Raw genomic sequence first — 72,089 nt, forward strand, 5'->3', positions numbered from 1 at the left:
TTATCGGGTGGACCGTGAAGGTTTGCACCCTGTCGCAGAGAAGGTGCGTGCAATTCAACAGGTCCCCGCCCCGACTGACACTTCGCATCTTCGTTCTTTTCTCGGTCTCGTAAACTATTACAGGAAGTTCCTCCCCAATCTGGCAACTACGCTGGCCCCTTTGCACCTTCTGCTAAAGAAAAATCACACCTGGGTTTGGGGTCAGCCGCAAGAAACCGCTTTCCGGCGGGTAAAGCAACAATTGTCGTCGTCTGGGTTACTAACCCACTATGATCCTGGAAAGCCTTTGCTCGTCACATGTGATGCATCCCCGTATGGTATTGGGGCCGTCCTGTCCCCCAAGATGGAGAACGGGGCCGAGCGACCGATAGCTTTCGCCTCCCGCACATTGACTGCAGCGGAGAAAAAATACGCGCAGATCGAGAAGGAGGGCCTGGCAGTGGCTTTTGCGGTGAAACGCTTCCACCAGTACGTGTATGGCCGCCATTTCACTATTGTGACTGATCATAAGCCTCTGCTGGGACTTTTCAGAGAGGATAAGCCAATACCGCCCATTGCTTCCGCACGGATCCAGCGCTGGGCTTTGTTGCTTGCTGCATACGAGTATTCTCTGGAGCACAAACCAGGTACGCAGATAGCAAATGCCGACGCACTGAGCCGATTGCCTTTATCGACCGGCCCCATGTCGACCCCCACGACCGGTGAGGTGGTTGTAACCCTAAATTTTATAGACCCCTTGCCTGTCACGGCATCACAGATCCGTGAGTGGACCCAGACGGAGCCAGTCCTGTCAAAGGTTCGGCACATAGTCCTGTATGGTGGGCAGCATAGACAGCTCCCAGGCGAGTTGCGGGCATTTTTCTCCAAGCTGTCAGAATTCAGCGTGGAAGACGGCATCCTCTTGTGGGGGACGCGTGTGATTGTCCCAGAAAAAGGCCAGGAGCTGATACTAACAGACTTGCACAATGGGCATCCAGGTGTGACCAAAATGAAAATGTTGGCCCGGAGTTATGTCTGGTGGCCAGGCCTCGATACCGACATTGAGAAGGTGGCCCAAAACTGTTCCATTTGCTAGGAGCATCAGAAGTTTCTGCCGGCCACGCCCCTACATCACTGGGAATGGCCAGGGCGGCCTTGGGCACGCTTGCATGCAGATTTCGCAGGCCCTTTTCAAGGATCCATGTTCCTTCTATTAATTGACGCCAAGTCTAAATGGCTAGAGGTGCATAAGATGCAGGGGACAACGTCCTGCGCAACAATTGAAAAGATGCGTTTGTCGTTTAGTACGCATGGCCTCCCCGAGGTGCTGGTCACGGATAACGGCACTCCATTCACGAGTGAGGAGTTTGCGAGGTTCACGAAGATGAACGGCATACGCCATATCCGCACTGCCCCTTACCACCCGGCTTCAAGTGGGTTGGCAGAGCGCACAGTGCAGACATTCAAAAGAGGCCTAAAGAAGCAGTCTTCCGGGTCAATGGACACGAGACTGGCTCGCTTTTTGTTTACGTATAGGACCACCCCCCATGCGGTGACTTGGGTAGCTCCCGCAGAACTCCTAATGGGCCGGAGACTTCGCACCCGCCTTAGTATGGTTTTCCCGGACATTGGTGCAAAGGTACGCCGCACACACGAATGGTCGGGACAGGGATTTTCTCGGCATCGGCCGATTCGGCAGTTTGCGCCCGGTGACCCAGTGTTCGTTCGGAATTTTGCTGGTGGTGCCCAGTGGGTTCCTGGTGTAATCTTTCGCCAAACGGGCCCTATATCTTACCAGGTGCAAGCCCAGGGTCGTCTCCAGCGCAAACATGTAGACCACGTTCGGTCCAGAAGTCTATCCCCTCAAAAGATTCCCCGCCCCCGGAGCTCATTTCTACAGCCCCAGAGACCAGAGACAAGGGAAGGTAGTCCTCACAATCTTCCACTGGTGCCTCACTCGAAGCCTGCGCAGGTCGTTACAGAACCAAATGGAGATAGAGACGCTGACATGACGGAGGCAGCAGACTCTGACTCCGAGATGGAGACACAGGATGCATCAGAGGGGGAATCCTCGGGTCCACGGGCCGTGGATGTACAACCGTTGCGCCGTTCATCAAGGAAGCGCCGGTCTCCGTCTCGTTACACGCCGCCTGACCCAGCGCCGCGTGCAAATGGTGTCCGGCCTGCGGCAAAACGAGTCCGACGCCCTCCTTCGCCAGGATCTTCGGTGGATTCCTTGGACTTTGGGGGGGAGGGATGTTATAACCTGCCTACTTACCATTGGCTGGGGACTAATGACAATCCCACAATCCTGTGGGAGTATGAGCTTCCCCAATGAGGGAGGCGGAGAAACCATTAGTAAACTCCTAGTATAAATAAAGCTGGCCAGTTTAGCAACCAGCAGGAAGGAGTGTGCAGCAAGGGAAGTTACTGCTGCTGTTATATATATATGTTATTGTAAATAAATGTTATAACTTGTATCTTTAAAACTCGTGCTGGATTCTTCGTGGCCCTCACAAAAGTCATGTTGCGCTTAAGTGAGAGCGCGAGGGGCTATTAAATAACGCGAGAGGCCAAAGTCGAGAACTGCACCGATCTGTTTGCGATCTAACCGGCCCGCACCCGGAGGTGAAATTAGGATCGCACCGTAGCGTGGGGGAAACCAATAAACACCACTTAAGCCCAATCTCCATACAATTAACAGGAGCGACCCCCTATCTAACGGCATCCCATGAACTAATGGCCGCCCCATCTACTGGCGCTGATCAGTCCACCTTTTTAAAAACATGAAGCTGGCGGAATGGCTGCTGCGGGGACCCGAGGAGGTGAGGAGCCATCTTGGCTCATAGGCAAAGAGCCCGGGGGCACTGGGGCTGCTGCCTCAGTGCTCAGCGGGGGGTGGGGGGGGGAAGCCACAGGCGGGCCTGCCTTCGGTGGGGGGGGAATGGAGAATGGAGGGGGTGGCCGCCCTGGCCTAGGGTAGGTTCTGGTGGGTGGGGGGGGATATATGTGTCTCATTGCCTGCGGGTCCACCATACCAACACCTGGATTGTGTGGTTCTGTTCCAGGGGCAACCCCAGCACCATCCCACCTGCCCCACCGACCACCCATAACTCCTACTGACCACGGAGGCCTTTGACTGCGCGGCTGAAGGCTATTGATAATTGGGAATTGGCAATCGTAATTAAGTGAGTGCTTCACACAGCCCAGGTGGGTCCCCGTGGATAGGCTTGCCATGTAGCATGTGTGGGTTATTTCCGAGCATCCCAATCAGACTGTGATGCCTGGACACTGTGGGAGGCAACACCACAAGCGCAGCGGCAACATCCGAACATACAGGGGCTGGGATTCAGCACTGGGACATTTCAGCGACCAGGGGTGGGTTTGTGCACTGGAGATGGAAACAGCACCTGGCCCAGGTAACTTTACGAGCAGGTGTCTGGGGTACAGGGTCTGGGGTCCAGTGAGTAGGGGTCTCCACTGCTGGCTGGGGTGGGGGGGGGGGGTACAGCAATGGGGGGACTGGAGAGTCCCGGGATGGAAGACACCACGGATTGCCAATCTCATACCCTCTCCAATTCCTTACAGATATTGCATGGGATGGATCCAGCAGAACTTACCCTAGTGCTGCTGCTGGCGGGCCAGGTGGCCAGACACTGGAGGAGGCAACGTCAGCAGCGTCAACAGAGGCTTGAGGCAGTGTGTAGGGCCTGGCCCCATACCCTGAGGACCCGGCCACCCATCAGGCCAAGGGGTGACCTAGAGGGGAGGCCTGCGATGGCCCAAGGTGTACAGGCATCACTGGTCTGTCAAAGAGATGATAGACAGTGTGTGCCACCAACAACGGGACGGTGCTGCACCCGTGCCATGTCCTTGTGACTAAGCACCACGTGGAGGAGGAGGAGGGTCTGTTTAGCACAGGGCTAAATCGCTGGCTTTGAAAGCAGACCCAGGCAGGCCAGCAGCACGGTTCAATCCCCGTACCAGCCTCCCCGAACAGGTGCCGGAATGTGGCGACTAGGGGCTTTTCACAGTAACTTCATTTGAAGCCTACTTGTGACAATAAGCAATTTTCATTTCATTTTCATACCCGCTTCCGGTGGCCGTCAAGGTCACTGCAGCCCTGAACCTCTATGCCTCAGGATCATTTTAGGGCTCGAGCAGCAACTTGTGTGGCATCTTACAAACTACAGCCCACAAGTGAAGTCACAGATGCCCTGCTTACCTGGGCAGACAACTATATGAACTTCGACATGGACCAGGCCCAACAAGATGCCCAGACAGCAGGATTCTCTGCCATCGACGAGATAGCCCAGGCCCAGGGGCCAATAGGTGGCATGTATGTCGCCTTGCGTGGAAGGTGTTCCACTCCCTGAACATCCAGCTCATGTGCGACTACCACATGATGCCTCGACAGCTCTGGCAGTGCACTGCAGTACACCCCGCCGCCCCCAGAGGGTCTGGTTTGCTGTGTCCCCCACAAACTGGGGCAGTAGTGGGGCGGCTTGGTGGAGGGGGAGGAATATGTGGCCACCGCCATGGAGGAGGATGAGGAGGCGTAAGGTGCCAGACCAGGAGGGGCTGGAGGATGAGCCCAGGAAGGACCCACAGGACTAGCCGGAGGGAGCGGCGAGGGTCCGGCAAGCCTGGAGGGTCAGGGGGGCCCTCATATTTGCCTGCTTCACATAGGATATGACCTCGTCCATCATTCCCCCTCACCCCAAACATGACACCCCCCTTCCCGTCCCCTTCCCCCATCCCGATCCCTCTGCCTTCCCCCCCCTTCACCGCCCCCCCCCCAACCCCGCCTTTCCCACCCTCCCAGGGTTTGTGTCATATCACTCCAGGGTGCTGGTGTTGTGTCGTGCACTGTGAGCGGGCCATGGTCGAGGGCAGGGATGGATAACCCACAGTGAGCTGAGCACTGGCTCTCCTCATTCTATGCCATAGTCTGACTCCTGCCTGTCTGCTGAGTGCTCGCTCACACCCTGCACATGGTGTGCCGGGGGAGACATCGGGGGAGGGGTCCAGGACCTCCATATCCAGGAAGATGGGGCATGGGTTTGGCGCTCGGCCTTCATCATGGAAGAAAGTGCCAGAGTCGTCATATTGGCCGAGGTCAACAGATTTGAGTGATTTACAAAAGTGTCCCCAACTGCCCCACTCTCCCCACCTCTCCCAGAACCTCCCCTCCCCCCAGTGCCCTCTCAGTGATCCTTGGCATGCCGTACCACTGAGGCTAGGTGCGTCCCCAGGATGCATCAGAGCTGGAATTGGTCAGCTGCTTATCGCATTCCGTGGCCTTCGATGCCCCTGGTGCACGTGTTGAAAATACAAACCCTGCCGTGTCACACTGTGCCGGGTGCTGACTGCGAGCCGCGCTGTTGTCAGGCAGTGGAACTCGGGTGAGCTGGTGGCCGCCGTCACCACTCCATAGACTGGCTCTGGGTTGACACCCAGTGCCCACTCCTCCTGGTCATTGTCCTGAGGGCCCTGAGGGTCACGTCAGGATGGATTGAGCCCATCGCCTCTGGGATTCCTCCAATCGGCTAGGGACCTGCTGGAGTGTTGTTGACATCCTCCTTTGAATCCTATGGCCTATTGACTGCATCAGTTCCAGGTAGATCTGTTCCAGAGGCTCAGCATCTGACAAGGACCAAGTTGGTTCCTGGGATCCAGCATCATCTGACTCTGCCAGCCCTGACAGCTCCCTAATGTCTGCAGCATGGTGTCGACTCCCTCGGCTATGCTCCTCAGTGACTGGGACATGCCCTGGAGTGCCCTGGCAATGCCCACCTGAGACTGGGGTAGGCCCCAATGATTGGGACAGGCTCCGCAGCGCTTCGGCTATGCCCACCTGAGACAGGGACTGGGACATGTTCCGCAGCGCCTCATCAAGGTCCACCTGGTACTGGGTGACGTCCCTCAGAGACGGGGACATGCTATTGGGATCCTCCGCCATGGCCGTCACTGACTGAGGCATGCCGCCTTCCTTTGGAGATGTTGACATTTATATACAAAACATGATTGGTAACATTATTAAACACATGTGGCATATATATATACAGATTTAACTGTGCTTTAGTTCACATGATATGCCTGCTAAGTGTGTCCTTTGTGCACAGCTCATGGTGCATCTCTAATGGGATCACCCTGCTGAACGTCTGGCCTTTTGTCAGCTTTCTGGAAGACTAGTTTCCGATCTGGTCTTTTGTGCCTTATCCTTTTGACTTGATGCATTTTGAAAGCCAGTATCCTTACTGGCTATGTCTGCGTCACCAGCTTCTTTCGTATCTTTACGTGATGTTTTTTGCTACTGCGTCGTTCTCTCTGGTATCACCAGCTTCTTTTGTGTCGCTACGCGATGCTTTTTGCTGCTGCGTTGTTGTGTATTCTCTGGCCTGTTGGCCACTTTGTCGACGTCTTCTTGCTTGGTGTCATCAGTGGGACTCACGGTATCCCCCACTCTCCTTCTCTTCCTCTTTTTTGTTTTGAGAACTGTTTTGTGACTGATTCTCTTTCTTCGCTTGGGTTTGGGAGCACCTGTCTTGCCGCTGGCCTGCGCCATGGGAGCAATGGTTTGTGGATTGTCTTCTGAGACGTCTCGTGTTGCCATGCTGCTGAGGGGCTGTGTGGTTGTGGTCAAGTCTGCACCTTCAATGGGTGGCTGCAGACCCGAGCACTCTGGTGACTGGGTTGGATCCCCAACGTTGGGTACTGTCCTTGCATCCTGTGTTTGAGCCTCACTGATGGCTCTTCGTCATTCAAAATCACCATGCGTGCACCCATAAGACCATAAGACCATAAGACATAGGAGCGGAAGTAAGGCCATTCGGCCCATCAAGTCCACTCCACCATTCAATCATGGCTGATTTCAACTCCATTTACCCGCTCTCTCTCCATAGCCCTTAATTCCTCGAGAAATCAAGAATTTATCAACTTCTGTCTTAAAGACACTCAACGTCCCGGCCTCCACCGCCCTCTGTGGCAATGAATTCCACAGACCCACCACTCTCTGGCTGAAGAAATTTCTCCTCATCTTTGTTCTAAAGTGACTCCCTTTTATTCTAAGGTTGTGCCCCCGGGTCCTAGTCTCCCCTGCTAATGGAAACAACTTACCTAGGTCCACCTTATCTAAGCCGTTCATTATCTTGTAAGTTTCTATTAGGTCTCCCCTCAACCTCCTAAAATCCAATGAATATAATCCCAGGATCCTCAGACGTTCATCGTATGTTAGGCCTACCATTCCTGGGATCATCCATGTGAATCTGCGCTGGACCCGCTCCAGTGCCAGTATGTCCTTCCTGAGGTGTGGGGCCCAAAATTGCGCACAGTATTCTAAATGGGGCCTAACTAGTGCTTTATGAAGCTTCAGAAGTACATCCCTGCTTTTATATTCCAAGCCTCTTGAGATAAATGACAACATTGCATTTGCTTTCTTAATTACGGACTCAACCTGCAAGTTTACCTTTAGAGAATCCTGGACTAGGACTCCCAAGTCCCTTTGCACTTCAGCATTATGAATTTTGTCACCGTTTAGAAAATAGTCCATGCCTCTATTCTTTTTTCCAAAGTGCAAGACCTCGCACTTGCCCACGTTGAATTTCATCAGCCATTTCTTGGACCACTCTCCTAAACTGTCTAAATCTTTCTACAGCCTCCCCACCTCCTCAATATTACCTGCCCCTCCACCTATCTTTGTATCATCGGCAAAATTAGCCAGAATGCCCCCAGTCCCGTCATCTAGATCGTTAATATATAAAGAGAACAGCTGTGGCCCCAACACTGAACCCTGCGGGACACCACTCGTCACCGGTTGCCATTACGAAATAGAATCTTTTATCCCAACTCTCTGCCTTCTGCCTGACAGCCAATCGTCAATCCATGTTAGTACCTTGCCTCGAATACCATGGGCCCTTATTTTACTCAGCAGTCTCCCGTGAGGTACCTTATCAAGGGACTTTTGGAAGTCAAGATAGATAACATCCATTGGCTCTCCTTGGTCTAACCTATTTGTTATCTCTTCAAAGAACTCTAACAGGTTTGTCAGGCACGACCTCCCCTTACTAAATCCATGCTGATTTGTCCTAATCCGACTCTGCACTTCCAAGAATTTAGAAATCTCATCCTTAACGATGGATTCTAGAATCTTGCCAACAATCGAGGTTAAGCTAATTGACCTATAATTTTCCATCTTTTTTCTTGTTCCCTTCTTGAACAACAGCGATTTTCCAATCCTCTGGGACTTTCCCTGACTCCATTGACTTTTGAAAGATCATAACTAACGCCTCCACTATTTCTTCAGCTATCTCCTTTAGAACTCTAGGATGTAGCCCATCTGGACCCGGAGATTTATCAATTTTTAGACCTCTTAGTTTCTCTAGCACTTTCTCCTTTGTGATGGCTACCATATTCAACTCTGCCCCCTGACTCTCCGGAATTGTTGGGATATTACTCATGTCTTCTACTATGAAGACTGACGCAAAGTACTTATTTAGTTCCTCAGCTAATTCCTTGTCTCCCATCACTAGATTACCAGCGTCATTTTGGAGCGGCCACCCGAGGGGTCTCCCAGGCCATCGAAGGCCCAAGGGTGGTCAGACTGTGGTAGGGTGATACCCTAGCACCCCCACTGCCACCCAGGCACCTTGGCACCTCCAGCCTGACACCTTGATCATGCCAGCCGGACACCCTAGCAGTGCTACCTGGGAATGAGAGTGCCAGGTTGGCAGTGTCAAGGTGCACAGGTGCCAGGATGCCCATGCCAGGGATTGGGCCGGGAGTGCCCTGGTCTTGTGAGGTGGGGGGGGGGGGCTCAAGAACCCCCCAAGAAGTAAGTTGGGGCATTGGAGAGGCCTAAAGGCCCTGGTGGGGAGTCCGCGGGGGGGTCCGTGAAATCGGGGCAACACTTAAAAATGGCGCTCTTGGTGCAGGAAGTGAGATTACTGCAGCTTCGGTGGGGTGTTCCTCGCTGAGGCGAAACAAAACAGAGTCCTGTTTGATAGCAGGATCGATCTCAGAGCTGCAGGCGCTGAGAAACACCCCACTATACGCGTCCAAAATGGCACTCTGTTTTTTGGGTGTTAAATCGACTTCCCCTATTACATCCTCAAATCATTCGAGTAGATTTGTCAATTATGATTTACCTTTCGTAAAACTATGTTGAATAGGTTTGATTATATTCAGCTTTCCAGTATGATTAGCTATTTCCTCTTAGATTATGACTCTCGCATCTTGATGTCTCGGGGTACAGTGACTGATTGCCACATCACCAATGCAACACTCAACTCAGTTTCCAAAAAACAATGGACTCTTGTGTGGCGATCTTATAAAGCTATCAAATTCTAGCAATGATTGACCCTGAGGAGACCTGGGGCGTGATTCTCTACCCCCTGCTGGGTCGGAAAATCGCCAGGGGGGCAGCATGAATCACGCCCCTGCCGGCTGCCGAATTCTCCGGCACCAAAAATTCGGCGGGCGCGGGAATCGCGCCGCGCCGGTCAGCAGGCCCCCCAGCGATTCTCCGTCCCGCGATGGGCCGAAGTCCCGCTGCTGTCATGCCAGTCCCGCCGACGAGAATCAAACCTCCTACCTTATCGGCGGGACTGGCGGCGCGGGCAGACTCCGGGGTCCTGGGGGGGCGCGGGGCGATCTGGCCCCGGGGGGTGCCCCCACGGTGGTCTGGCCCACGATCGGGGCCCACCGATCCGCGGGCGGGCCTGTGCCATGGGGGCACTATTTTACTACGCGTCGGCCGTGTCGGTCTCCGCGGTGGCCGACGAGTAGGTGACCCCTCCCTGCGCTTGTGCGGGTATGACGTCAGCAGCCGCTGATGCTCCCGCGTATGCGCGGACTTCCGCCGACAGGCAAAGTCCTTTCGGCCCCGACTGCCGTGGCGCAAAAGGCCTTTCCTGCCGGCTGGCGGCGCGCCAACCACTCCGGCGCGGGGCTAGCCCCTCAAGGTGAGGGCTTGGCCCCTAAAGGTGCGGAGAAATCTGCACCTTTGTGGCAGCTCGACGCCGGAGTGGTTCACGCCACTCCATCCCGCTGGGACCCCCCGCCCCGCCGGGTAGGGGAGAAATGTGGGAGGGAGATCATATACTTCGCCACGCAAGCTACCAGGCTGACAAATTTGTTACTTAAATAGAAAGTGCAATATAGAACATAGAACATAGAACATAGAAAATACAGCACAGAACAGGCCCTTCGGCCCACGATGTTGTGCCGAACCTTTGTCCTAGATTAATCATAGATTATCATTGAATTTACAGTGCAGAAGGAGGCCATTCGGCCCTTTGAGTCTGCACCGGCTCTTGGAAAGAGCACCATACCCAAACTCAACACCTCCACCCAACACCAAGGGCAATTTGGACATTAAGGGCAATTTATCATTGGCCAATTCACCTAACCCGCACATCTTTGGACTGTGGGAGGAAACCGGAGCACCCGGAGGAAACCCACGCAGACACGGGGAGGACGTGCAGACTCCGCACAGACAATGACCCAAGCCGGAATCGAACCTGGGACCATGGAGCTGTGAAGCAATTGCGCTATCCACAATGCTACCGTGCTGCCCTTAAGAACAAATAAATCTACACTATATCATTTTACTGTCATCAATGTACCTATCCAATAGCTGCTTGAAGGTCCCTAATGTTTCCGACTCAACTACTTCCACAGGCAGTGCATTCCATGCCCCCAGTACTCTCTGGGTAAAGAACCTACCTCTGATATCCCTCCTATATCTTCCACCTTTCACCTTAAATTTATGTCCCCTTGTAATGGTGTGTTCCACCCGGGGAAAAAGTCTCTGACTGTCTACTCTATCTATTCCCCTGATCGTCTTATAAACCTCTATCAAGTCGCCCCTCATCCTTCTCCGCTCTAATGAGAAAAGGCCTAGCACCCTCAACCTTTCCTCGTAAGACCTACTCTCCATTCCAGGCAACATCCTGGTAAATCTTCTTTGCACCTTTTCCAGAGCTTCCACATCCTTCCTAAAATGAGGCGATCAGAACTGTACACAGTACTCCAAATGTGGCCTTACCAAAGTTTTGTACAGCTGCATCATCACCTCACGGCTCTTAAATTCAATCCCTCTGTTAATGAACGCGAGCACACCATAGGCCTTCTTCACAGCTCTATCCACTTGAGTGGCAACTTTCAAAGAGGTATGAACATAGACCCCAAGATCTCTCTGCTCCTCCACATTGCCAAGAACTCTACCATTAACCCTATATTCCGCATTCATATTTGTCCTTCCAAAATGGACAACCTCACACTTTTCAGGGTTAAACTCCATCTGCCACTTCTCAGCCCAGCTCTGCATCCTATCTATGTCTCTTTGCAGCCGACAACAGCCCTCCTTACTATCCACAACTCCACCAATCTTCGTATCGTCTGCAAATTTACTGACCCACCCTTCAACTCCCTCATCCAAGTCATTAATGAAAATCACAAACAGCAGAGGACCCAGAACTGATCCCTGCGGTACGCCACTGGTAACTGGGATCCAGGCTGAATATTTGCCATCCACCACCACTCTCTGACTTCTATCGGTTAGCCAGTTCATTATCCAACTGGCCAAATTTCCCACTATCCCATGCCTCCTTACTTTCTGCATAAGCCTACCATGGGGAACTTTATCAAATGCCTTACTAAAATCCATGTACACTACATCCACTGCTTTACCTTCATCCACATGCTTGGTCACCTCCTCAAAGAATTCAATAAGATTTGTAAGGCAAGACCTACCCCTCACAAATCCGTGCTGACTATCCCTAATCAAGCAGTGTCTTTCCAGATGCTCAGAAATCCTATCCTTCAGTACCCTTTCCATTACTTTGCCTACCACCGAAGTAAGACTAACTGGCCTGTAATTCCCAGGGTTATCCCTAGTTCCTTTTTTGAACAGGGGCACGACATTTGCCACTCTCCAGTCCCCTGGTACCACCCCTGTTGACAGTGAGGACGAAAAGATCATTGCCAACGGCTCTGCAATTTCATCTCTTGCTTCCCATAGAATCCTTGGATATATCCCGTCAGGCCCGGGGGACTTGTCTATCCTCAAGTTTTTCAAAATGCCCAACACATCTTCCTTCCTGACAAGTATTTCCTCGAGCTTACCAATCTGTTTCACACTGTCCTCTCCAACAATATCGCCCCTCTCATATATATATTCATTGAATCTCAATGGGCCATTCGATCCTCCCAAAAAGCACCCTACCTAGGCCCAAACCCTGCCCTTTCCCCGTCACCCCATCTAACCTTTGGATACTTGTGGGCTATTTAGAATGGCCAATCCACCTAACCTGCACATCTTTGGACTGTAGGAGGAAACCAGAGCACCCGGAGGAAACCCACGCAGACACAGGGAGAACGTACAAACTCCTCATAGACAGTCACCTGAGGTGGAAATTGGATCTGGGTTCCTGGCGCTGTGAGACAACAGTGCTAAGCACTGTGCCACCGTGCCGCCCAGGGTTAGTCAGGTGGGTTATGGCACTGTATTAGCAACCCAGAGGCAATTAGTTCAAATCTTATCATGGCAAATTATGAAATTCAATTCAATAAGGTTGATAGAGGTGAATATAATCATTAAAGTTGTTGTATAAACTCAACTAGATCACCAATGTTTTTCCCGGAAGTGAAGAAAATATCCCTGTCAACCCAGCATCTAGTCTGGCCTAAAAGTAACAGTTTCTGGCACAACATTCCAACCTGTCATACCGCTGGAGATAACTGTATGGAAGCTGACTGCCCTCTGAGAGCCACGGGGTGCTGCCTCCTGCTCGGAAGGGTGCCCTGTATGCAGAAACAATCTGCCAACTGGTGTTGATTAAGGTTGGCATCGTACTGCCTGATTTCACGCTCTGCACATGTCCAATCAACATAATCAGTTCACCAAACATCATGTGTTCAGTTACAAACAGGACCTAGTGCGAGCGTTATTCAAAGAGTCAGGCATCCAACTTTCAGGTAAGGCAATTTAGAATAGCTTCTGCAAAGTCTCTCAAAGTGCTATTGAGTGCTAGGGGGATTTTGGTCTGGAGTTTCTGCACCCCCCCCCCCCCCCCCCCCCCCACCCCCCCCACCCCTCAACCGCAGAGGCTTTCCGGTGGTGGAGGCAGCTCACCATTGCTCACTGACGAGATCTTCCGATCCCACCAAAGTCCATAGCCTTTTGTGTTGCTCACTGGCCGCGCCACCGGGGAACCCGCAATGGGGATCGCCTTCAGCAGACCTGGAAGATCCTGGCGGCAGGAAGGGCTGGAAAATCCAAATCATTATTTTGAGCTGCTGGATAAGGCAGGGGGAGGTGCTGCCTCCTCACAGGGAGGGGGCATAGGATTTGGTGACCTGGACACAAAGAAGCTTCACTAGATATGGGGGCTGCAGTTGCCAGTGTCTCTGGGTCTGCAACTGGACATAGGGATGGAAGAGAACTGCTGCAGAGAGGGCAAGCTCTACATGATGCACTCTGCCATGCTGGAGCCAGGCTCTCCAAGTTCACTGGCAGTGATAGAAGGCAGTCTGGCAGGGCAACCAATGCACCCAGCACCTCTATTTGCATCCTCATCAATGTTCTGTACATCACCCGTCAAAGTCCTCATCCCAGTCCCCCATAACAGAATTCCTTTGTGACTTTGGCCTCTGGAAAGATAGCACACAAACAATCCTTTATCCTTGGCCTGACTGCAGCTCACTCAACCACGACGGCTCACCATGGGAAGATCCTAGCGTCTAAAGTATGTGCAGTGCCAATGTCTGAGGTGTTGACTGCGAGTGGCAGATGAAGAGACAGGGCTTCTTCATCAGCGCTATGCTGTTACTCACTCCCTCTCCTCTTGGGGGTGCTGCGGCTGGACGGAGGGTAGTGTTTGGATGAATCCAAGCAGGAACAAAGAAAGGGGATGGTTGATGTGAGGGAAATGCGGCCAAGTGGAAAGCAAGTGGTCCATGGCCATACCATCAGCAGCTTGCTACTCATGCCAGATAGCAAGATGGTGTACTGGAGAAAGGGCATAAGGTTGGAATGTACCATAATCCTCTATCTTCTCAGTGATGTTCAACACCACGGGCTCTATTTCAGCCGGCCCCATAACACACAAGCCACTTACTGACAGGCTCAGAATGTGCTGGTATCCTTGTCCCCCACTAGTTGTGCTCCATTCTATTGTGTTCCACCTGGTTCTGCATGTGAGAGGGAAGAATGCCTCTGTGTTTGGGTGATGTGCCTGTCACAGTTGAATACCTGGAGCTGAGTGTGAGGCTGGCACCATTGGATTATGTGCAGGTTGAAGTGATTTCTGGATGTTCAGAGAGAATCCTAAGTGCTAGTAAGTGTTTCTGGTGAATGATTGGGTGTAGTGAATTGAGCAGAGGCAGAGGATGTTGGTGTGGTGGTTAGTTATTTAAGACCTTTCACTGATGAAAGTTCATGATCTGAGACGTTAACTCTGTTTCCTTCTTCACAGATGCTGCCAGGCCTGCTGAGTATTGCCAATAGTTTCTGTTTTTGTTTCAAATTTCAAGCATCTGCAGTATTTTACTTTTTCATTCACTATCCTTGACCACCTATGTGAGGTCGTTGAACAATTTCAAATACCGCTTCGCGGTTCTAGACGCCAGACTCTGATATCCTTGATTCCCAATCCCTTCAGAGGTGTTTCCTGAGGGCCTCTTTTCCTCCCTGCTGAAACATGGCATCTGATCACCTCTACACCTGAGCCACTAAGGCCTCCAGCACTGTATTCATTATCTGTGAGTTGTCTCTCCCTTCCCTAGTCTTCCATTTGTGCAGTTCCTACATTCGGTCAGTGTTAGTACAGTCAGCAGCAGCTCCCTTACGGTGCAGATCCCTTTTAAGAGGGACAGGCTGTCTTTAAGAAAAGCAGACTGGCTGCACCAGGTGAGATGAGCTCATGCTGCTCTCCCCCGATTGAATGCTCAAGCAGCCAGCAGCACAGGTCTCACAATCAGGTAAATAAGAAGGCAGGACCAAATTTGTGTGCTGCCTACCTCTAAGGCAACCAGTATGGACTTGCAATTCAAAAAATGTGTGGAGCATTTTTAACCCTTGAAGTTCTTATGGCAGCTAATCATAGAATTTACAGTGCAGAAGGGGGCCTTTCAGCCCATCGAGTCTGCACCGGCTCTTGGAAAGAGCACCCTACCCAAGGTCAACACCTCCACCCTATTCCCATAACCCAGTAACCCCACCCAACACTAAGGGCAATTTTGGAGACTAAGGGCAATTTACCATGGCCAATCCACCTAACCTGCACATCTTTGGACTGTGGGAGGAAACCGGAGCACCCGGAGGAAACCCACGCACACACGGGGAGGATGTGCAGACGCCGCACAGACAGTGACCCGAGCCGGAATCGAACCTGGGACCCTGGAGCTGTGAAGCAATTGTGCTATCCACAATGCTACCGTGCTGCCCTTTAAGGATGTATAATAAAGTATAATGTCAGCTAAGGATGTATAATAAATACTGCCTTGCCAATGTTAACCCCTCACAGGAACAAATGTTTTAATGTCACAGTAATATATTCTACTGTAGCAGCAGTGAGAGGGTGGCCATCAAATATAATGGAGGGCAACAAAGCAGCAATAAAAGAAATACCACCAAATGTAATGAGTGATAGCACAGCAGCAAGGATAGAGCTGTCATAAATGCAATGTGCCATCATGGAACAGCAATCATAGAGTTTATCTTAAATACTTTGTTTTTAGGGTAATAGTGTTTGAAACTTTCTCAAAACAGATTAATATAAAGGCCGACAATTTGACCTTCTGACAAAATGTCTATCATTAAAACACTAAAATACCAAGCTTATTAAAACGTTTGTTAAAAGCACATATTGGAATTTATTATCTATTGTTTACATTTTTGCTATTTGTAATAGTGATAGTATTAGCAGCAGAAGTAGATTTGGTGTTTGTGTCCAGGTGACATGCAGATTCTTTGATTAATTTGCACCTTGAGTCCCTTTAGGTCATGTTTAGATAACTTGATGGAACCACAGCTGACACTCAGGTGTAACTTTACATCAACTAAACAATGAACACTAATTTCATACAATAAGTTGACTTTCCAGCTCTGTGTGTGGTACTCCATTACACTCGAGGCAGACCACACACAAATGCACATACACGCAGGCTGTCTTTCATTTGCATTTTCAGCACCTGTTTTGAAGGCACATTAACTGATATCACGGCACCAGTAAATAACACCGCATGTCTCTCAATTAGATTGATCAATTATAAATGGGGAGAAAGCATTAACAGAACGCAAGTCATTTACTGTCTTGTCAACTAAAACATGCAAAGCATGACATTTTCTGTACCACTCTCTACCGCACACATCTTGCTGTGCCTGTCAGCCTGTCTCTAATTATAAAATGCCAGGATCATTACAGTGCTAGGCAGTTCAGCTGGATAAACTATTAATGTTAACAAAATTTCAGAAACTCTAAAACATTACTGATAGCTATCTCTGGATGATGAAGAGAGCTGTCAAATGTGACTCACACTTGTTCTGATGGCAGATTTAATATGTGTCTGGAGTTTTAGAAAGATGATGAACTTATTTTTCTGTCATTTCTTTTGGTTAACTTCCTTCCCCCCACCGTTAGCTTATCATTTCTATCATAGTTCAGAGGGCAAGATAGTCCCACCTGATATCATTCAGCATTCCAGATGGGATGAGGTGTTGGTTTCTTTGCATGTTGAGCAAAACGCCAATCCGAACAGCGCCTCATCTTATCCGATCATTTTTACATCGCTCCACTGGATGATTCATGCTGTGATGAAAGAAGTCTCCCATTACGTGATGCCAAGTTCAGCTGTCAGTGAGACTAAGAGACTGATTTTCATGGTGGTCCCCTGTGTAAAGCAGTGCAATGTTTGTGCATGCCCAACAATTATGGTGCTGTGTTTGCAAGTTCAGCACAATTAGCATGTTGTGGGCAGGGACCAGGTGTGATGAATGCCTTGGTTTGGTAGCTTGTTCATTAGTGATTCGGAAATTACATGCAGCAGTTTAAAAGGGAACTGCTGGAATACTCACAAATGCACTACAAAGATTGTGAAATTTGGCTCTGTATCTCCACTAGTGGTGAGGTTAGGTGGGCCTAGCGACTGATTCACTTCTGGCCACTTCAGGTGCAGCCTACACAGCTGCCATGTTTGTGAGAGCATTAATGTGAGCATGCCATGCAGGCACTGGAAGCATACAAGGTGGGCAGACCTGCCATTTTGGACCTTGCATGCTCCCTCTCTTAAACATTCTCAGCTGAACATGCATTCCGCTGAATCTCTCCTGACATTTATCATAGATTATCATAGAATTTACAGTGCAGAAGGAGGCCATTCGGCCCACCGAGTCTGCACCAGCTATTGGAAAGAGCACCCTACCCAAGGTCAACACCTCCTCCCTATCCCCATAACCCAGTAACCCCACCCAACACTAAGGGCAATTTTGGACACTAAGGGCAATTTATCATGGCCAATCCACCTAACCTGCACGTCTTTGGACTGTGGGAGGAAACCGGAGCACCCGGAGGAAACCCACGCACACACGGGGCGGATGTGCAGACTCCGCACAGACAGTGACCCAAGCCGGAATCGAACCTGGGACCCTGGAGCTGTGAAGCAATTGTGCTATCCACAATGCTACCGTGCTGCCAATTTAATGAACAGAGAGAAGCAGAAGGAGCAAGGATGTGACTGTACCAGAGCAGTAAAATTTTCAAAGGTGTAGGGAGTCATTGACTGCACACACATGGTTTTGTGCAGGCCATCAACAGGTGGATGCACTGGAACCGCAAAGGCTTTTACTGCCCTGATGTGTAGTTACTGTATGACCATGACAGATCATTATGTCAGTAAATGCCCACCATCCTGGCTTTTATCCTGCGGAGTCAGTCTGCCACTCCTGCCATATTCAAGCCAACACAGTGAACCAGAGTCTGGCTGCTTGGTGACAAGGGCAATCCACTCTGCAAGTAACTTGCTTCTCCAAATTCTTAGTGGTCTGCTTTGTGCTACACAGTCTGGCTCTCTTGAGGACTAGTCTTCACATCAGGTCTTCAATGAGGATCTCAGGAGGAGGAGAAGTCGGAAGGTAAGAAGGAGAAAGGTAAGGAAGAGGAAGAAGGAGAGGAGGAGGTGAAAGAGAGGAAGCATTCGACATTCATTGCTCTAGATGGGCTTACCCTAAAATCCCCAACTCATTGCTGATCCACAACTCCCCACCTTTCCAACAATCTGCTATCAATTTTGATTAATCCGCTCTACCATCTCCATCACCTTGGCCCCAAACCCGCAGAAGCAGAAACGACTCTGCCGCAGGAGATTCAAAGTCACTGGACTCAAAGACCCTGAGAAGAGAGAGCTACTCAGTTGGTACCTCACAGCTAATCTGGCGATGACCAATGAGCCAGAGCCACACAATGGCCACAGTTTTGACCCACCTTAAAAGTCCCACCTGCGAGGGGTGTTGCTCTTAATTTTAGCCTTAGTTTAATTGCTCTGTTCTATCACATTTGCTCGAGTCGCCAGGTAACATTCTGATACCGCCACGCGGTTCAAGTCCGAGTAATGATCAATAATCCAACACGCCGCTTAGTAAGAGTTAAATCAACGCACATTTATTATATACAGTAATCAATACTTATGCATAAATTCTACTTCTAAGCTACTTCCTACAACTAACAGGCCAATACTTAACTTTGGAAATGGCCCACCAGGTCAGGGAAACGAATGGCCTTTCGTTTGGGTTCTGAGTCTGCGGGATTCGAAGCTGGTACAGTTCGATAGCTAGGAGCGCCTGTCTCGTAGCGAGCGTTAAAGTAAGACTTACGATTTGAGCGGTTGTTGCAGAAGGTCAGCAGAAGGCAGCACGGGTTGCAGCAGGGTGAAGAAGGGTGCAGAAGGGCGGAGAGAGACCGATTTGAACTTGGACTCTATTCTTATAGTCCCCAGGGGCTTCCCGCCTTTCGGGGCGGACCCTGTACCTGGTTCCAAGTGATTGGACTTTGCCCCAATCACTTGGTTCGATATTCTCCAATGCTGGAGCGATTCCATGATCGATGGGCGGTTTTGGGGTGGTCATTCACCTCTCTTTGTGTAGGCTCGTGTTGGCGCTGAAAAGTTTGGGCTGGCTTTGTGTGTCTAATTTGTTGCACATTGTTCCTGGGGATTGCTAATTAATATTCAGATGGCTGGTGTGTTGTTATGCTGAAGGCTGCAGGTATCGATTCTGTCTGGCCTCCCCAGAGGCGATTACACAGTTTTACCTGCAGCTGCTTGTTTTTAGTCCTGTTGGCTGATTTTCCCATCAGCCTTACCCGTTCGCCATTTTAAATCGGGGTTGGGCCATTCTAATCGGGAGTTAGCCATTTTAACTGGCTACAACCCTCCTTGTGATCCTAACGCGAAGCGTGAAGGATCACATCATTATGTTACTTTCCATTCCTTGACCCGGGGGGGACACCTCCTTCATGGCCTCTGCACTGACCATAGCTATGCACAAAAAATTTTAACTAACAATTCTAAGGGTGCTATGTCAGACATGCATTACAAAACAATAAACTTGGAACCTCTAACTTATCCTTAATATACTACACTCGCTTAAACATTCCATTATCCTACCTTCCTCAATCACACAACAAAATCATAGCATTTCATACAGTCTTTCCTGGCTTGGCAGTCAAGCTCGGGATCATACAATTTTTGCACATGAAAATGTTCTTTACATCTCTTTATTTACAACAACAATAAACGCAAGTGAATGCACTTTATTATTTTATTATAGATTGAGGGGGGTCGGGGGTCTGCTCGTAACCGAACATAGGGGATCTCATCCTATATACCGGGGTTCGAGCACAGTAGGCTCTCCTTCTCCATTTTTGGAGACGCATAGTCTGCACTACACAGCAGAGTATCGCCAACGCTAATAGTGTTTCGATCACATAGGACAGGGAGTACCAGGTTATGAACCTGGCACACCAAGAAGATGTAGTGTCGCTGGTGGCTGGGCTCTGGGTACTGGGCGCGGGGCAGTGAAACATTAACGGCTGGGGGGTTTGAAGTTATGGGGTTCGCGGTCACGTGCAACCAAATGTCCAATAACAGTATGTTGATCCCTATGAAGGAAGTCCTCATGGCTGTTCTCTTTCCTTTTCTTTCTTTGTTTTCTCCAGTCCTGGAGCTTCTGCAGTTCTGTAGAAACAAGCATAGTGTCTGTAACTATCTGTGTTTAATATCTGGTATGCTAGTGTGTCTGTCCTTTGGTGCCAATTATTCCCTTTATAATTGGTCACTATGTGTGACTCCCTCATTTTTTTTCAAAAAAACAATTTTTAGGACACGGCACACTTCCCAATCATGAACCAGTGCTGATTTACCATCCAAATGTTCCAGGATGTAAATAGCAGATGGCCGGCAACCTAAAGGTTACCTAAACAAACACAACTTTTTGAAATGAAAAATGCCAAATGAGATGCATATGGGCCGCGACAGGGAAGAGGTGGATGGAGTCCCCGGGTAGGACGGCTACCAATGCCGTATCTCTCCTACCCGAGCGTAGTTGACCAGCGGGGGGGGTTCCCAGGCAGGGCGGGTCTCAAGCCGTTTCTCCACTGCCTGAGCAACCGACAAGAACGGGCAAAAATGTAGTCATCGTGGTGGGGCTGCCATAGTGGTTCTACCTTCGAACCAGAAGGGAAGTTACGAGCGGGCGTCTGGTACCCGAACAAGTGTCTGCAGACAACCTAGTTCCTCTGAACTAGTGTCTGGCAAGTCCTCAGAGGTTTCGGCCGAATAGGCGTGGGGCAGTGAGAAAAAAATTCTGCTGTCGGACATACAACATTTAACAAACTTACAAACAACATAAAACATTCTGCAGGTTCCATCAGAATACGGGACATCGTAAATCACATTTGGGCTGGGGTGTAACTAGCCTATGGAGGGAGTGCAGCGTGACCGAAGAAGAAAGGAAGGAGGAGTGAAACAAAAATGATATCTTGCTGAGGTAACGCTGCCATGAGAAGTGGTGGGTAAGCGCTCACAGTTTGCATGGGCCAGCTGGGACCTTGTAGCTGCTGTGGGTGGTGTTCTCTTTCATATCTGGGGGCTAGTCTAGCTGGTGGGGGTCTCCTGCAATCTCGGGGGAAGTGTCCTGATTGCCCACAGTTGTAACATGACCCCTGGGGCACATAAGGTGGAGCAGGCTCTCTGGTGCATTGTTCCCTTGGGTATGGTTCCCTGAGTGGGGGTCGGGGCTGTTGGTGTCTTTGCTGATTCGGGGGGCATTTGTGGGCTGATCCCGTTGCTGTTTCAGGGGGGCTTGACATTCTCGTGCGTAATGTCCTAATTGTCCGCAATTGTAACATTCCGGTGGTTTCTGTGGGGGGCTGTTCCTTCCTTCGATTACCCATGCGGGGTTCTGGTGCATTTTAACTGGATGCATGTCTGCCTGCTCTTCCTCGGGTTCCCTAACTGCGGGTTTGTCTGCTTCTGCCTGCTGTTCTTCGGGATTTTTAACTGTGGGTTTGCTTTGTACAGACTGCTCCCAGGCGCGGGACAATCTTTTTAAAACCCATTTCTCATTGTGGGCTTCCTCTGAGGGGTCATAATTCGTACAGGCTTTTTGTCCTGCCTCTGTGGCATGGGAGATAAGGGTGCGGGTCCATTTGGCCATCCCGTCTTGGGACAAATGGGCGCGTTCTAAGTTACCGAAAACTGCTGTGAAATGGATCCACAGGCGTCCAGCAAATGCTGTGGGGTGTTCTGTCCTTTCCTGCCTGAACTTATTGAGGCCATCTACGGGGTCACCCCGGTTATACCCGATCGCATCCAGGATCGCGGTATGCATTTCTGCAAGGGTGCCTCCTCCTACATTCTGTGGGTCGGGAAGGGCTGCTGCTACCGACGGATCTAAACTTAAAACCATGAGCTTTACATGCTCTCTCTTATCCAGGCCGTACATGGTCGCCTGATGCTTAACTGTGGCAAAGAAATGATGGGGGTCTGAGGTGGGGAGGAATGGTGTGATCTTATCGAACGCGTCCCGTAACTGGGTTACTGTTAAGGGGGTGGAATATAGAAATTCCGCATCGTCCGATGTGGCTGTGCGGTGGGTGTTTACTGGGTTCATTGGAGCGTGAACTATCTGCTGTGTGGGGGGGTGGGGCACTTTTCTCTTTTGGGGCGTTCCCTGCGCACATGTTCCCTGAACATATCTCTGCGCTGTTTCGTTTAACTCTTCACAATCAGGGCCGTCTTCCTGATCTAACTTTTCCCCAAAGGTTTCCTGAAAACCTTTCTGAACAGAAAGCAGTGATTGCAGCTCTGCAATCTGCTTCCGGCACTTTGCGTGATCTAAGGGGCTTTGTCTTTGTTCTGTGGTGGCAGCATGGAGTGCTCTTAATGCTGCCTTGAGATCACTACACTGTTTCTGTAATGTCTCTACCTGTTTTTCTGTCTTCTCTTGTACCAGGACTGCACTTTGCTTGTCCTGATAGGCCTTTTCGTATTGAGACTGGAAGCTGCTTAAATGCGCCAGACAAGACTGGTGAGCCATTTTGGCGTCACCCACCTCTCCATCTTTTGCTGCCAATTTCCTCCTCAATTCCATATTCTCCTTTTCTACTTCGCTTACATCGATCTTACTCATCCGATGTATGCCCTCAACTTCTTTGCGGAGCGTCTTAACGACCTCCTCTGTGCCTCGCAATTGTGCCAAGCAGGACACGATTGCCATCGGCTTGCGAGCTTTTCCCAAGCTCTTTTTGTGGATCTCGCTCAGGTTCTCCCACCAAGTATGTCCTATACTCCCGGGACTTGATTCCTCGTTATCACAGAAATCATTCCAAAGGGGCTATCCTTTCCCTTTGAGATATTTCCTGATTTCTTCCTCCCAAATGGGACATTGTCCCACTCTACTGCTGCTGGTCGCTGCGACCGCAAATTCCTCAGGGTTCATGAGGCGCTGCATTGCCTGCATGGCCATCTTTCCTATCCGACTGCTTCTTCTTTAAAATTTGGAACGGGGGCTAAGGCGGTGTTGTAAATACGGGTACGGCTTTCGCTACTTTCCAATATACAAAATTCCGACAGTTTTGACGCAACAAAAATCTATCAGTTTTACCTTATAGCCCTGTTAGTTACGCATGCATACACACACTTCCGAATTATGAGTATTGATCAGAACTGCTTGAACACTTATGGTTTTCTGTTTCCAATTGGGTTTCTAATTCAAATACTTGGGTTCTCCCGGAGTGGTTTTCCACTTCTAGATCGGGTCCCGGCGGAGTCGCCAAATGTTGCTCTTAATTTTAGCCTTAGTTTAATTGCTCTGTTCTATCATCTATGCTCTTGAGTCGCCAGGTATCTTTCTGATACCGCCATGTGGTTCAAGTCTGAGTAATGATCAATAATCCAACACACCGCTTAGTAAGAGTTAGATCAACGCACATTTATTGTATACAGTAATCAATACTTATGCATAAATTCTACTTCTAAGCTACTTCCTACAACTAACAGGCCAATACTTAACTTTGGAAATGGCCCACCAGGTCAGGGAAACGAATGGCCTTTCATTTGAAGCTGGTACAGTTCGATAGCTAGGAGCACCTGTCTCGTAGCGAGCGTTAAAGTAAGACTTACGATTTGAGCGGTTGTTGCAGAAGGTCAGCAGAAGGCAGCAGGGGTTGCAGCAGGGTGAAGAAGGGTGCAGAAGGGCGGAGGGAGACCGATTTGAACTTGGACTCTATTCTTATAGTCCCCAGGGGCTTACCGCTTTTCGGGGCAGACCCTATACCTGGTTCCAAGTGATTGGACTTCGTCCCAATCACTTGGTTCGATATTCTCCAATGCTGGAGCGATTCCTTGATCGTTGGGCAGTTTTGGGGTGGTCGTTCACCTCCCTTTGTGTAGGCTCTTGCTGGCGCCGAAAAGTCTGGGTTGGCTTTGTGTGTCTAATTTGTTGCACATTGTTCCTGGGGATTGCTAATTAATATTCAGATGGCTGGTGTGTTGTTATGCTGATGTCTGCAGGTATCGATTCTGTCTGGCCTCCCCAGAGGCGATTACACAGTTTTACCTGCAGCTGCTTGTTTTTAGTCCTGTTGGCTGATTTTCCCATCAGCCTTTCCCGTTCGCCATTTTAAATCGGGGTTTGGATATTCTAATCGGGAGTTAGCCACTTTAACTGGCGACAGGGAACGCTTGGGCTCTCACCCAAAAACACCAAGACTGGTTTGACGAGAACGATCAGGAGATCCGGGATCTCTTTGGCTGCAAACGCAAGGCATTCCTGAACTGGCAGCTCTAACAAAACTCAAATGAGAGAAAACAAACCTACAGGCATCTGAAGGCTGAGGTGCAACAAAGAACCCATGACCTATAGAACAGATAGTGGGTTGAAAGAGTGCAGGAAACTCAGCAACTCGCTGAAAACCACGATAAACATGGCTTCTTCAGGGCAATTAAAACCATCTACGGTCCGAGTACCCAGGCACCCACCCCACTGACAGCCAAAATCGGAGAGACACTCATCAAAGACAGAGAGACGGCCAATGCCCGATGGAGAGAGCACTTCAAGGACCTCCTCAACCAAGACACAAGTGCTCTTGATACCATCCTGCAACACAATACCCGTCATCATCTCAGCGCAACTCCAGCTCGCCGTGAGGTTGTAAAAGCAATCCACAGCTGAAAAACTACAAGGCCTCTGGCACAGATGGAATACCCGCAGAAGTATTAAAATGTGGTTGAGAAGCACTCCTGACATGAATCCAGAACCTCATCACCCTTGTCGGGAAGGAAGAGAACATGCCTGATGATCTCAGAGATGCCTTAATTGTGACCAGCTTCAAGAAAGGAGACGGGTCCGACTGCAGAAATAACAGAGGGCTGTTCTTACTCTCCACCATGGGAAAGGTCATCATGCAGAATATTCCTTACCTGCCTCCTCCCAGTGGCTGAAGAGCTCCTCTTTTGAGTCTCAATGCAGCTTCCACCCATCAAAAGGCTCAATGGACATGATCTTCAGTGTGCAACAAATCTGGAAAAAGTGCAGGGAGCAGCACCAACCTCTGTACGTGGCCTTCTTTGATCTCACAAAGGCCTTGGACTCTGTCAACTGTGAGGGGCTGTGGCACATCCTCCTCAAATTCGGCTGCCTGAAGAAATTTGTCACCATGGACTTCCGGTGGGGGGTGATGTGCTGAGCGGTCGCACACACTGCGGCTCCCAATGGGGAACTCGGTTTTCGCTCCTTTCTGCCCGATGTACGGGTGATTTTTTTTTATGAGGAAGCGGGAGTAGTTCAGTTGATAAGATACCCCCATGCATGTAATGTCCAGTCGAAGCAGTTCCTGGCAGAAGTCTGACAAAGGAGTGTTGACGGAATCTGGTGCTGTTAGAGCCCCAGCAGGGGAAAACATGGCAGCGGCGGCTTCTGCTGAGACCCCTCAATGGACGTCCGAGAAGTTGGTTAGCTTCCACACCAATTAATTTAGGAAGCAGCGACAAACAATGACCGAGGATCTAGAGAAAGCAATGGGGGGGGGGGGTTGGCCCCAATTTGGGCAACCATGAAAAAGTTAGACCGGCGGATGGAGGAACAAGAGGACACAATCCAAAAGGTTGAAGTGGCGCTCTCTGATCACAGTGTTCAGATTGCCTCATTGGAGGCACAGATGATGGTGCTGGCGGAGGAGCTAAAGGCCAAGGTAAACGATCTGCAGAACTGCTCCAGACGGGAAAATGTAAGGATTGTCGGGGTGCCAGAGGGCCTGGACGGCTCGAACTCCATGGACTATATGTCCAAGATGTTCAGAAGGTTGGTGGGGGAGAGGGTCCTTTTGACCTCTCCTGTGTTGGACCGGGCCCACAGATCACTGAGACAGAAGCCTGGATCGGGGGGAGCCACCTCGGACGATCATAGTCAGGTTCCACCGATACCTGGATAAGGAGTGGGACCTGAGGTGGGAAAAGGATCACCGGGACTATAGATGGGAGGGTCATGCCATCAGGATATACCAAGATCTTGGGACAGAGCTGACGAGAAGACATGCCAGTTTAATAAGGCCAAGGCTAAGAACAACGTGAGGTGTGGTGTACCCAGCTCGTCTTCGATGACGTTCAAGGAGAGAGACTATTATTTTGATGCACTGGAAGATGCAAACAAATTTGTCAGGGAGGATGGACTAGGGATGAACTGAAGTGATTGAAGACTATGGAGTTTCTAACTTGTTTATGGTTAAGTCCATCTGTTCTTGTGTCTGATAGGGGAATTTGTAATGTGGGGCGGTGGGGGGAGCGATTAGGATTGTGCCTGGGCTTGGCGGTGGGTGTTTGTAAGTGGCAAAGTTGTATATATTGTACTGTTGAGTTTATTTTTGCGAGAAGGAGGAGTGTTTCATTTTCTTCTAGGGTTCTGCATTAAAGTTTGGTTTGGACAGGGGGGTTGATTGTTGATATCTTGTTGTGTTGACTTTGATCTTTGCCCTTTGTAGGGGTCACCCTGCTCGTGCTATACCTAGTTAACGGGAGCGGAGGAAGGGGGATTTCTGCAGCTTGTTACTATGCGGCATTTCGAGCTTCGGTTTTTTGTTTCGATTGTGTTTGGGTTGGGGGTTAAGGTGGGGGGGGGGAGCTTTTGCTTTTGATTGGTTATTTAGTTGATTTCCGGGGTGGGGTGGGGGTGAGGGGAGTGCGATGGGGATTGGGGAGGGAGGAGGGAGGAGACTGCTAACTGTATTTGGGCTGGTTTTATGAGAGATGTGTCAGCCATCTTGAATGGGCCTGGAGCTGGCGCAGGCTGAAGTACTGCGGGAATGCCTCACGTAGCTTATCCTGGATTGGGAAGGGGTTGAACAACCCCCCCTCCCGCAATCTGGAATGTGAGGTGGTTAAATGCCCAGTAAAATTAACCCGGGTGTTTGGGCACTTGAGAAGTTTGAAGGCGGATGTGTTTTTTTTTTACAGGAGACTCATTTAAGAATTAAGGATCAAACAAAGTTGCAGAAGGGATGGTGGGGCAGGTATACCACTTGGGTTTAGATTTTAGGGCACGGAGGGTCGCAGTGTTAATTAATAAGAGGGAGGCTTTTTTTGCGGGCAGTCAACTAGTGAATCCAAGAGGGTGGTATGTAATAGTCTGGGGGTTATTGGCGGGCGCGCCGGTGGTGCTGGTCAATGTGTATAGCACTGAATTGGGATGACACAGCTTTTATTAACAAAGTGTTGGCATCTATCCCAGATCTAGATTCTCATCAGCTAGTTATGGGTGTTTTAGATCCGAGCCTGGATAGGTTGAGTCCCAAGTCACGGACTCCACCTGGGGTGGTGAAGCAGTTATTGTTGTTCATGATTCAGATGGGGAGGCAGACCCGTGGAGGTTAAGGTTTCCGAGGGATAAGGAGTTTTTCTTTTTTTCTCACGTCCAGCAAGTCAACTCCTGAATCGACTTCTTTGTGGTGAATAAATCGCTTCTCCCTGGGGTAAGGGGGAGTGGGTTACTCGCGATCATTATATCGGATCATGCTCCGCATTTTGTGGATCTGTTTTTGGAGCCGGGCCGCTCTCAGTGACCCCCGTCGAGACTGTACATAGCAATGCTCGCGGATAAGTGTTTTTGTGAGCGGATATCCTCTGCCGTTGGGGAGTATGTTAAGTTTAACAGGAATGAGGCGGTCTTGTCGTACATGCCCTGTTCTATCGTGGGTTGTATGAGTCAGAGTCTCCAGTGGGGAGTTCAGCAATGAGACAATTATTGGATGGGTTGCCCTTACCAGAGGTGGAGCAGGAGAACAGGCAGTAGTTAGATGCACCGATTGATTTGGAAGAGATCTTGAGTTGTATTAGGTTAATGAAGACGGGTAAGGTGCCAGGACCGGACGGGTTCATATGAGGAGTGGTTGAGGAGTCTGTGTTTGCATTTGATGGAATTTAGAAGGATGATGGGAGATCTCATTGAAACTTACAGGGTACTGAGATGCCGAGATAGAGTGAATGTGAAGAGGATATTTCCACGAGTAGGAAAAATTAGAACCCGAGGGCACTGCCTCAGACTGAGATGAGAAGGAATTTCTTCAGCCAGAGGGTGGTGAATCTGTGGAACTCATTGTCACAGAAGGCTGTGGAGGCCAAGTCCCTGAGTGTCTTTAAGACAGAGATAGATAGGTTCTTGATTAATAAGAGGATAAGGGGTTATGGGAGAAGGCAGGAGAATGGAGAAGAGAAATATATCAGCCATGATCAAATGGTGGAGCAAACTCAATGGGCCGAATGGCCTAATTCTGCTTCTATGTTTTATGGTCTTATGGTTCCCCGTTGAATTTTATAAACAGTTTGCTGGGCAACTGGTCCCGCTTTTCACAGAATCACAGAAAATACAGTGCAGAAGAGGCCCTTCGGCCCATTGAGTCTGCACCGACGCATGAAAGATACTTGACCTGTCTCCTAATCTTATTTGCCAGCACTTGGCCCATAGCCTTTTCTAATCGAGCTTTTGTTAGATATGTTCAATGATTCCATATTTCCGGGGTTGTTACCGCTCACCCTGACACAGGCATCAATTTCCTTGATCCTGAAGAAGGACTAGGATCCCATGCAATGTGGGTCATATCAGTCTATCTCATTGTTAAACACGGACGTTAAATTGTTCGCGAAGGTGTTGATAACCAGGCTAAAACCCTCTCTACCAGAGATGATTTTGGAGGAGCAGACTGGATTTGTGAAGGGATGGCAGTCGTCCGCCAATATCAGGAGGTTGTTAAATGTTCCGCGGAGAGCAAACTAGAGGTGATCATTTAGATGGATGCGGAGAAGGCGTTTGACAGGGTTGAGTGGCAATACCTCTTTGAGATCTAGGGGCGGTTTGGCTTTGTGTTTAAATCTGTGTCATGGATTAAGCTTTTATACAGGACCTGTCCGCAAACATACATACTAATGCCCTGAGTTCAGGTTATTTCCAACTGGGCAGAGGTTCAAGACAGGAGTGCCATTGTCTCCGTTATTGTTTGAATTAGCAATCGAGCCACTGGCCATTGCATTGAGGCCGTCTACCAGGTCTCCAAATTCATAGAATTCCTACGATGCAGAAGGGGCCATCCAGCCCATCGAGTCTGCACCTACCCTTCGAACGAGCACTCTACCCATATCCACTCACCCAACCACCACTCCCTACCCCCGTAACCCCAAAACCTAACCTGCACATCCCTGGACACTAAGGGGCAATTTAGCATGGCCAATCCACCTAATCCATACATCTTTGGACTGGGTCAAGGGGATTGAGCATGGGGGGAGGGAGCATAGGGTGTCCTTATATGTGGACAATTTGTTAATATATTTTACGGACCCTCTCTCCAATGTTGGGAAGATAATGGAGTTGTCAGGAGGTTTGGCTCCTTTTTGGGGTACAAGCTAAATCTGAGTAAGAACAAAGTTTTTCTGGTGAACCCCACAAGGAGGGGAGCTGATCTGGGGAGGCTGTCATTTCGTCCGGTCAAGTCTTTTGTTTGGTATTTGGGTATCCAGGTGGCCCATGATTGGGCCACGCTTCATAGACTCACCCTGGTGGACAGGGTGACGGCCAATTTGAAAAGGTGGGAACCCTCCCTCTGACCCTAGTGAGAAGGATACCAACAGTGAAGATGAATATTTTCCTGAGGTTTTTGTCTTTGTTCCAGTGTCTCCCAGTCTTCCTTCCCAAGACTTTTTTTTTGCAGGGTTAACAAGTTGATTTCTACTTTTGTTTGGGTGGGTAAGACTCTTCAGGTGAGTAGGATGTTTTTACAGAGGGACTGGCATTCGGGGGGGGGGGCATTAGTTTACCCAATTAGTTAAATTATTACTGGGCGGCAAGTATTGATAAGGTGCGGGGGTGGTTCAAGGATCTGGGATCAATATGGGGGCAGATGGAGGAGGTTTTGTGCACACAGTCGAGTCTGAGGGCCTTGATTACAGCGCCACTCCCTTTTCCCCCGCCTAGATTCTCTTCCAATCTGGTGGGGTTAGCTACCTTTCAGATTTGGAATCAGATTAGATAGAATTATAAACTGGGTTTGGTCCCGGAGGGCGGATGTGGAGTGAAGCTCTGCCTCGAATCAACTTCACATCCTTGTGTACGAGATTAAGATCCAGTTTAAGATGGTTAAACGGGAGGCAAGTTCTGTTTGGTTGGAGGTCCCTGGTACTGCCTAAGTCCTTGGCTCGGTTGGGATAAATTTGATGGAATGTCTACACCTGGAGAGGATTAAATATACCACAAGGGGGTCGGTGGGAGGATTCTACTCAAGGTGGCAGTCTTTCATCTCCTTTTTTGGGGGAGTTGGTTACTGTCAGAAGTTAGGGGGAGGGGAGAGGATTTGTCTTTATTGGGTTACGGGTTTACTAAGGTGTTGTTTTCTTTATTGGGGGAAGGAGTTTGAAGGGTCGGGCTGGGTGTTTAGGGATAGGATGGGATTGGGGTTGTATTGTTGGTGGGTTTCTTTGTTAGAATGAAAATTTTGTATTATTAGTGGGTTTGTTTGTTCGAACAAAAAGTTTGTTTGAGTAAAAATATTTTAAAACAAGACATTTGTCACCATTCTCCACCTGCTCCACGATGACATGCAAGCCGTGATCCTCACTAACGGAACCACCACAGGTCCAATACATGTGCAAACTGGGGTTAAACAGGGCTGTATCATCGCACCAATGCTCTTCTCCATCTTCCTCGCAGCAACACTCCCAACCCCTTCCCCCATCACCCTGAAGGTCCCTGCTGGTAGATTACGAGCTAATCTACCGGACAAGCTGGAAACTGTTCAACCTCTGACACCTCCAGGCCAGAACCAAGACCACCTCTGTTATCGAGCTGTAGTACGCAGATTACACCTTTTGTTACCTTACTGTAGTGTGTTTGGTAGCACTACTGTATGTAACATGCGTTACTCAATCCAGTTGCGGCAGAGGCTTTCTGCACCTTGGTGAAGACGGCTCGAAGTCGTCCAGAGGTATTGAAAGGTTTATTGGATAACAGAATTTAACAACTACGTGAGTTGTTACTTTAAGATCAATACCAGTAGAAAGTTTACACATATGTACAGTAGCTATGTCAGACCACACTAGTAGCCCTGAGCTAGATCTGTGCTCCTGCTCTCGTCACAGTCTAATCACCAAGAGAGCAGAGAGCCGCTTGCGTCTGCTTTTATACCTGCCAGTGCTGCCCTCTAGTGATCTTTCAATTTCCCATTAATCCCTTATGTAAATACCCATGTAAAGATCACTACACTGTGCAATAGCACACTCAGAGACCGAGTTACAAACCATCATCTACACATTCACCCGAGGCATATGAGAGAATGGGCCTCAGACTAAATATCCAGAAAACAAAGGTTCTCTACCAGCCCGTTCCTGCCACACAAAACTGCCTCCCAACCATCAAGATCCACAGTGAGCCCCTGGACAATGTGGATCATTTCCCATACCTCGGGAGCCTCCTCTCTGTGCGAGCAGACATTGACGACAAAATCCAACATCGAATCCAATGTGCCAGTGCAGTCTTCAGAGGCCTGAAGAACAGAGTGTTCGAAAGCCCAGACCTCAAATCCAGAACCAAGCTTATGGTCTACAAAGCAGCCGTGGTCCCTGCCCCCCTGTATGCATCAGAAACATGGACAATGTACAGCAGATACCTCAAATCCCTGGAGAGATATCACCAACATTGCTGTCGCAAAATCCTGCAAATCCACTGGTAGGATATATGTACCAATGTGAGCGTCCTCTCCCAGTAATTTAATTCAAACAATCTTTATTGTCACAAGTAGGCTTACTTAACACTGCAATGAAGTTACTGTGAAAAGCTCCTAGTCACCTGTTCGGGTACACAGGGGGAGAATTCAGAATGTCCAAATTACCTAACACCATCGAGGCACTGGTGGTGCTCAACCAGCTGTGATGGGCAGGCCACATTGCCCACATATCCGACACAAGATTCCCGAAACAAAAATGCTACAAGGACACTCTGAAAGCCTCCCTAAATAAATTCAACATGCCTATCGACACGTAGGAATAAATTGCCTTAGAAGGCATAGGCACAAACTGGAGAAGATGCATTTGTGAAGGTGCCTATCACCTCAAACGTCACAGGGTGGAGCACGCGGAGGCCAAGTGTAAACAGCAGAAAGGGAGCTCAAAATCCAGAGCGTCCCACCCACCTCATGAAACACCACCTGTTAAATCTGTAGCAGAGTTTGCGGAATCAGGGTCGGACTTTTCAGCCAACATAGAACCCACCTCCCAGAGGGGAAGCAATTCATCTTCGACCCTGAGGGTCTGCCCAAGAATAGACCATCACAGTGTCATTTTTCCCAGAATTCTAAAAAACAAATGCTCAAACAAAATTTCAGAAAAACTTTGTTGAACATCATCTTCAATAATGCAGACAAAACAAAATCACCTTCATACATTCCTGGAAAGTGGAAACTGCTGATTCTGATAGGTGGAGATTGCAGATGGCTTTGCAGGGTGCCCTTGAGTGCCTGGTTTAGAACATAGAACATTACAGCTCAGTACAGGCCCTTCGGCCCTCGATGTTGCGCCGACCTGTGAAACCACTCTAAAGCCCATCTACACTATTCCCTTATCGCCCATATGTCTATCCAATGACCATTTGAATGCCCTTAGTGTTGGCGAGTCCACTACTGTTGCAGGCAGGGCATTCCACGCCCTTACTACTCTCTGAGTAAAGAACCTACCTCTGACATCTGTCTTATATCGATCTCCCCTCAATTTAAAGCTATGTCCCCTCGTGCTAGACATCACCATCCGAGGAAAAAGGCTCTCACTGTCCACCCTATCCAATCCTCTGATCATCTTGTATGCCTCAATTAAGTCACCTCTTAACCTTCTACTCTCTAACAAAAACAGCCTCAAGTCTAGGTTCTAACCTACATAATGTTATTTGCAGTGTTTGCCTGTAGGGTCTCCTGGCACCCTCGTGAAACATGACATTTCTTCTCCTTTCCACCAGCTGAACTAAGATCTCCAACGCTGCAACAACCGAGAACATGGGAGCCCACTTTCTGGTATGCAGCTCCATTTGTACTTCTCTGGTATTTCTGGTACTTGTATTTCTTCTCTGAAATACTTTTAAAGATAGTTCCACCAGCTGCTGTGTTCTGTAGGCTGCACATCCCCTTTAAGAGGTGTAGTCTGGCTTTAAGAAGTGTGGGTAAGGTGTAACTCAAAATAGCCAGATTTGCACCTGGACTCGCTGCTGAGCAGTTAGCTACCAGTTAACAGTGCACTTCACACCGGCTGCTCGCAAAAGTCATACTGATGAGCAGACAGCACAAAGTTTGCATGCTGCCTGATTCATGCTGCCTGATTCAGAACAGCGACCGCAACACCACACAACCCTACCATGGCAATCTCTGCAAGACGTGCCAAATCATCGACATGGGTACCACCATTACACGTGAGAACACCACCCACCAGGTACGTGGTACATACTCGTGCGACTCGGCCAGCGTTGTCTACCTCATACGCTGCAGGAAAGGATGCCCCGAAGCGTGGTACGTTGGCGAGACCATGCAGACGCTGCGATAATGGATGAACGGACATCGCGCGACAATCGCCAGGCAGGAATGTTCCCTTCCAGTCGGGGAACACTTCAGCAGTCAAGGGCATTCAGCTTCTGATCTTCGGGTAAGCGTTGTCCAAGGCAGCCTTCAGGATGCGCGACAATGCAGAATCGCCGAGCAGAAACTTATAGCCAAGTTCCGCACACATGAGTACGGCCTCAACCGGGACCTTGGATTCATGTCGCATTACATTCACCCTCCGCCATCTGGCCTGGGCTTGCGAAATCCTACCAAATGTCCGGCTTTGAGACAATTCACACCTCTTTAACCTGTGATTATCTCTCTCTCCAGTCGCACCGTCTGGACCTGTAAAGACTTAATTACCTGCAAAGACTCGCATTCAAAGGATCGTCTTGCATACATCAGCTGTGCTCCGAAAGCTAGTGATTTGAAACAAACCTGTTGGACTTTAACCTGGTGTAGTAAAACTTCTTACTGTGCTCTCTAACTGACTATTACTCTAACTAGCTGATATTTTGCATGGTTTTCTCAAACCATTGTGACATGATGATTGGTGGAATATATAATAGACATATTTACAAGCTCAATTCCCAACTAAAGTGTGTCTAGTTGGTTTATGACTGAGTGTGAGACAGTGGGTGAAATTCTCCGTCTCCCGATGCTGTAATCGCGACCAATACTCAGGCGGAGAATCGGGCATCCAGCCAAAATCCGTAGCCAAAGCCAATTTAGGCGCCATGTTCCAGTTCCTTGCTGGTGGCGATAACCAGGTTTGCATCCTGCACCGGCGGCAGCGAGCAAAGCTGGCATTTGCAAGCATTTGTGATTAGTGCATATGCTCCGGGGCTCTGTGATGCTCCGCCACTCTGAAAGCGGAAGTCACGCGGGCGCCATTGACTGCACGTATTTACAAATGGGGACTGGGCACCATGGCTGCTGAGAGTGAAAGAGAAGGTAAGAAAAGTTTGAAAAACTGTTAAAAATTGAAGTGCTTGCTGGGGGATGGCTGCCAGAACCGGAGGGGGGAGTAGCGTAGAGCGACTTGCTGACAGCTCTGTGGATTTGGGGTATCCCCCTCGGGATCGAGATGGTGTGATATTACACGGCCCACCCAATGAGGACACCCAGAGGACAGGGGTCGCAGAGACCATCGCCAACACGGGTTGCGGCAGCCACTGGTACCCCTGTTGACAGGGGTGGGAGGTGAGGATAGAAGCACCCTGGTGACACTCACTGATGGGGACAGGAGTGCTGTGTGGAAGGCAACATATCAGTGCGAACAGCTGTGGGGTGGGGTGGGTTTGGGGGGCATGTGGAGGGTGGAGATGAAGTGCAATGTAATCTGTTGGATCTGGATGTGCAAGAGAATACTCACCTTGCTAACATGTCTTCTCTTTTTCCCCCATGCAGAGAATTAATATCGGAGTGCAGCCAGGAATGTTCGCTATTTACCTGGCCGCAGCTGCCATTGCGGCACACGGAGGCTGCAGGCACAGCTCAGGGAGGTACCTGCACAAGTGGAGCCTGTTCCAGAAGAGCAGGGGCCAGGCGGTGAGGCTCGAGTACCGGGTGTCCAACAGGCTGAGGAGGAGGTGTGAAGGAGGCGCCGTATAAGGCCACATGTATACCTCCAAAGCCCCTTTGAGGAGCTGCCGGACCGCTTGTCCTGCCGAAGGCTTTGGCTAACCAAAGAGACCTTGTGCCACCTATGCCAGATGATGGCACACCTGGCACTTCCAGGGTTTGGAGAAGGATACTCACTCTTTATGGCCCTCAAGATCGCCCTGAGCTTTTATGCCTCTGCATTTTTCCAGGGGCCGAGCGGGCACCTGGCTGGGATCTCTCAGACATCCGCACACAGGTGCAACCACACTGTGACGGATGCCCTATGCGTCCGGCAGTGAACTATATAAACATCAAACTGGACCAAGCCCACCTGGATACCCGGGAAGCAGGATTTGCCACCATCACTGGCATACCCCAGATCCAGGAGGTGATCGATGGCACACTTGTCTCCCTACATTCACCAAGTGGTGCCCTTCATCAAATGGCAAGGGACTCCCTGAATATGAGGTTGGTATGCAAACACAAATGGAGATGGTGAGTGGTGATGGGACTGGATAAGCATCCTACAAGGCGGCCTCACACTTCTGGCACCTTTTATGTCGCCTCTCAGGGTGACCCCAGTTGGAACCAGGTTCAATTATCCTGGGAGCCCTGTCCCGTGCCATCCTCCAACACCCACATCCCACACCACCAACCTCCCACACCCCCTACCTGGCGCACCCTCTACATCCAGCCCAGTCCATCCCTCACACCCTTCAGACAGAGGATTGAGGCAGGTCAGAATGTTAGTGAAAAGGTGTTTAATAGCGCCTGTATTCATGATTGTGCCCTGACCCCTACCTCTAACCTATGTGCTGAACTCATGCCAACTTAACATACTTATTTTACGTGGCCTACCGCTTCTTCAAGGTGTGACCCCAGACAGAACATCAGACATGGAGGTGGCCTACTGTGTATCTTGCCCTCTGACCTGAAATGTCTTTGGCAGTTGTCCTCTGGAGGGACTGGACCTGGATGGGTCCAGCGACCTTTGGGTGTCACAGATGATGAGTTGCCACCTGTTCTGCCCATCAGATACACCAGTGTCAGGTGGGAGGGATTCAGAAGTGTTGAGGTGTTCCAGCACTTCCCCTTGTGGGAGACACCGGCACGGTCCCCATCACTTCCTCCTCTCTCGGGGTTCTTGATGGCCCTCAGGCTACCCCATGGGACGGAAGGGAAGGCGGAGTGAGCTCTGGAGGCTCCACATTGCCTGGCATTGCCAGTCCTGGAGACCTGCTCTCGTCTCAACCATGGTCTTGATGCCGTCAACCATGGAGCTCAGAATGAGTCATGTCCCTCTGTGACTGGGTCATGTCCCTCTGTGACTAGCCCAGGCCAGTCAGCACCCAGCCAATGCTCTCAACGCCGTCAGCCATGACCCTTTGTGACTGGACCAAGTCCTGGAGCACCGCAGCAATGTCCATGTGGAGCCGGTACATGATTGTCTGTGACTGGGCTCCCCTGTCCTGAGCCTCAGGCATCAACCGCACAGATTTCCCCAAGTCTTGGATGTCTTGACCCATGGCAGTGGCAATTTGACCCAAGACATCCACCGTGGATGCCACCCGTTCTGTAATGGCATGGGTACCATGTATTGTTGGCACAATTTGCTGCACCTGAAGGCATTTGTGCACCTCCAACTACAACTGCAGGCGCTGGAAAATTGCTGACACCCCTTCCTCTAGATCCCTGCTCTGTGTCTGCATCTCCATCAGTGATGGGATCATATTTCTAGAAGCGCGATACCTGTCTGGACTACAGCTAGTACCTGGGATCGGGCAGCCCTCCGACCGCCTGCTCCCTCGGGTGTCCCTACCTCCACCTGATGTGCTGCAGCAAGTGTGATGTGTGCACCAGAAGGTGACCCAGGAGCCTCATTACAAAAATACCCCACCAATGTGATAATCTGTGATAATGGAGGGTGCAGGTGAATGCAATGCCAAGAAGTCAAAGTTGACCCTGGACTTTTATGTTCTCTTGCAGGTTTGAAGATACTCAGAGGCCTGTGGAATGGACCTGATGACCCGACCCGACAGGACTCCTACAACCACCCGACATGAAAGTTGAAGAGGTCCAAACTAGAAGTTTGACCCTGACCTCAATTTGGACCTGACCCGAACCTAGGAGTGCCTGACCCGGCCTAGGAACCCATGCCAGCCCCCGGTCTGCTCGATCCAGCCGCCAGAGCACCCGACCTGGCCCGGCCCCCGACAACGAGATCCGGCCTGACGCGACCCGGAGAGGCCGACCAAGTGACCCGACCTGGAGAGTCCCGCCCAACGACCTGACTTACCGAAGGATGGAAGGAAGAATCCACGGGAAGGCCCGACCAGGCCTACTCCAAGGCCCCATTCCAGGAGCGTCCGACCAGACCAGCAACGCTGGAGCAGAACACAGGATCCAGCCCAATCTGACCCAGGAAGCCTCTGCCTGCAACCCAAACCCAGATTAAAGACCCCCCGGAACGGCGGAGACCCTGCGCAAGGACCCAAACCCGCTGCAAGGTAGACCCGTCCTCGCAGAACACTGGGGCCTGACTGGATTGCAAACATGCCCCCCGGCAATCCCAAAATCACAACCAGCGCCTGGGATCCTGCCAGATGCGACCCGAAAACAAAACCAGTGCCCCGGCCCCCACCAGAAGCAACCACCTATCTACCACAAAGTCAGATCTCTCTCATCAGACCCCGGGACCATCCAGACGCAACCGCCGACCGAGAAAGTGAGGAAAACGCGGGGGTCCGCAAGTGAGACTAAAGTAACGCGGTTTCAAGACTCCTCTCCCCAGCATACTCCTGGCAAACGTTCAAGCGATCGAAAACAAGCTGGACGCATTTAACGCTAGACTTACCTCTCAGAGGGAAGTAAGAGACCGTTGTGTGCTCTGTTTCACAGAGGCATGGCTCACTCCTGTCTCACCGGACTGTGCCGTACAACCTGAAGGCTTCTCAATACACCGGACAGACCGCATGGCGTCATCAGGCCAACTAAAGGGTGGAGGTGCTTCTCCTCATCAATTCCTCCTGGTGCTAGGATGTGGCGACCCTGGCGACCTACTGCTCCCCGCATCTGGAATTCCTGACTGATGTGTTGGGTACTCTGGATCTGTGGAGACTGCGTTTACCTTAGCAGTAACATAGACAGGCTACCAACACTTGTAATTGTACAACTATATTTTATTTAACTAAGAGCTGTTAAACATACTTGCACTGTGGGTCGACACTATGTTAGATTGACTGAAGACCTATGCCTAACCTGACCAGCCTATACTGCTAGCACATGGTGGATGTTTGTGCTACTGACTGCGGGCTCTGTCTGTCTCAGAGGCTGCATCCCGAATGAGCGGGAAAACTAGTGCCCTCTGTCTTTATAGTGACCGTGCCCTAACTGGTGATTGGCTGCTGTGTTGTGTGTGTTGATTGGTCTTGCAGTGTGTCAGTCAGTGTGTGTCTCTGCACCATCATATACTGATGTGTATATTATGACACGGACCATTAAGTGTCGTCCGTACTACCTTCCACATGAGTTCACTTCAGCCATTATTACAGCGGTCTACATCCCACCCCAGGCAGAAGTGAAGAAGGCGCTAGACGAATTGTACACAATTATAAATAACAATGAAACATAACACCGGAGGCCTTGTTCATTATGGCCGGTGACTTCAACAAGACCAACCTCAAGAGTGTACTGCCAAAATTCCACCAACACATCTGTCCACCACGGGCGACAACACTCTCGACCACTGCTACACAAAAATCAAGGGCACATACCGACCCATCCCCCGACTGCACTTCGGAATATCAGACCATAAGACGGCGCTCCTTCTCCTGGCATTCAAGAAGAAACTTAACCGGGAGAATCCGGTTAAGAATGTCGGGCAGTTCTGGCCCGAGGAAACAGAAGTGACTGCTTAGCGACAGTGGACTGGTCCATATTTAAGAACTCAGCAACCAATTTAAATGAGTATGCCACCACCGTCACAGACTTCATCAGCAAATGTGTGGACGACTGTGTGCCAAAGAAAGCAGTACGTACATACCCCAACCGGAAACCATGGCTTATTCGGGAGATTGACTCCCTACTGAGGGCCAGGTTTGAGGCATTCAAGTCAGACGATCCTGACCTATACAAGGAATCCAGGTACGCCCTCCGTAAAGCCATCAGGGATGCTAAGAGAGAATATCAGACCAGGCTAGAGTCACAGACTAGCGTTCCCGACTCTATGCGGTTGTCACAAGGCCTTAACAACATAATGGGCTACAAAGCGAAGCCGAGCAGTATCTCCAGCGGCAGCGCACCCCTTCCCGATGAACTCAATGAATTCTATGCTCGGTTAGAGCAGGAAACCAACGATCCGTTGTCAAGTGCCCCAGCAGCCCATAACATACCCATACCCACCATCACAGCTTCCAAATTCAGATCCAAAATGAACCTTCGGAAGTCGACAGATCCAGGCGGGATTCCTGGTCGTGCATTCAGGCCCTGCATGGGCAAGCTGGCAGATGTGTCCACGAACATCTTTAATCTGTCCCTACTCTGCTCCGAGATCCCCACTTGCTTCAAGGAGACCACCATCATATTGGTGCCAAAGAAGAACCAGGCAACATGCCTCAATGACCATAATGCGGTGGCCTTGACATCAATCGTAATGAAGTGCTTCGAGAGGTTGGCCATGAGGCACATCAACTCCATACTCCTAGAATGCCTTGATCCACTGCAATTCGCATACCGCCACAACCGGTCCACAGCAGATGCCATCTCCCTGGCCCTACACTCTTCCCTGGAGGATCTTGACAACAAGGACTCGTACATCAGACTCCAATTTATTGACTACAGCTCTGCCTTCAACACCATAATCCAGACAAGCTCATATCAAAGCTCCAAAACCTAGGACTTGGCTCCTCCCTCTGCGACTGGGTCCTCGACTTCCTGACCCATAGACCACAATCGGTAAGGATAAACAACAACATCTCCTCCATGATAGTAGTCAATACCGGGGCCTCGCAAGGCTGCGTACTTAGCTCCTTACCATATTCACTATACACATGCAACTGCGTGGCAAAGTTTGGCTCCAACTCCATCTGCAGGTTTGCTGACGACATGATCATAGTGGGTTGGATCTCGAACAACGACGAGTCAGAATACAGCAGGGAGACGGAGAACCAAGTGGAGTGGTGTAACGACAACAATCTCTCCCTCAATGTCAGCAAAACTTCAGTAAGCAAAGTATTGTACACACCCCTGTCTGCATCAACGGGGCCGAGGTGGAGATGGTTGACAGCTTCAAATTCCGAGATGTGCACATCACCAAAAATCTGTCCTAGTCCACCCATGTCGACGCTACGGCCAAGAAAGCACAACAGCGCCTTTACCTCCTCAGGAAACTAAGGAAATTTGACATGTCCATATTGACTCTTACCAACTTTTACAGGTGCACCATAGAAAGCACCCGATCTGATTGCATCACAGCCTGGTGTGGAAACTGCTCTGCCCAATAACGCAAGAAACTAGAGTCGTGAGCACAGCCCAGTCCATCACACAAACCCGTCTCCCATCCATTGTCTCTGTCGACACCTCCCTCTGCCTGGGGAAAGCGGGCAGCATACTCAAAGACCCCTTCCACCCGGCTTACTTATTCTTCCAACTTCTTCCATCGGGCAGGAGATACAAAAGTCTGAGAGCACGCACTAATAGATTCAAAAACAGCTTCTTCCCCTCTGTTACCAGACTTCTAAACGCAGGCGTCACGGTAGCATAGTGGTTAGCACTGTTGCTTCACAGTTCCAGGGTCCCAGGTTCGATTCCCGGCTTGGGTCACTGTCTGTGCGGAGTCTGCACGTTCTCCCCGTGTCTGCGTGGGTTTCCTCCGGGTGATCCGGTTTCCTCCCATAGTCCAAAGATGTGCAGGTTAGGTGGATTGGCCATGCAAAATTGTCCTTCGTGTCAAAAAAGGTTAGGTGGTTATTGGGTTACTGGGATAGGGTGGAGGTGTGTGCTTAGGTAGGCTGCTCTGTCCAAAGGCTGGTGCAGACTCATTGGGCCAAATGCCCTCCTTCTGCAATGTAAATTCTATAATTCTTGTGGATTGATCAGATCTCTTCACACATCTTCTCTACTGAGTAGTAGTACACTCGTAAGCTTCATCCGACGCCTATGTCTATGTATTTACATTGTCAATTTTATGTTTGCCCTATTACGGAATGATCTGTCTGAGTTGCGCGCAGAACAATACTTTTCACTGCACCTATGTGCACATGACAACAATCAAAACAAGACACATTGTGAGATCTTGGGAAGGAGTGGTCTGTGGGAGAGGGGGGATTCATTTGTTATAGGACATCATTTTCCATTCAGGATTCACTTGGTTGTCGGATGCCGACCTCCTCCTCGGAGATAGCCCTCTCCTGCACCTCACTGGGTAATGCCATTGTCCTCTGCTCAACAGGGGTGAGAAACCAAAGATCCAGGATGGTCCCTCCGGTCTTCTCCCACTTGCTTTTGTTATGGACCGTTATTTTCCTAAGGGACGCATAAAAGGCATGGTGAGATGCATGGAGGTGTGTTGCACGGAATGAGGGGGGGGGGGGGTGGAGGGGGGAGGGGGGGGCAGTCTGTACTTGGTGGTTGGTGGCATGTGTGTGCAAGGCACCTGTCCAAGAAGGACAATACAGATGTTGGGGTTCGGTGGAGGGTGGGATTTGAGGGAGATGCAGGCTGATGGGTTTTGATTGGCCTCTATGGGAGTGAGGGTGTGATGTGAGGAGTGAGGGACGGAATGTGATGCCAGGGGACAGAGGTGGTGACTCACCCGAGCTGCCCTAAGGAGGTCGTTCATCTTCTTGCAGCACTATGTGCCAGTCCGCCTGGCGAGGTTCACTGTGTGGAGCACCTCGGCCATCTCCGCCTAGGCTCCCGAGCGGTAGCCTCCTGTGAAGAGGGTCTCTCCTTTCCTCCACTGCATCCAACATTTTCTCCATCTCCGCATCCACAAAGCGTGGTGCTGCTCTTCATGGAGACATCTTTCTTGGCTGGAATGAGTGTGTGTGGAGAGTGGAGCGAAGCAGCTCTAGCTTGTCAGGCTCTCGACCACCAATTCCAGCACCAGCGAGTCCAATGCCTGTGGGAATGAGAGTTGTTCTAGATTCACGTGGCCGGCATGCTGGCCTATTTAGCATGTCCTGAATTGCTCCAGAAATGGCCCCCCCAAAGGGAAAGCAAACCGCAAGCAACTCAGTCCCAGCGTCAACACTTAGGGCGCGATTTAACTAAATGGGAACAAAGTCCCACAGCGAGCGCGTTTAGCTGGCACCAAGCCTGGCACTGCCAGGATGCCAGGCTGGTAGTGCCTGGGTTCCAAGCTGGCAGTGCCAGGGTGCCCAAATGGCATCAACAGTGCCAGGCTACCATCCTGCCCAAAGGGCATGCACCTGAGGCCCTCCAATCCTCTGAGAGACCACCACGAGTGCCGTTCCGTCTGGCCCCTGTTTGTGGAGATCAGTACTGAACGGCGCTCGCCTGAGGTCTCCGAAGCGAAATGAATAGATCCCACAACCTTGGTTACCTTGAGAAACTAACTGTCTCGCTTGAATATGCAGATCCCCAAAATGTGATCGTGTCCACAATGGGCGGGATTTACATCGCCACGTCTTCCAAGATCACGTTAGATATCGCGCGGCTTGCGAGCTGGGTCAATCCTGGAAGCGGAGTCTCCCAGCTTCTATCGGCCATCCTGCGCCGTGGCAAGCTGCATTTTGGCACAGCATGGCCGTTTGTTCGTGCCCATGGAGAATGCCACCCAGTAGCCCTGAAATCTGGTACCTGGAGAATGTTCAATGTCCTGGAATTGAGGAGACCCACTGAGGATGTTTATCTCCGGCCTCCCTTTTTTCGCCTGAAAAACCGGCAGCCAGCAATTGAAAGCTGGAGTGGGTAGGAGACAGCGCCATTACAAATGGGCGTGTAATTGGATGAACTGCTTCCTGAAACAAGTGAGAGGCTGCTTAAAAATAGGTGCCCAGCATAAGGTGTAGGATGCCAATTGCAATTTTCAGGTGTTAATAGACAGAATGTGCACTATGCATGTTTATGTCAGGCATACAGTGGCATAATGAGCTATCCTTGAAGGCAGTTTGGAAGCTCACCAGGCCATCAGTGCTTCACATAGCTGTTTGGGAGTTTCCTTCCCACTTCTCCCACTCTGCTGCTGTAGCTACTCCAGTGTGTAACAGAAATCCTGCTTAGGTACACTTCTGGCGAGGTCGCAGTGGTGGAATGTGAGCAGCATAACAAATGACCCAGGAAGCTTCACAGTTTTTATGCTGGGCTCAGGAGGAACAAAAGACCTGCGGGCAGGAGTAGCAATCGCCTTTCCTTACTCCCATCTCTGGTGAGCTGCAGCCAAGCATTCCCTCATCACGGGCAGCTCCTCCGCAGCGTGACAATGAAGTTTGAACCTCAAAATGGCTCAGGTTTGGATTTGGGCAGGGTGACCACACTGTCAATTCCCTGCCTGTCTTGGGCCCACAGTGAAGATTGTCCCTCTGTTACATTAAGGGGGCGGGATTTCCCGACCCTCCACACCGGAATCGCGCCCGGCGCGGGGGTGGAGAATAGCCGTTCGCGCCGGAAATCCGGCGCAACGGCACTTCCACGATTCTCCGCAGACCCGCCAGACGCGCGGGCGCGGGCGACGCGGCACCGGTTGGGAGCCGTTGAAAGCGGCCTCCGCGGCGATTCTCCGTGCTCGACGGGCCAAATGCCTGCCGAGTCCTGCCGGCGTGGTTCACATGTGGTCCCACCCGGCGGGCCCTCGGCGTTCTGGCTGCGGGGCCTCCCTGGTGGGGGGGCGGGGGATCCGACTCCGGGGGGGGGGGCCTCCACGGTCGCCAGGCCGGCGATCGGGGACCACCGATCAGCAGGCATGCTCATTCCGTGGGGGGCCTATGTTCCTCCACTCCGGGCCCATGTAAGGCTCCGCCATGTTGTGCGGGGGCCGGTGCGAAGTCACCAAGAAAACATTTAATGTGCCCCATTTAAAATAGTGTTGCACTACTTCAAGTGTTGATGACCTGTATGTGATCCAAAACACCCAACACATCACACAGTATGTAGATTAGATGATAGGCATGTAGGCAAACGTCTATTGTTGATATCTCTTTAAATGTGCTAACATTCCCATGTAAATGTGGCACATTAAATGTTTTCTTTGTGGCTCAACGGTGTGCCTTGTGATGGTTTATGGTTGTACAAAAGCTAAGGTAATTCCAGAGCAAATCAAATGGCCACATTGAATGTGAATCTGTGTGAGGTGAAACTGTTTGTTTCAGGCATGACGTTCCATTATTCTTGATACATCTAAATGGTGGGTACGGTTACCATGGCAAAATTCTTGAGGACAAAAGATTTCTTTCCGGTCTTTGCAGATGTCTGTCTTATTTGGAGCACTGACCTTTAACCATTTCTCAGTAACTTTTTGAGACCTCTCAGTCTCAAAAATTGCAACCCTCCTTTGCTAAAACTCCCTTAACAGCTTCTTTCAATGAAGAGAGCAGGTCTTCCCCGTTAAATCTGCAGCTGTGTCAGATATTCAGCCTCCCTTGGAAAACATTGCCTGTATAACGCTCCATTATGCAAGGAACACAGGTCTATTTCCTACAATACTATGGTGACTATGCTTCAAATAAAAACAGACTTCATAAGCCCTTTGGGAAATCCTGAATTTGTGAGAAGTGTTATATTAATGCAATTTCTTTCTTAATATTTCAACGAGAAGAGTGCTCAATTACTGGAGATGCACTCTCTTCCTGCAAGTTCCTTATAATTTAACCTTTGATAATATTTAATGATGCGGTATTAGAAATTATATCAGAAGTGCATCGTTTAAAGCTGTAACATTCCTTTTTCAGTGATTTGTCTAGTTTGTATTCAGATTAAGTTAACAGTGGGCGCACTGCCAAAGCAACTTTATTCATCACAAAGATGCCGTATTGATACAACATTGCTCTGAAGAGTACGTCTGTATAAAATGAACCTGACAAAATTATATTTAAGTATGCACATTCATCACACATACCTGGCTTACATTTTTTTAATTGCTTAAAATTTAAGTACTGCTGAAGAAAGACATTTTGTCAAAGCTTTTCATCATGCACTTATCAGGCCAATCACAAGAATACCAATGTCAGGGGAAACAACGCCTTTTAAATGTTTGAGAGTACAGCCTAAAGTTGTTGTTTCCCCTGACATTGGTATTCTTGTGAATGTTCTGATGAGTGAAAGATGAAAAGTTTCAACAAAATATTTTTTTTCAGCAATAATCAAATTCTGTATTACCAAACGACCATTTGCTTTAAATTTATTGCCCATGACAGAATGTGATGGAAGGAAACTTTTGTTTGCTGACACATCTATTCCAATTTCGGTGCACAAATCAAACAACAATGAAATCAATATTTTAATTCAGTAAGAAGTCTTACAACACCAGGTTAAAGTCCAACAGGTTTGTTTCAAATCACTAGCTTTCGGAGCACTGCTCCTTCCTCAGGTGAATGAAGAGGTCTGTTCCAGAAACATATACACTGACAAAGTCAAAGATGCAAGACAATGCTTAGAATGCGAGTATTAGCAGGTAATTAAGTCCTTACAGATCCAGAGATAGGGGTAACCCCAGGTTAAAGAGATGTGAATTGTCTCAAGCCAGGACAGTTGGTAGGATTTCGCAAGCTCAGGACAGATGGTGGGGGATGAATATAATGCAACATGAATCCAAGGTGATGTCCCGAAGCGTGGTACATTGGCGAGGCCATGCAGAAGCTGCGACAACGGATGAACGGACATCGCGCGACAATCGCCAGACAATCTTCCGTCGGGGAACACTTCAGCAGTCAAGGGCATTCAGCCTCTGATCTCCGAGTAAGCATTCTCCAAGCGGCCTTCAGGACCCACGACAACGCAAAATCGCAGAGCAAAAACTTATAGCCAAGTTCTGCACACATGAGTACGGCCTCAACCGGAACCTTGAGACAATTCACACCTCTTTAACCTGGGGTTACCCCTATCTCTGGATCTGGATTGGATTGGATTTGTTTATTGTCACGTGTACTGAGGTACAGTGAAAAGTATTTTTCTGCGAGCAGCTCAACAGATCATTAATTACATGAGAAGAAAAGGGAATAAAAGAAAATACATAATAGGGCAACACAACAAATACAATGTAACTACATAAGCACTGGCATCAGATGAAGCATACAGGGTGTAGTGTTGGACACAGGGTGTAGTTGTAAGGACTTAATTACCTGCAAATGCTCGCATTCAAAGCATTGTCTTGCATCTTTGACTTTGTCAATGTCTATGTTTCTGGAACATACCTCTTCATTCACCTGAGGAAGGAGCAGTGCTCCGAAAGCTAGTGATTTGAAACAAACCTTTTGGACTTTAACCTGATGTTGTACAACTTCTTACTGTGCTCATCCCAGTCCAACGCCGGCATCTCCACATCATGGCTACCATCAATATTTTAATTGCAATGGGCAGAATAATTTAATCATGACCAACTGAAATATTAAGAGTCTACAAGCGGGATTTTGCATCAGTTCCTGCCAACGGCCAGCCCCTGCCATGGGTTGCCCAGCATCAGAGGGTTCTAACAACAGGAAGCAGGACCGGAAGATCCCTTCGCTAGCCAACAGTGGGCATCCTCTGCCATCTCCCAAAGACACACCGCAGAAGGGCGGAAAGTCCCGCCCTATGGTTTGATCAGAGTTCTTGGATATTGCCCGACATACATTGAGATCTATTATGTTACAGATATAAATATGTTACTCTTTCTTTTCCAGCCTTAAATTCGAAGGGTTTATCCCAGCTGGATCATACTTCACAGTTGAACTTTAGCTAGCTTTCAGTTCCATACTATATATGCACACTATATCAATCTGAATCTGAGATAGCAATACACAAAGCATTCGTCACACAGTTACAGACTCATATTAAATAGAGAATAAATTACTTGTCAGCGGGGAGGGTGTACTGAAAAATAAACAAATGACTGACACTGAACTACATAACTCACAAGCTCATGGATGATCTAGCCCCAATGCAATTTGTTTTTCTGTATCGCTCTGTTCACAAGTCATTTTTCTATCATACCTTTCAGTCAGAAGTTCCAGCAATGATTTTGGAGAGATATAAATCATTGCTAGAATGAACACACACATAAGGTTAAAAGATTAAATGAATGCTACAGAACATGGGCCTAATAATGACTGTACCCATGATGACTTAGATGAAACTGAGCCTCACTATTATTTTAAGGTGCAGTGTACTTTTTTTGGTTGGACTCCCAATTTTTGTAGCATATCATGGCTGACTGCTGGAGCATCTTGTGATGATTTGCATATCATTTGTGCCTTTGTCTGCCAACACGCACATCATAATGGCTTCAGGAAAAATGTGCAGAGGCTCTTAAGGACAGATTTATTTTCTTGCACTGTACAAAGTGTTCAGCTCCTTCCAGAGCTCCTCTAGTAGTGAGACAAGCCAACGGCAACATATATCAAGACCTGGATAAGACCAGGCATAAACTGTTAAGTGCCAGTAAACATGAATGCCATGTAAGGGCCAGGTAATGATATTCTCACACAAATGAAAGCTCAGCCATCTTCCCGTGGCCGTTATTAACACCACTACTGCTAATTCCTCCATATAAAGTTATGTAAGAGGTCACAATTGGACAAATCTTGGACTAGACTAGCGATATCAGCTCTATTGCTATAAAAGCAATGGAGAGACTGGGCACTCTGCAAAAGTCAGGAGTGTGATGCAGTGGTCATCAATTGCCTGAATGGATGCAGCTACATTAACACAAAAATCAGCAAGGCTTTTTTGACACTAACTCCCTCCCCTACCATTAGTACATGCTGCAGCTTAGTCATGTTGGAGTTTCCCTTGGTACAGAACCTGCTAGCTCACAGTCTAACCAATGTGGAGAGTCAATGTCTGCTGGTGTCTGGGAAGGATGCAACCTACTCAGATGTGCTATCACACTCACTTTCTCCAAGGTATATGGCATATTTTGAACAACAAATGTCCAGGACTTTTTCTTCCACTGGGACGAGGATGAAAATTTCTGGTACTTCACAACTGGTCTTTCTCCTCTCGCTGACATAATGGGCGGGATTCTGCAATAATGGGGCTATGATCCCACACCGGCGGGGAAACTGCTGCCAACCACTCTGGCGTCAACTGCCCCCGAAAGTGAGGAATTTTCACCTTTCTCGGGCGCTAGGTTGACACCGGAGTGGTCCCCGCAGCTCCAGCCGGCGCCAAAGGGCCAGCGTGATCTCGCGCATGCGCGGAACGACCGGCATAGTTCTGCACATGCGCAGAACGGCCGGCGTACTTCCGCGCAGACGCGGGGGTTCCTTTATTCCCGCTGGCCCCCGGGCAATATGGCAGAGTCCTACAGGGGCCTGAGGCAGAGGAATGAAGGTCCCCATGGAACCAGCCCGCCCACAGGATCGGTAGGCTCCGATCGCAGGCCAGGCCACTGTGGCCGCCCCCCTGGGGTCGGATCCCCCCCCCCCCCCCATCCCCACAGGTCCCGCCGTGTGTGAGGTGAGTAATTCACGCTGGCGGTTCTGGGCAAAATGTGATGGCCACTCGGCCCATCGGGGCCCGGAGAATCGCCAGAGGGACGGCTGTCAATGGCCCCCGACCGGCGTGGCGGGAATCCCGCCGGCCCTCAAAAAATGGCGCCGGAGAATAGGGCAGCCGTCGTCGGGGCGGGGCGGGAATCGCGCCTCCCCCAGGGATTCTCCGACCCGGCGCAGGGTCGGAGAATCCTGGCCAATATGTCTAGTCTTGTAGACAGAGTGAGTGGCCGTCAAAAACATAAATAGCAATATGTAATTCTTATATCTGTAGAGCACATGAAAAAGCATGACAGAATCAAAATGGAGTTTGATGATGAAAGTCAAGCCAAATGCCACCCTCATGACTTTTGTCTTCTAAGCTCCATCAGGAAGCATCTTTCCCATGTGTATCCATCTATGAGATAGAACCCGTTGTCCCCTATCTGTGACCTCCGTATACGCCCCCAAATTCTTTCCAACTTTGAAGTTCTTGTTGTTTTGCATATTTTATTAATTTATCATCTAATTTGTTGGAAGCCACTAAGGCCACTCGATCATATGGGCTTCTGCTCCATGTAGCATTCCTAGTCTATACCATATTTCTTGACCTTGTTAAGCTGCGCCCTCTATCCTACCATATTCAAATTGGCAGCAAGTGACTAGTGGGGTACCACAGGGATCGGTGCTTGGACCCCAGCAATTCACAATATTTATTAATGATTTAGATGAGGGAACAAAATGCCACATCACCAAATTTGCAGATGACACCAAATTGGGTGGGAATGTAAGCTGTGATAAGGATGCGGAGTTCCTTCAATGTGATTTGGACAAGTTAAATTAGTGGGCAAATAAATGGCAGAAGCAGTATAATTTGGATAAATGCGAGGTTATCCACTTTGGCAGCAAAAACAAGAAGGCAGACTATTATCTGAATGGCCATAAATTAGGAGCAGGAAACGTGCAACGCGACCTGGGTGTCCTCGTATACCAGTCACTGAAGGGAAGCATGTAGGTGCAGCAGATGGTAAAGAAGGCAAATGGTATGTTGGCCTTCATTGCGAGAGGAATCGAGTACAGGAGCAGGGATGTCTTGCTGCAATTATACAGGGCCTTGGTGAGGCCACATCTGGAATATTGTGTGCAGTTTAGGTCTCCATATCTGAGGAAACATGTTCTAGCTATAGAGAGAGTGCAGCAAAGGTTGAACAGACTGATTTCTGGGATGGCAGGACTGACATACGAGGAGAGATTGAATTGGTTAGGATTGTATTTGCTGAAGTTCAGAAGATTGAGGGGGATCTCATAGAAACCTATAAAATTCTAACAGGACTGGACAGAGTAGATGCAGGAAGGATGTTTCCGATGGTGGGTGTCCAGAACCCAGGGGCACAGTCTGAAGATACGGGATAGACCATTCAGGACAGAGGTTAGGAGAGATTTCTTCTTCCCGAGGGTGGTGAGCCTGTGGAATTCCTTACCACAGGAAGTACTTGAGTCCAAAACGTTGTAAAGTTTCATGAAGCAGTTAGATGTAGCACTTAGAGCGAACAGGATCAAAGGATCTGGGGGAAAGTGGGATTAGGCTATTGAGTTGGATGATCAGCCATGATCATAATGAGAAGTCTTACAACACCAGGTTAAAGCCTAACAGGTTTGTTTGGAATCACTAGCTTTCGGAGCACTGCTCCTTCCTCAGGTGAAGGAAGGAACAGAGGAAGGAGCAGTGCTCCGAAAGCTAGTGATTCGAAACAAACCTGTTGGTCTTTAACTTGGTGTTGTAAGACTTCTTACTGTGCCCACCCCAGTCCAACGACGCATCACCATATCGTGATCGTATGGAGCGGGCTTGAAGGCCGAATGGCCTCCTCCTGCTCCTATTTTTTCTAATTTTTCTAAGTTTCTTTTATCTCACTCCGGACTGCTACTGCTTGATCTGCCCCACCTATTAGAATCATAGAAATCCTACAGTGCAAAAGTAGGCCATCCTGGCCCATGTATAAGAAATACCTGGTTCTTCAGCACTTTCAGTAACCCCTTTTGAATCTGTAAATTTGTATTCTGTGCCCACTAATCTTGATAAGTGTACCCAAACAGTCTGGTTTCCATGCTACAAAATAATTGTTTTACCATCTGTACCTATAACCTTTCCTGGACCTTTCGACTCATTAAATCCATCTCTTTTACAGAATGCCATGTCTCCCTATTTGAAAATAGTTTCCAATGGCCAGACGTGGTGCCTTAAGGCTCTCTGAATTCTTTCTGAGATTTCTGCTTTAAGGAATGCTCTTCTGCCTGCGTGCAGTGCATTCAAATGCACAGAAAAGGTAAAGTTACTCCCAAACTGGATGATGGCCATTCATGACTGAAGGAATTTGGGGATTTTTACCAAAAGACAACTGATATGAACCGTAGCCCCCAACCATTTGCAGTGAATTCTTTGCATGGATGACCCATGCTAAAGCCAAAGTTAATTTACAACTTGGCCTATCTGCCAAAATTTTATGAATCATTTCATCTATCACAGCAAGATTTCTCTCACACACCCCATTAGTACATGGCCTTTCTGAAGCTGTATTATAACTATTATGTTCATGTTGTCACACATATCCCCAAAATTCATAGTTAGAAAATCCCCCCCCCCCCATAATCTGAGGAAATTTGCTGGTGGCCCCCCTGTCCATTTTTCCATTCTCTGTTCCACAAGTATTTTCTTTTCTTTACTCTGTATAATCGTCAACTGACTATGTATCTATCTGGGATGACCATTTACAAAGTCAACATGGATACTTGCAAAGACTCAAGTGAAATATGGCCAATACAGGATTCAGGCAAACTCAGAGCCTGAATGTATATTTGCTGACAGAAAACCAGACAGTATCGAAACCCCTAGCCTATTTGCATTCTAATAGTCCATTTCCCCAAGACAAAGGACTGGTACTAAGGTATCAGATACAATTCCAGACATATTGGCGCAACTTCCTTCAGCCAGGAAGTCCAAACAGCCAAGGCCAATGACTGCTCAGGACACGCCCAGCCATCAAGGCACCCGCCCCTTTATTGGCTCAAAGCGAAGGCAGTGATCAAAGCCTGCCAAATTATTGGGTCCAAAGCGAAGGACCGCCCAAAAGAGTGCAAAACCCCAAAGGATAAAGAGAGACACTGCCATGTGTTCGATCTCTTTTGGCCCTGGCACACTGTCACTCTTCGGCCCGGCCTATACCTGAAGCCAACTGCAGCATCACGACCAGAAGCAAGTTCAAGATCAACGATCGCTACCAGACGGATGAGCCCAGCAGAACCAAAGTTACTTCTCCAGACCCAGCCACTCCAGATCCGAACAAGGCCTTGTTCCTCTGCCAAAGCCAGGTGCCTGAAAGTTAAGTACAGGTTGTTATAGTGTTCGGTGTAGTTTAGCCTGCAGTGTTTTTATGTTGCATGTGTGAGTTAATCTTGTGTGTAAATAAACCATTATTGAACTTGAACTAACTGACTGGTTGTTGGGTCTTTGATCAATATCCGGTTGAACCTTGTGGTGGTATCATTTGATACCTGGCGACTCTGAAAAGCAATGTTACTCAATATTAAAAAAGGCAACATTATTGGCATCTCCGGTGCAGAATTAGCAGCAGTTATTAGTGACGCTAGTGGGATAGTGGGATATTCCACTCATTAAAAATCGGCAACAGTAATTGGCGACATCTGACAGGATCCGACCTTGAAGTGATTTTGTCACTCCGAGAGAACCCAAAAAACGTTGAATTAGAAACCCAATTGGAAAAGTGAAAGAAACGACAAGTGTAAGACCCGTATTGATCAAACCTCCAAGATTCGGAAGTGTGTAGTAATTTGCATGCGCACTAACAGGGATATAAGGTAAACTCGTTAGATTTTGTTGCGTAAAACTATCGGGAGTTTTGTGAACACGGAAAATAGCTTAGGCCATTCCCGCTGTTTGCATCGCGCCCAATTCCTCCCTGTCCCAAATTTAGGTAGGAAAAGAGATAATAGAAGAAATGGCAGCAAAGGCAATGGAACGCCTTATGAACCCACAGGAACCCGAGGTCGCAGCAACCAAGAGAGCAGAGCAGTGTCCCATATGATAAGAAGAGTTGAGTAAATACTTAAAGGGGAAATACTTAAAGGTCTGAGTTTTGTGCGAATGAAGAGTCAATTCCTGGTAGTACAGGACAAACTTGGTGGGACAACCTAACCGAGTTACACAAGAAGAATTTAGGGAAAGTTTGTAAGCCGATGGCAATCGTGTCCTGTCTGACACAATTGCGAGGCACAGAGGAGGTCGTGAGGATGCTCCGCAGACAGCTTGTAGAGAAAGAGGAGAAGAGTGAGGGAAACGTTAGCAAGTTTGAAAAAGTTAATGAGCAACTCCGAGAGCAGCTAGCAGCTAAAGACAAGGATATGGCTGATGTCAAACGGGCACACCAATCTTGTCTAGTTCACCTAAGCAGCTTTCAGACACAATATGATAAGGCCTACCAAGATACACAACGCGCAGTTTTGGTAAGAGAAGAGACGGAACAATAGGTAGAACAGTTAAAGAAGCAATGCGCAGACTTAAAGGCAGCTTTATGAGCACTCCATAGTTCCACAATGGAACAAAGGCAGAGTTCGGTAGACCACGCCAAATGCAGGCAGCAAATTTCATGGTTACAGTCACTGCTCTCAGTGCAAAATGGTTTCAGAGACATCTTTGGACCAAATTTAGACCAGGAAGATGGCCCCGATTGGCAGGAACTCAATGAAACTGTCTATAGGTACATAGAAGATACCAAAAGTCAGAATAGAGCTCCCCAGGCCCCGAAAAGGAAAGCACCCGCACCACCGATTCCACAGGCAGCGCACAACCCTATGAATCCAGTCACCACGCAGCGCAAGTCACCGATTGACGACGAACCCGATTTCGTGTACACCACCCCACTAACCATCACCCAATTGAGAGATGCCTGCACCAAAATTGAACCATGCTCACTAGGCAAATCGCTGGCTTTTAAAGCAGACCAAGGCAGGCCAGCAGCACGGTTCAATTCCCGTACCAGCCTCCCCGAACAGGCGCCGGAATGTGGCGACTAGGGGCTTTTCACAGTAACTTCATTGAAGCCTACTCGTGACAATAAGCGATTTTCATTTCATTTCATTTCATTCCAACCCACAGCATTTCTTTGAGCGAGTAAGACAACAGACATTCACGTACGGTCTGGACGAACCGGAGGAAGTGAAACTTATAGTGATGAGCCTTGACCCATCCGTTAGTTCCGCACTACCCGATCCACAGCATGTAGGAGGAGGAAGCCTCCAGGAGGTGAAGGCAGCTATTTGAGATGCAATTGGGTATAATAGAGGAGGCCCCGTAGAAGGTCTAAATTGCTGCAGACAGAAGAAAGGAGAGCATCCGTCTGCATACGCAGGTCGCTTTTGGATCCATTTTAAAGCGGTATTTGGAGATTTAGTCCACGCACACATAAATGTCGAAAACACAACTAAATGGACCCGTATTTTAGTCTCCCACGCCACAGAAGCAGGTCAAAAAGCTTGTGCGAATTATGACCCCTCAGATGCCACACACAATGAAGTGTGGGTTCTGAAGAGACTCTCGAGAGATTGGGAACAATCCCTACATAAAAAGGCAGAGCTGGAGAAAGTAGAAGCAAACATGAATCCAATAAGGACGCATCAGGACCCTGCCTGGGTAAACGAGGGTAGACATGACGGACAGCACCACAGAGCACAGGGATGCTATAATTGCGGACAAAAGGGACATTACGCCCGCAAATGCAATGCCCCCCCCCCCGAACCAGCAACGGAATCAGCAAGCGAACGCCCCACATAGGAACAATGCCAGGCCTATACACAGTATTAGCGCCCGCCCAGACAATTCTGCCATAAATAGCACAGATTGACGGTGTTTGGGTCTGCGACACACTCTGGGATGAGTCAGGTAGACCAGTAGTCACAGGCACAGTCCGGGGACACCCCGTAAAGTTCCTTTGGGACACAGGAGAGTCCCGCACCACTTTAAACTCCTCCGCAATGTTTCACCGAGATAAATGGCCCACTACAGACAATATCATTCTTAGCGGTTTTACAGGACATATCTAGCAGGGATATATTACGGCCCCCGTAGATATCCAAATTGGAAACGTTAATGCCAAGCACCCCGTTGTTTTAGTAGATTTTCCCCGAACAGCAGAACACATTTTAGGGATCGACTTCATGAGTTCACACAACCTTTCCTTTGACCCTGTGAATAAGTGTGTTTGGAAAATAGCTAGAACAGCGGGAGCCCCCGCCACGCTCACAGTAGGAGACTACGAACACAGAATCTGCTCAGTAGGCGACTATTGGTTTGATCCGCAAGCCATTAGTACAGATAGGACAATTAGAGAGGTCCGAAGGAAACACAAAGCATCCTTTGCCCAGCACAAGCACGACTGTGGCAAAATTCCAGGAACAGTTGCCATTACAGGTCCCGACCCCAAGCCCCAGAAACAATACGGCTTCCCACAGCAAGCTGAGGGAGAAATTGCAAAAGTAATTCAAAGTTTGCTCGACCAAGGTGTAATTCGGCCCATAGCCTCAACAAACAATGCCCCAATTTTGCTCGTAAGAAAACCGGACGGTTCATGGAGACTGACCATCGATTATAGAGAACTCAATAAAGTAACTCCATTAGCAGCCCCCACCATTTCCATGAGTCCTGAGACAATGCTGAAGCAGGGACTACAGTCAAGGTATTTTACGGTACTGGACATTAGCAATGGTTTTTGGTCTATTCCATTAGAAAAGAATTGCCAATATAAATTCGCCTTCACGTTCCAAGGACAGCAATATACATGGACATGCCTTCCGCAAGGTTTCCACAACTCCCCCTCCATTTTCCACCAACAATTGGCAAATGGATTATCCAAATTTTCCCGACCCGAGTGCCTCATTCAGTATGTGGATGACTTGCTCCTACAAACTGATACCAAGGAAGATCACATTTCGCTTCTTTCCGAACTATTGGGTCTCCTACACTCAATTGGATGTAAAGTCAACCCGAAAAAGGCCCAAATCCTAAAAGAAAAGGTATTTTATTTAGGCACAGTCATCACGCACGGAAAAAGAGAGATAGAGCAAAAACGAATTGACTTGATTATTAAATTGCCTTTGCCCCATAGTGTCATAAGCCCCATAGGACTGGTTGGTTACTGCAGGAACCATATAGACGGTTTCGCCACCAAGGCAGCCCCACTTTCCGATCTCCTAAAAAAGAACGCTCCTTGGGAATGGCTTCCGCAGCATATGGATGCCATTGATACATTAAAACGCGCCCTCGGTACAGCCCCCGCTTTGCAGGTACCAGACCCACACTCCACATTGCGACCACCGACCGAACCCTATCGGCTGTATTACTCCAAGAAAGGCACGATCGTTTAGGACCCGTAGCCTATGCCTCACGAGTTTTGGACCCCATGAGCAAGGATTTTCAGGCTGTGAAAGGCACTTACTCGCAGCTTTTTGGGCTGTTCAGTACTTCGCATACATCACAGGCCTCAACCCCATAACGATTTTAACCGAGCACACCCCAACGCAACTACTGTTAGATGGTAGGTTAAAGGACGGTTCAGTTAGCCAGATTAGAGCAGCGCGCTGGACCCTGCTCTTACAAGGAAGGGACATCACAGTAAAGAGGACAAAGACACACACATTTTTAGCAGATAATTTGCAGTATGCAGGAACCCCACATGAATGTGAAATCATTGCAGACAGGACCCTTTATTCCTAAATCGCTACCCACAAAAGCAGGCATCAGACCGCAGAGAACCCAGCCCACGGATAAATCTTTAAAAATTTACGTAGATGGCTCCTCCACCATTGATAATGGAAAAAGGATTACAGGATGTGGCATATATGTGGAAGACATGCAGGGTCGCACATTAAAGGAGATATCACTGAAATTACTAGGACATTTTGGATCGCAGGCAGAGTTAGCAGCCATCGCATACATAGTGCAGCACCCAGACTCTTTCCCGACCGCCGCAGATATATATTCGGACAGTTTATATGTCTGCAACAGTTTGACGGAATTCCTGCCCCTGTGGGAACCTAGAGGATTCATATCCGCCGACGGTAAACCCCTACCCTCAGCGCCATTACTGAATCACATTTTGCAAACAGCTAAAGACCGCAAATATGGCATAATAAAGGTTGATGGAAGGTTGATCCAAGGCAATGCAAATGCTCGCATTCAAAACATTGTCTTGCATCTTTGAATTGGTCTATATATATGTTTCTGGAACATACCTCTTCATTCCCCTGAGGAAGGAGCAGCGCTCCGAAAGCTAGCGTTTGAAACAAACCTGTTGGACTTTAACCTGGTGTTGTAAGACTTCTTACTGTGCTCACCCAAGTCCAACGCCGGCATCTCCACATCATGGCTACCATCGACACCGCAAACCGCCGCCTCAAAGTGGAGAGGATCTCCAGGAAGATCGCACATATAGACACTGACATTAAGTTTCTACAAATATGCAAGAAAGCAGACAAGATCCTGAACCCACTCAACTCGACCTACAACACAGACTATGCTGAGAGATTCTGCCATCGCACCTCTCTCACACTCCTCAACCACCTCGTACGCCAGCTCTACAGCAGACGACGCAACCTGGAAACCAAGGTAGAGGCCATATTCTCAACTTGCGCTCAGGACGCAGCAGACCAGCTGCGGAACACCGCCAAACAGATGAGACAATGATACAATGCCACCTATATGCACACCAAGAAGAAGAAGCTTGAGAAACTCGGCATCACCACCAGCAGCAACCAAGCCTCCCCGGTACCAAAGTAGTAAACAATACAGGGAAATTGTTCAGTAGTCACAGGCACAGTCCGGGGACACCTTCAACCAGATGAAATCGAAGTCCTCAGCAGAGGGCTCAATTTCTGCACCACCACCAAAATGGACCCCATCAGTCTCGCGGCAGACACGGAGGAATTCATCAGGCGAATGAGACTCCGGGAATTCTTCCACAGACCCCAAAAGGCCAATAGCGAACCCAAAGATACTGCCAATGAACGGGAAAAGCAGACCGAGAGATCTGCGGTGTGGCAACCGAAGAGGAAAGAATCGAATTGGACCCCTCCGGAAGGCCGCTGCCCTAGACTCGACATGTATGCTCAAGCCGTCAAGAGTCGCGTCAATGCCAGATTCATCAGTCGCATTCACAAGACAGCCCCAAACGTCACCCAAGCAACGCCATACGCTCTCTCAAGACCAACCGCAACATCGTCATCAAAACAGCATACTGAACAGAACGGACTACTGCAAAGACGTATACCGACAACTCAACAACCAGGAACACTACAGACAGTTAGCCGCAGATCCGACCAAGGAACACATCCGCCAACTCAACAGACTGATCAAGACCTTGGATCAAGACCTTCAGAGCACCTTACGTGCTCTCATCCCACGTACTCCCCGCATTGGAGATCTCTACTGCCTCCCGATAATACACAACGCCAACACGGGGCCGTCCTACCGTTTCAGGCAATGGGACCCTGTGTGAGAACCTCTCTGGCTACATTGAGGGCATCTTGAAACCCATCGTACAAGGTACATCCAGCTTCTGTCGCGACACGATGGATTTCCTACAGAAACTCGGCACCCATGGACCAGTTGAACCAGGAACGTTCCTCGTCACAATGGACGTCTCGGCACTCTACACCAGCATCCCCCATGACGACGGCATTGCTGCAACAGCCACAGTACTCAACACCGACAACTGCCAATCTCCAGACACAATTCTGCAACTCATCCGCTTCATTCTGGATCACAACGTCTTCACCTTCGACAACATGTTCTTCATCCAGACGCACGAAACAGCCATGGGGACCAAATTTGCACCTCAATATGCCAATATCTTCATGCACAAGTTTGAACAAGACCTCCTCACCGCACAGGACCTTCAACCGACGTTATACACCAGATACATCAATGACATTTTTTTCCTTCGCACCCACGGCGAAGAATCACTGAAACGACTACATGATGACATCAATAAGTTCCATCCCACAATCAGACTCACCATGGACTACTCTCTAAAATCAGTTGCATTCTTGGACACACTCATCTCCATCATGGACGGTGACCTCAGCATTTCGCTTTACCACAAGCCCACGGATAACCTCACGATGCTCCATATCTCCAGCCTCCACCCTAAACCCATTGAAGAAGCCATCCCCAATGGACAAGCCCTCCGTATACACAGGATCAGCTCAGACGAGGAGGAGCGTAACAGACATCTACAGACGCTGAAAGATGCCCTCGTACGAATGGGATATGGCGCTTGACTAATCGATCGACAGTTCCAACGCGCCACAGCAAAAACCCGCCCCGACCTCCTCAGAAGACAAACACGGGACACAACCGACAGAGTACCCTTCGTCATCCAGTACTTTCCCGGAGCGGAGAAACTACGACATCTTCTTAGCAGCCTTGAACACGTCATCGATGAAGATGAACATCTTGCCAAGGTCATCCCCACACCCCCACTACTTGCCTTCAAACAACCGCCCAACCTCAAACAAACCATTGTTTGCAGCAAACTACCCAGCCTTCAGAACAGCGACCACGACACCACCATATCAATCTCTGCAAGACGTGCCAGATCATCGACATGGATCCCACCATTACACGTGATGTAATCTCTGGATCTGTAAACACTTAATTAACTGCATTCAAATGCTCGCATTCAAAGCATTGGCTTGCATCTTTGAATTTGTCTATATATATGTTTCTGGAACATACCTCTTCATTCCCCTGAGGAAGGAGCAGCGCTCCGAAAGCTAGTGTTTGAAACAAACCTGTTGGACTTTAACCTGGTGTTATAAGACTTCTTACTGTGCTCACCCCAGTCCAACGCCGGCATCTCCACATCATAATAAAGGTTAGAAGCCATCATCGTTCGTCCCCACCCGGTAACGTAAAAGCAGACGCCCTAGCAAAAGAAGGATCACGACACGATCACTTTTGGCAATCCCCCGAGAGTGCCTCAGTACACCCAGTCCAGGTGTCACAGACAAATATCCAAGATTTAGCACAGGCCCAAAAGGCAGACGACACTCTCCAACAAATTTTAAACGGTAACTTCCCAGTTACCATACGACAAATTTAAGGACGCACTGACGGTACAGGACGGAATTAGAACAAAGAATAAACAAAGAACAAAGAAAAGCACCCTCCAAGCCCATGCCGACCATGTTGCCCGACTAAACTACAATCTTCTACACTTCATGGGTCCGTATCCCTCTATTCCCATCCTATTCATGTATTTGTCAAGATGCCCCTTAAATGTCACTATCGTCCCTGCTCCCACCACCTCCTCCGGTAGCGAGTTCCAGGCACCCACTACCCTCTGTGTAAAAAACCTGCCTCGTACATCTACTCTAAACCTTGCCCCTCGCACCTTAAACCTATGCCCCCTAGTAATTGATCCCTCTACCCTGGGAAAAAGCCTCTGACTATCCACTCTGTCTATGCCCCTCATAATTTTGTAGACCTCTATCAGGTCACCCCTCAACCTCCGTCGTTCCAGTGAGAACAAACCGGGTTTATTCAACCGCTCCTCATAGCTAATGCCCTCCATACCAGGCAACATTCTGGTAAATCTCTTCCGCACCCTCTCTAAAGCCTCCACATCCTTCTGGTAGTGTAGCGACCAGAATTGAACACTATACTCCAAGTGTGGCCTAACTAAGGTTCTATACAGCTGCAACATGACTTGCCAATTCTTATACTCAATGCCCCGGCCAATGAAGGCAAGCATGCCGTATGCCTTCTTGACTACCTTCTCCACCTGTGTTGCCCCTTTCAGTGACCTGTGGACCTGTACACCTACATCTCTCTGACTTTCAATACTCTTGAGGGTTCTGCCATTCACTGTATATTCCCTACCTGCATTAGACCTTCCAAAATGCATGACCTCACATTTGTCCGGATTAAACTCCATCTGTCATCTCTCCGCCCAAGCCTCCAAACAATCTAAATCCTGCTGTATCCTCTGGCAGTCCTCATCGCTATCCGCAATTCCACGAACCTTTGTGTCGTCTGTAAACTTACTAATCAGACCAGTTACATTTTCCTCCAAATCATTTACATATACTACAAAGAGCAAAGGTCCCAGCACTGATCCCTGCGGAACACCACTAGTCACAGCCCTCCAATCAGAAAAGCATCCTTCCATTGCTACTCTCTGCCTTCTATGACCTAGCCAGTTCTGTATTCATCTTGCCAGCTCATCCCTGATCCCATGTGACTTCACCTTTTGTACTAGTCTACCATGAGGGACCTTGTCAAAGGCCTTACTGAAGTCCATATAGACAACATCCACTGCCCTCAATTGTATTAAAGAATGGAATTTATGTGGTCCCCACCCAGGACAGGAACCAGATTATTTGTCAATTTCATGACGGACATCAAGAGATAGAAACCACCATTGGCCACTTAAGACCTTTGTGCTGGTGGCCCGATTTAAAAGCAGACGTCACCCATTACATTGAAAACTGTTTAATTTGTGCTCAGAAAACCCAGACAGATACGCCAGGAAAGGTCAGTTAAGACCCTGTTAATGGCCCATGGACGAATTTACAGCTAGATTATATTGGTCCCCTCCCCCCTGCAGAAATGGTTTTAAATATGCCTTGGTGGTGATCGACACCTTCACGAAATGGATGGAAGCATTTCCCTCCAGGACAAATACGGCTAAGGCAACAGCCAAGATTTTAACACAGTGTGGTAGTATGTATCGGGGGTCATGTGGGACTGGAAGCCATAATGTCATTGGCTGACAGATCCCGGTCCTGGTTGGCCGTTGACCTCAAGCTCCGCCCTGAAGGCGGAGTATAAGAAGCCGGAGTCTTCCCCCGCAGGCCAGTTTACTATCGAGCTGCGGGGGAACAGACACGCTTAATAAAGCCTCATCGACTTCACTCTATTCGTCTCATGGAGTCTTTGTGCGCTACAATTTATTAAGCGTGCCTAAAAAAAGGACTATGGAGCTCAGGATCATTCCGGAATGCCTGAGGATCAGCCCCCACGCAGTGAACGCGGCAGCAGCCTTCAAGCACTGGCAGACTTGCTTCGAGGCCTACCTCAGAACGACCACCGGCCGAGTCTCAGAAGACCAAAAACTGCAGGTCCTGCACTCGAGGGTGAGCACGGAGATTTTCTCCCTCATCGAAGACTCGGACGATTTCCAGACGGCGTTCGCAGCACTGAAAAGTCTCTACGTTCGCCCAGTTAACCAAATCTACGCTCGCTACCAGCTCGCGACGAGACGGCAAGCTCCCGGAGAATCGATGGACGAGTTCTACGCCGCGCTGCTGATTTTGGGACGAGCCTGCAGCTGCCCGTCGGTGAACGCAAACGAACACACGGACATGTTAATGCGCGATGCTTTTGTGGCAGGTATGCAATCCTCCCAAATCCGCCAAAGACTTCGAGAAAAAGAGTCGCTAGGACTCTCAGAGGCACGGGCCCTAGCAGCCTCCCTAGACGTGGCCGTGCGTAATACCCGCGCCTACGGCCCCAACCGCGCGGCAACCCATTGGGCCCCGTACGTACCCGTCGCGGCAAACCCCCTACCCCCCCCACAGGCTTGCGCGGTCCAAACGCCGAGTCGCACCAGGGGCGCCCGCTGTTATTTCTGCGGCCAGGCGAAACACCCCCGGCAGCGCTGCCCGGCCCGCGCAGCAATCTGCAAAAGCTGCGGGAAAAAGGGCCATTATGCGGTTGTGTGCCGGTCCCGCGAGGTCGCCGCTGTCCTGGGAGCACAGGGAGCCCTGCAAGCAGTTTACGCGCCCCAAACCCCCCAGCACGCCATGTGCGACCCGCAGGCGCAGCCGCTCTGGGACCCGACCACCGCGGTCCCGGGAGAACTGGGAGCCCTGCACGCCGCCTACGCCCCCAACCCCCCTCCCCGCAGCCCATGTATGACCCGCCGCCGGCGCTACCGCTTTGGGTCCCGGCCAACACTCTCCACGGAGAGGAGGGAGTTTTCCGCGTCCCTAACGCCACCCTAACCCCCACCGCGCGCCCCACTCCTGACCCGCCGGCGCCACCTACTTGGGCCCCGACCACCGCTGTCCCCGGTGAGGGAGCTCCGCGCGGTCTTAGCGCTCGCGGCCCCACGCCTGACTCGCCGGCGCCGCCGACTTGGGCCCCGACCACCGCTGTCCCCGGTGAGGGAGCTCCGCGCGGTCCTAGCGCTCACGATCCTAGCGCTCGCGGTCCTAGCGCTCCCCAGCCCCCCCCCCAGCACACCATGTGCGACCCGCAGACGCCGCCATTTTGGGTCCCGGCCACCACGAGGGGAGGAGGGGCGCCGATGTGCTACCCGCAGACGCCGCCATTTTGGGTCCCGGCCACCACGAGGGGAGGAGGGGCGCCGCCATCTTGGACCGCCCCAGACCTGTACGACGCGTGGGGGCGGCCATTTTGTCCACCCCCGCCGCCATCTTGTGACCCCCCAGCCACGTGCGATGTATGGGGGTGGCCATTTTGTTCATCCCCGACGCCATCTTGGACGGCAACAACGGACCCCACTCCACTACTACAACCACGGCTCGCTTCGATTACGCTCGATCAAGCTCGGCCCCGGACACTCCAGACGACGACAACGGTACTAATAAACGGCCACGAGACGCTATGCCTAGTCGACTCCGGGAGCACGGAAAGCTTTATACACCCCGACACGGTAAGACGCTGTTCCTTAACCACCTATCCCAGCGCACAAAAGATTTGCCTAGCTGCAGGATCCCACTCCGTACAGATCCAGGGATTCTGCATAGTTACCCTAACGGTGCAGGGGAGGGAGTTCAAAAACTACAAACTAAACGTCCTTCCCCAACTCTGTGCCCCCACCTTGCTGGGATTAGATTTCCAATGCAATCTACAGAGCCTTACGTTCAAATTCGGCGGCCCCATACCCCCACTCACTATCTGCGGCCTCGCTACCCTCAAGGTGCAACCCCTGTCCTTGTTTGCGAACCTCACCCCGGATTGCAAATCCGTCGCCACTAGGAGCAGACGGTACAGCGCCCAGGACCGGACCTTCATTCGGTCCGAAGTCCAGCGGCTACTAAAGGAGGGCATAATCCAGGCCAGCAATAGTCCCTGGAGAGCGCAGGTGGTAGTAGTGAAGACAGGGGAGAAACAAAGGATGGTCATTGACTATAGCCAGACCATCAACAGGTACACACAACTAGACGCGTACCCTCTCCCCCGCATATCCGACATGGTCAATCGGATTGCCCAATATAAAGTCTTCTCCACCGTGGACCTCAAGTCCGCCTACCATCAGCTCCCCATCCGCCCAAGTGACCGCAAGTACACAGCCTTCGAGGCAGACGGGCGATTATACCATTTCCTACGGGTCCCTTTTGGCGTCACAAACGGGGTCTCGGTCTTCCAACGGGAGATGGACCGAATGGTTGATCAACATGGGTTGCGGGCCACGTTCCCGTATCTCGACAATGTAACCATCTGCGGCCACGATCAGCAGGACCACGACGCCAACCTCCAAAAATTCCTCCAGACCGCCAAAGCCTTGAACCTCACGTACAACGAGGACAAGTGCGTTTTTAGCACCGACCGGCTAGCCATTCTGGGCTACGTAGTGCGCAATGGGATAATAGGCCCCGACCCCGAACGTATGCGCACACTCATGGAATTTCCCCTCCCGCACTGCCCAAAAGCCCTGAAACGCTGCTTGGGGTTCTTTTCATACTACGCCCAGTGGGTCCCCCAGTACGCAGACAAGGCCCGCCCCCTAATACAGACCACGACCTTCCCTCTGTCGACAGAGGCTTGCCAGGCCTTCAGCCGCATCAAAGCGGATATCGCAAAGGCCACGATGTGCGCCATCGACAAGTCCCTCCCCTTCCAGGTCGAGAGCGACGCCTCCGACGTAGCTCTAGCGGCCACCCTTAACCAAGCGGGCAGACCCGTGGCCTTTTTCTCCCGGACCCTCCACGCCTCAGAAATCCGCCACTCTTCAGTAGAAAAGGAAGCCCAAGCCATAGAGGAAGCTGTGCGACATTGGAGGCATTACCTGGCCAGCAGGAGATTCACTCTCCTCACGGACCAACGGTCGGTAGCCTTCATGTTCGATAATGCACAGCGGGGCAAAATCAAAAACGACAAGATCTTAAGGTGGAGGATCGAGCTCTCCACCTTCAACTATGAGATTTTGTATCGTCCCGGAAAGCTGAACGAGCCGTCCGATGCCCTATCCCGCGGCACATGTGCCAACGCACAAATTAACCGCCTCCAAACCTTCCACGAGGACCTCTGCCACCCGGGGGTCACTCGGTTTTACCACTTCATCAAGTCCCGCAATCTCCCATACTCTTTAGAGGAGGTCCGTACAGTCACAAGGGACTGCCACATCTGCGCGGAATGCAAGCCGCATTTTTTCAGGCCAGATGGAGCGCACCTGATTAAGGCTTCCCACCCCTTTGAACGCCTCAGTCTCGATTTCAAAGGGCCCCTCCCTCCACCGACCGCAACGCATATTTTCTTAATGTAGTGGACGAATACTCCCGCTTCCCTTTTGCCATTCCCTGTTCTGACATGACCGCGGCCACAGTCATTAAAGCCCTGAACAGCATCTTCACACTGTTCGGTTACCCCGCATACGTCCACAGCGACAGGGGGTCCTCTTTCATGAGTGACGAGCTGCGCCGGTTCCTGCTCAGCAAGGGCATAGCCTCAAGCAGGACGACCAGCTACAACCCCCGGGGGAACGGGCAAGTAGAAAGGGAGAACGGCACGGTCTGGAAGGCCGTCCTACTGGCCCTACGGTCCAGGGACCTCCCAGTTTCACGGTGGCAGGATGTCCTCCCGGACGCTCTCCATTCCATCCGGTCGTTATTATGTACGAGCACTAATCAAACGCCACATGAGCGTCTCCTTGTCTTCCCTAGGAGGTCCTCCTCTCGAACGTCGCTGCCGACCTGGCTGGCGGCCCCAGGACCCATCCTGCTCCGAAAGTATGTGCGGGCACATAAGGCGGACCCGTTGGTCGAAAGGGTTCACCTCCTCCACGCGAACCCCCAGTACGCCTACGTGGAGTACCCCGACGGCCGACAGGACACGGTCTCCCTGCGGGATCTGGCGCCCGCCGGCAACACGCACACCCCCCCGACACCATCAACCCAACCCCCCCCCCCTTCCTGCCACCGCCGCACCCCGCGACCGCCCCCTTCCCAGGAGGATCGGTCCCCCTCCCCTCAGCTCCGACCAAGAATCAAGCCCAAGCTGAAACCGTACGGCTCCTGGAGGCGACAACACTGGTACAAGCACCACCACCACCGCCGGGGCCGAGGCGATCGACACGGACGACCAGACCGCCCGACCGACTCGTGGCGTCAATGTAAAACAAATATGGACTGTTCACAAGAACATTTTGCTTTTCTTCCTATACCCTCTGTAAATAGTTGCAACAGGACAAAATTGTCCAATACTGTATTGCCATGTGAATGTTTTGTCCTCCCAGGACCAGCCCTATAAACCCTTACCACCATACGAAGCATCACCCCGCCGGGTTCATTTTTGACAAGGGGTGAATGTGGTAGTATGTATTGGGGGTCATGTGGGACTGGAAGCCCTAATGTCATTGGCTGACAGATCCCGGGTCCTGGTTGGCCGTTGACCTCAAGCTCCGCCCTGAAGGCGGAGTATAAGAAGCCGGAGTCTTCCCCCGCAGGCCAGTTTACTATCGAGCTGCGGGGGAACAGACACGCTTAATAAAGCCTCATCGACTTCACTCTATTCGTCTCATGGAGTCTTTGTGCGCTACACACAGCAAATATTTACACGCTGGGGACCCGCAGCATTGAATCGGACCAAGGTTCGCATTTTACAGGAAGAGTGTTGCAGAACGTTTTGACAATTTTTGGGATAAAACAAAAATTCCATATTGCCTATCACCCACAATCCAGCGGCATTGTGGAACGTATGAGCAGAACCCTAAACGCGACTACCAGGAAAATGGTGCAACAGCACAACACTACATGGGACACAGTTCTCCCATTTGCACTTATGTTTATTAGGAACACGGTATTGAGTTCCACAGGTTTCACCCCCCACACCCTTATGACAGGACGACCCATGAAAGGAACTGAATATTTATTGGGACATGATTTGGCCAGCCCCACAGTCACTGCCCTCACCCATGAAAAAGCAGTCCAACTGGTAATGGAAAATGTTAAGGCAGGCCAGCTCGCTGCAGCTGTCCGACTAGGCGCTGGGAAAAAGCAGAGTAAGGCCTGCTTAGATAAAATGGTACACCCAATAGAGTATACAGTCAGTCAGCAGGTGATGATTTCCCTATATAACCCCAGTTCATTCCTCTCCCCGAAATTTGCAGGACCATACTCAGATAAAGTAAGCCCCTCGGTATATAAAATAACCTATCCAAATGGAAAGTCAGGATGGTTTCATATCAACCAACTTAAGGTTTATGGAAGCCAGTGCAGCCACTCACACCACGTCTCCCTGGCAATAGCAGATGACTACGCCCCGCCCACAGACAACCTAGCCCGACCGTCCCCCAGCCAGGACAGCACGTCCACAGACCCGACCTTGTCCCCGCCCCCAGGAACGACTTTCCACCTTAAACTTGATCCGGACGATAGCGACAGCGCTCCAGACCTGTTTGAAATTAATAACCAATGGCACAACCCCCCAGGCCCCAGTCGCTCCAGCCCCAGGAACCCCAACCAAGATATGTTTGGTCCCTCATACCCCCTTTCATTGCCACAACCAGAACCACCGCCACCGCCCGCGATAGAAATTTGCCCTTTGCATCTACCGCCCCACAGGACAAGAAACAATGGCACTGCGATAACTCTTGTCGGTTGATAAGGAATGATGATTTGGAACCCACGACGGCCCACGCAGCCACGGCAGGAAAACGCCAGACATGAGTTTGGCAACCGGGAGATGGTGATGACTCAGATCTGACTCCCGTTATGGTAACCTGTTCTAACCATGTCTCCGTAAAGGCCACAACATCGTAGTCCCAAGTACCAATCCACGCTCCAAGTTCACCTACCTTATTCCGGATGCTCCTTGCATTGAAGTAGACACACTTCAACCCACCTTTCTGTCTGCCGGTACACTCTTGCGACCTTGATACCCTCCTCAGTACCTCACTACTCTCAACACTGGCTTCTGGACTACAGCTCATTTTCCCAGCCCCCTGACAAATTAGTTTAAAACCCCCCGAAGAGCCGTAGCAAATTTCCCTCCCAGGATATTGGTGCCCCTCTGGTTCAGGTGCAAACCCTCCTGTCTGTACAGGTCCCGCCTTCCTCAGAATGTGTTCCAATTATCCACGTACCTGAAACCCTCCCTCCTACACCATCCCTGCAGCCACGTGTTTATCTGCATTCTCTCCCTGTTCCTCACCTCGCTCGCACGTGGCACCGGGAACAAACCAAAGATGACAACATGGTTTGTCCTGGTTCTCAGCTTCCACCCTAGCCCCCTAAAGTCCTGTTTTAAATCCCCATCCCTTCTCTTACCTATGTCGTTGGTACCAATGTGTACCACGACTTGTGACTGTTCCCCCTCCCCCTTAAGGATTCTGAAAACACGGTCCGAGACGTCACGGACCCTGGCACCCGGGAGGCAACATACCATCCGTGAGTCTCTTTCGCTGCCACAGAACCATCTATCTGTCCCTCTAACTATCGAGTCCCCAATAACTATTGCTCTCCTGCACTCCCTCCTTCCCTTCTGAGTCACAGGGACGGACTCAGTGCTGGAGATCCGGTCACCGTGACTTACCCCTGGTAGGTTGTCCCCCTCAACAGTATTCTAAGCGGTATACTTGTTACTGAGGGGAACGACCACAGAGGATCCCTGCACTGACTGCTTCCTCCCAGCCCCTCTCACCGTCACCCAACTATCTTGATTCTTCGGAGTAACTACATCCCTGAAGCTACTATCTATGACCACCTCTGCCTCCCGAATGATCCGAAGTTCATCCAGCTCCAGCTCCAGTTCCCTAACGCGGTTTCTGAGGAGCTGGAGATGGGTGCACTTCCCACAGGTGAAATCAGCAGGGACACTGACGGCGTCCCTCACCTCAAACATTCTGCAGGAGAAACATTGCGCTGCCTTCCCTGCCATCCCCTCTGGATAAAACAAGAAAATGAAAGAAAGAACTTACCTGTTATTCACTCTACCCCTTAGGTTAAAGGAGGTGGAAGGGTGGGGGGCACTACAAGTGTAGTGTCGAGGATTTAGGAACTGCCCAACTTAAATACAGGAAAAATTAAACAGAAGCCCTCGTAGTTATTGCAATACTCTGCAGTGTCGTTCAAACACTGAGACTTCGGAAATGGTGAAGGAGAGCCTCCCGCTCCCCGATATATACACTCTGGGCCCCCTTTGTTGGACTTCAACAGACCCCACACTCTTTTTGAATTTTTTCTGATGAATATAGTTTGTGTTTTCGGTAAATGTAATACGTTAAGTAGGAATGTGATGCTGCTATTGTTTAAAATTTTTGTATTGTAATATAAGTTCTTTTTGGCTATTAGATAGCAGCATAAGTGTAGTTTAGGTAAGGACAGTTAGAGGTTCCCCTTTGTGTAAATAAGTTAAATGTGTAATGAGTAAATGTTTGATAGTGCCCCTTTAGAATTTATGAATGTGTGATGTATTAAAAACTTAGGTAAATGCTCCAATACATAGGACAGAGTAGTATAGAACCTGTCCTTGAAGAAGGGTACGCGGCACCCCAAAGAACAGATGAAGGATCAGTATTATGATTCACCACGCTTCACGTTTAGGATCAAGAGGATGGACTGTAGCCATCTGGGATGGCCACTTACAAAGTCAACATGGATACTTGCAAAGTCTCAAGGGAAATATGGCCAATACAGGATTCAGGCAAACTCAGAGCCTGAATGTATATTTGCTGACAGAGAACCAGACACTATCGAAACCCCTAGCCGATTTGCATTCTAATGGCCCATTTCCCCAGGACAAAGGACTGGTACTCGGGTATCAGATACAATTCCAGACACATCAACGCCACTCCCTTCATCCAGGAAGCCCAAACAGCCAAGGTCAATGACCGCTCAGGACACGCCCAGCCACCAAGGCACCCGCCCCTTTATTGGCTCAAATCAAAGGCAGTGATCGAAGCCTGCTGAATTATTGGGTCCAAAGCGAAGGACCTCCTAAAAGAGCGCGAAACCCCAAAGGATAAAGAGAGATACTGCCTTGTGTTAGATCTCTTTTGGCCCTGGCACACCTGTACTCTTCGGTCCGGCCTATACCTGAAGCCAACTGCAACACCACGACCAGAAGCAAGTTCAAGATCAACGATCGCTACCAGACGGATGAGCCCAGCAGAACCAAAGTCACTTCTCCAGATCCAGCCACTCCAGATCCGAACAAAGGCCTTGTTCCTCTGCCAAAGCCAGGTGCCTGAAAGTTAAGTACAGATTGTTGTGGTGTTCGGTGTAGTTTAGCCTGCAGTGTTTTTATGTTGCATGTGTGAGTTAATCTTGTGTGTAAATAAACCATTATTGAACTTGAACTAACTGACTGGTTGTTGGGTCTTCGATCAATAGCCGGTTGAACCTTGTGGTGGTATCATTTGATACCTGGCGACTCTGAAAAGCAATATTACTCAATATTAAGAAAGGCAACATTATTGGCGTCTTTGATGCAGAATTGGCAACAATTATTAGTGACGCTAGTGGGATAGTATTCCACTCATTAAAAATCGGCAACAACTAAACCTAGCTGCCAACTCTACAAAGTGTAAACTGAAAATGTTCTTTTCTTTATTGCACACGTTAAGATCCATTGTCACAACTTGATTAAAATCACTCGCTGAGGGCATACTCAGCATGGGTCACAATGCTGTTCTATATTTCTTACAGAAAGCATATCTATTGCTTATTTTTTAATCTCTAGGAAGACAGATGAGTAAATTGCCGATGCAGCTTTAACACGATCAACTTTTTGTTTTCTAGACTCATGTTCTCTGATGCTCACAGTACTTAATTTCTTTACAAGAAAATTTGGGTTCATTAACGGAATGTAATAGAGTCCAGATTCCATAAAGTGTAAGTCCACAGTTTTTCCAAATACGATACGTTGTTTTCCATGTCAAGTTTCATATGTGCTTTCTTTATCGATGCTCGGCTCAATAGTAAGGATATTTCACTGGATACTACATCCGTGCTAATAAAATGATTTATTCAGGTGATTTTACAAGGAATTACTAATCTTTTCAGTGATTTAAGGGTGTTATCATCCCCAAATCTGAAACTCACGGAACTATCAAATTCCTTCACCTTGTACTGATCTTTGTCACTTAAAGAGTCCAGGTAATATTTCAACCAGTCTATTCCACATATTGTAAATGCACATCTGATGCCAGCACATTCATCATTGGAACGAACGTTCTCATTACCAAGACAATGCCTTCTCTTCAGTCAATATCTTCTTCATCTTCAGAGTCCTCTGCCTCATGCCTGGTTTCAAACACCCTATTATATCACTTATCACAGTTGCATTATGGACTTTCAAATCACACCCAAAACACTTATTGACCACACTCTGGACATTTCTGGGGTTCATTTTTCTGCTGAAGCTTCCCAATTAATTCCTTCTGACATACTTGATAAAGGTGTTTTTGTCTAGGGTGGCACGGTGGAGCAGTGGTTAGCACTGCTGCCTCACGGCGCCAAGGACCCGGGTTCTATCCCAGCCCTGGGTCACTGTCCATGTGAAGTTTGCACATTCTCCCCGTGTCTGCGTGGCTCTCACCCCCACAACCCAAAGATGTGCAGGGTAGGTGGATTGGTCACTCTAAATTGCTCCTTAATTGGAAAAAAATAGAATTGGGTACCCTAAATTTATTTTTTAAAAGGTGTTTTTGTCCTCATTATTTATAGCTATAAATCTTCTTTCGTATTGATGCTTGCAGCCTGTTTCTAGACCATCTCGCCATCCTGTTAACATCGAGTCTGTCTTATTGCCGATCAGCCCATTTGTGTCTTGAAAGCTGCCTGGAAGGGATTGTTGCCCGGGAACCTTTTTAGAGCCTCTGACATTTGTTCTAACAGGGTGTGTCTTTCAGCAAATCGAACTCCTGTCAAAACCAGAAGCCTATCCATATTTGTAATTTTAGCAAAGTCTAATAACTTGTACACCAGCACTGATTGAGGAATTTTC

Source organism: Scyliorhinus torazame, chromosome 9, assembly GCF_047496885.1.
Source record: "Scyliorhinus torazame isolate Kashiwa2021f chromosome 9, sScyTor2.1, whole genome shotgun sequence".
NCBI lineage: Eukaryota > Metazoa > Chordata > Chondrichthyes > Carcharhiniformes > Scyliorhinidae > Scyliorhinus > Scyliorhinus torazame.